The sequence below is a fragment of the Coregonus lavaretus genome (genome assembly GCF_964263955.1).
Source record: "Coregonus lavaretus genome assembly, chromosome: 14".
Lineage (NCBI taxonomy): Eukaryota > Metazoa > Chordata > Actinopteri > Salmoniformes > Salmonidae > Coregonus > Coregonus lavaretus.
The window spans coordinates 48,520,817-48,592,905 of NC_140001.1; the positions used below are offsets into that span (position 1 = coordinate 48,520,817).

A 72,089-nucleotide genomic window follows, 5' to 3' on the forward strand; every position below is an offset into this window, starting at 1 on the left:
GAATTTATTTGCAAATTATGGTGGAAAATAAGTATTTGGTCAATAACAAAAGTTTCTCAATACTTTGTTATTGCCAACAAAGGGTATATGACACAGGTCAAATGTTTTCTGTAAGTCTTCACAAGGTTTTCACACACTGTTGCTGGTATTTTGGCCCATTCCTCCATGCAGATCTCCTCTAGAGCAGTGATGTTTTGGGGCTGTCGCTGGGCAACACTGACTTTCAACTCCCTCCAAAGATTTTCTATGGGGTTGAGATCTGGAGACTGGCTAGGCCACTCCAGGACCTTGAAATGCTTCTTACGAAGCCACTCCTTCGTTGCCCGGGCGGTGTGTTTGGGATCATTGTCATGCTGAAAGACCCAGCCACGTTTCATCTTCAATGCCCTTGCTGATGGAAGGAGGTTTTCACTCAAAATCTCACGATACTTGGCCCCATTCATTCTTTCCTTTACTCGGATCAGTCGTCCTGGTCCCTTTGCAGAAAAACAGCCCCAAAGCATGATGTTTCCACCCCCATGCTTCACAGTAGGTATGGTGTTCTTTGGATGCAACTCAGCATTCTTTGTCCTCCAAACACGACGAGTTGAGTTTTTACCAAAAAGTTCTATTTTGGTTTCATCTGACCATATGACATTCTCCCAATCCTCTTCTGGATCATCCAAATGCACTCTAGCAAACTTCAGACGGGCCTGGATATGTACTGGCTTAAGCAGGGGGACACGTCTGGCACTGCAGGATTTGAGTCCCTGGCGGCGTAGTGTGTTACTGATGGTAGGCTTTGTTACTTTGGTCCCAGCTCTCTGCAGGTCATTCACTAGGTCCCCCCATGTGGTTCTGGGATTTTTGCTCACCGTTCTTGTGATCATTTTGACCCCACGCGGTGAGATCTTGCGTGGAGCCCCAGATCGAGGGAGATTATCAGTGGTCTTGTGTGTCTTCCATTTCCTAATAATTGCTCCCACAGTTGATTTCTTCAAACCAAGCTGCTTACCTATTGCAGATTCAGTCTTCCCAGCCTGGTGCAGGTCTACAATTTTGTTTCTGGTGTCCTTTGACAGCTCTTTGGTCTTGGCCATAGTGGAGTTTGGAGTGTGACTGTTTGAGGTTGTGGACAGGTGTCTTTTATACTGATAACAAGTTCAAACAGGTGCCATTAATACAGGTAACGAGTGGAGGACAGAGGAGCCACTTAAAGAAGAAGTTACAGGTCTGTGAGAGCCAGAAATCTTGCTTGTTTGTAGGTGACCAAATACTTATTTTCCACCATAATTTGCAAATAAATTCATAAAAAATCCTACAATGTGATTTTCTGGAAAAGAAATTCTCAATTTGTCTGTCATAGTTGACGTGTACCTATGATGAAAATTACAGGCCTCTCTCATCTTTTTAAGTGGGAGAACTTGCACAATTGGTGGCTGACTAAATACTTTTTTCCCCCACTGTATAGCACAATTGTTTAGGGGGCCATAAAAACGGCAGCCATCTCCTCCGGCGCCATTCCACTCTTCCAGTGGAAGCTTTCTTCCATGGCCTGCATACTCAGAAATGTGACCCATTGAGCATGTTTGGGATGCTCTGGATCGACGTGTACGACAGCATGTTCCAGTTCCCGCCAATATCCAGCAACTTCGCACAGCCATTGAAGAGGAGTGGGACAATATTCCACAGGCCACAATCAACAGCCTGATCAACTTTATGCGAAGGAGATGTGTTGTGCTGCATGAGGCCAATGGTGGTCACACCAGATACTAACTGGTTTTCTAATCCACGCCCCTACTTAAAAAAAAAAAAGGTATCTGTGACCAACAGATGCATATCTGTATTCCCAGTCATGTGAAATCCATAGATTAGGGCCTAATTAATTTATTTCAATTGACTGATTTCCTTATATGAACTAACTCAGTCAAATCTTTGAAATTGTTGCATGTTGCATTTATATTTTTGTTCAGTGTAGAATCACCTTTGGCAGCGATTACAGCTGTGTTTTTTTGGGTAAGACTAATAGCTTTGGACACATGGATTGTACAATATTTGCTCATTGTTTTTAAAATTCTTCAAGCTCTGTCAAGTTAGTTGTTGATCATTGCTAGACAGCCATTTTCAAGTCTTGCCATAGATTTTCAAGCCGATTTAAGTCTAAACTGTAACTAGGCACTGAGGAACATTCAATGTCTTCGTAGGCAACTCGTTAGCAACTTGTGTTTTAGGTTATTATCCTGCAGAACAGTGTGCGTCTATTGGAAAGCAGACTGAACCAGGTTTTCCTCTAGGATTTTGCCTGCGCTTAGCTCTATTCAGTTTATTTTTTGCCTAAAAAAACGTGCCGATGACAAGCATACCCATAACATGATGCAGCCACCTCCATGCTTGAATATACACTGCTCAAAAAAGTAAAGGGAACACTTAAACAACACAATGTAACTCCAAGTCAATCACACTTCTGTGAAATCAAACTGTCCACTTAGGAAGCAACACTGATTGACAATACATTTCACATGCTGTTGTGCAAATGGAATAGACAACAGGTGGAAATTATAGGCAATTAGCAAGACACCCCCAATAAAGGACTGGTTTTGCAGGTGGTGACTACAGACCACTTCTCAGTTCCTATGCTTCCTGGCTGATGTTTTGGTCACTTTTGAATGCTGACGGTGCTTTCACTCTAGTGGTAGCATGAGACGGAGTCTACAACCCACACAAGTGGCTCAGGTAGTGCAGCTCATCCAGGATGGCACATCAATGCGAGCTGTGGCAAGAAGGTTTGCTGTGTCTGTCAGCGTAGTGTCCAGAGCATGGAGGCGCTACCAGGAGACAGGCCAGTACATCAGCAGACGTGGAGGAGGCCGTAGGAGGGCAACAACCCAGCAGCAGGACTGCTACCTCCGCCTTTGTGCAAGGAGGAGCAGGAGGAGCACTGCAAAATTACCTCCAGCAGGCCACAAATGTGCATGTGTCTGCTCAAACGGTCAGAAACAGACTCCATGAGGGTGGTATGAGGGCCCGACGTCCACAGGTGGGGGTTGGCTTACAGCCCAACACCGTGCAGGACATTTGGCATTTGCCAGAGAACACCAAGATTGGCAAATTCGCCACTGGCGCCCTGTGCTCTTCACAGATGAAAGCAGGTTCACACTGAGCACATGTGACAGACGTGACAGAGTCTGGAGACGCCGTGGAGAACGTTCTGCTGCCTGCAACATCCTCCAGCATGACCGGTTTGGCGGTGGGTCAGTCATGGTGTGGGGTGGCATTTCTTTGGGGGGCCGCACAGCCCTCCATGTGCTCGCCAGAGGCAGCCTGACTGCCATTAGGTACCAAGATGAGATCCTCAGACCCCTTGTGAGACCATATGCTGGTGCGGTTGGCCCTGGGTTCCTCCTAATGCAAGACAATGCTAGACCTCATGTGGCTGGAGTGTGTTCCTGCAAGAGGAAGGCATTGATGCTATGGACTGGCCCGCCCGTTCCCCAGACCTGAATCCAATTGAGCACATCTGGGACATCATGTCTCGCTGCATCCACCAACGCCACGTTGCACCACAGACTGTCCAGGAGTTGGCGGATGCTTTAGTCCAGGTCTGGGAGGAGATCCCTCAGGAGACCATCCGCCACCTCATCAGGAGCATGCCCAGGCGTTGTAGGGAGGTCATACAGACACGTGGAGGCCACACACACTACTGAGCCTCATTTTGACTTGTTTTAAGGACATTACATCAATGTTGGATCAGCCTGTAGTGTGGTTTTCCACTTTAATTTTGAGGGTGACTCCAAATCCAGACCTCCATGGGTTGATACATTTGATTTCCATTGATAATTTTTGTGTGATTTTGTTGACAGCACATTCAACTATGTAAAGAAAAAAGTATTTAATGAGATTAGTTCATTCATTCAGATCTAGGATGTGTTATTTTAGTGTTCCCTTTATTTTTTTGAGCAGTGTATGAGTGATACTCAGTGACCTGTTGTTGAATTTGCCCCAAACATAACGCTTTGTATTCAGGACATAAAGTTCATTTATTAGCCACATTATTTTGCAGTTTTACTTTAGTGCCTTATTGCAAACAGGATACATGTTTTGGAATATTTGTATTCTGTACAAGCTTCCTTCTTTTCACTGTCATTTAGGTTAGTATTGTGGAGTATCCATCCTTAGTTTTCTCCTTTCGCCTGTAACAGTTTTAAAGTCACCACTGGCCTCATGGTGAAATCCCTGAGCAGTTTCCTTCCTCTCTGGCAACTGAGTTAGGAAGGACGCCTGTATCTTTGTAGTGACTGGGTGTATTGATACACCATACAGTGTAATTAATAACTTCACATGCTCAAAAGGGAAAATCAGTTTTTTTTATTTTTTTTATCTACCAATAAAGGCGAGGCATTGTGGTTGAATTTGTGTTTGAAATTCACTGCTTTACTGAGGGACCTTACAATGATGTGTATGTGTGGGCTACAGAGATGAGGTAGACATAAAAAAATCATGTTGTTAAGCACATTTATACTCCTGAACTTATTTAGGCTTGCCATAACAAAAGGGGTTGAATACTTATTGACTCAAGACATTTCAGTTTTTCATTTAATTCATTTGTAAAAATTTCAAAAAACATAATTCCACATTGACATTATGGGGTATTGTGTGTAGGCCAGTGACACAATCTCAATTTAATTAATTTTTAATTCAGGCTGTAACACAAAATGTGGAAAAAGTCAAGGTGTGTGAATAATTTCTGAAGGCACTGTATATATACTTGTCTCAACTCGTATGACATCACTCAGGCACACCAAGCTGTTTTTAAATTTTTTAATGTACGAGGTTGTCTGAATCTGAGTTAATGGTAATGTAGCCGATAAAAGTTTAAAACATCACCACTACTAGCAACTAACTGAATGATCTCAGCTTCATGAACTGCCATTGTAAATGATCTCAAATCGATCGAAAATACACTTACCACCTCACATACATAATAGTAAAAATCCAGTCACAACAGGTGTATTTGTACAGGGTAAACAAGCAGTTTGAATACATTATTCTGAATTTGGACTAGATTGTTTATTAGGACACTTAACTACACTGAACAAAAATATAAATGCAACATGTAAAGTGTTGGTCCCATGTTTCATGAGCTGAAATAAAAGATCCCAGAAATTTTCCATAGGCACAAAAAGCTTACTTCTCTCAATATTTGTGCACAAATTTGTTTACATCCCTGTCAGTAGGCATTTTTCCTTTGCCGAGATAATCCATCCACCTGACAGGTGTGGCATATCAAGAAGCTGATTAAACAGCATGATCCTTACACAGGTGTACCTTGTGCTGGGGACAATAAAAGGCCACTCTAAAATGTGAAGTTTTGTCACACAACGCCACAGATGTCCCAAGTTTTGAGGGAGCGTACAATTGGCATGCTGACTGCAGGACTGTCCACCAGAGCTGTTGCCAGAAAACGGAATGTTAATTTCTCTACCAACGTCATTTTAGAGAATTTGGCATTACGTCTAACCGCCCTCAACCTCAGACCACGAGGAACCACGCCAGCCCAGGACCTCCACATCAGGAGTCTTTACCTGTGGGATAGTCCAGCCCGCCTGATGAAAATGTGGGTTTGCACAACCGAAGAATTTCGGCACAAACTGTCAGAAACCGTATCAGGGAAGCTCATCTGCGTGCTCGTCGTCCTCACCAGGGTCTTGACCTGACTGCAGTTTGGCGTCGTAACCGACTTCAGTGGGCAAATGCTCACCTTTGATGGCCACTGTCATGCAGCCGTTCATCCGCCTCCATCACCTCATGTTTCAGCATGATAATGCACGGCCCCATGTTGCAAGGATCTGTACACAATTCCTTCGAAGCTGAAAATGTCCCAGTTTTTCCATGGCCTACAAACTCACCAGACATGTCACCCATTGAGCATGTTTGGGTTGCTCTGAATCGACGTGTACGACAGCGTGCTCCAGTTCCCGCCAATATCCAGCAACTTCGCACAGCCATTGAAGAGTAATGGGACAACAATACACAGGCAAAATCAGTAGCCTGATGAACTTTATGCGAAGGAGATGTGTCGCGCTGCACGAGGCAAATGGTGGTCATACCAGATACTGACTGGTTTTCTGATCTACACCTCTACCTTTAAGGTATCTGTGACCAACAGATGCATATCTGTATTCCCATTCATGTGAAATCAATAGATTAGGGCCTCATTTTTTTATTTAAAATCGACTGATTTCCTTAGATGAACTAATGTTGTGTTTATATTTTTGTTCAGTGTAGCTTTGTTTACAGAGGTCTTTGCAATGCTCAGATGTTAAAAATATCATCTATAAGATGACTTACTTTTAGATTCAAATGTTCTGTCTTGAGTAAACCAATTGAGTTTTTGTACATGTGGTGTTTAGTCGATTACATAGATGAGACGGAGAGCCCATTGCTCTCCACTCTTAAAAGAAACAGGCTATACTGTAAGTGTTAATTCACCTACATTTGGAATATAACCGTCATGTTCAAATGAAAGACTAGCCCATACACAGACAAAGGAAATAGTTATTTCATTCAATAATGAAAGTTGTCAGATATGGCACATGCCAAATATACAAACAGGTCAGGAAACAAACCACAAGAGTATGTGATGTGTGTTAAAACATCTTAGGAGGGGATCATTTAACATTAAACACTGGCTGCATAGAGATACATGTAAAGGACAGTGACAATAGAAGTGTCAAGAACTATCGAATAAAATTGAGAAAAACACAGAAACTCCAAACCCAGTCTCAACTGCTTGATAAAAGAAATCACCTGACAAATCATCAGGTGAACTCTTTGAGAAGCAGATGTTAAAGGTATGAGTACATCTAGTAATACATTACTTTGGGAGGTATCAAACCAAAAAAGTTCATTTGTATATGCTCCACATACGTGATGCAGAATATCAAAGCAAACACTGCTAAGAAAATATGAGACACAAAAAAGATAATTAGACAATCAGCAAAAGGTGTTCGAATAGCAACTTTACTTTGCCACAAATGTGTAGATAAAATATCCTCAGGAAATACAGATAGGGCCATGATTAAGTCAATGTACTATTCAACCACAGTCTAGTGTTAACCCACAACTATATTTTAACAGACCCTTGAGACAAAACAGATTTAAACACTGATTGGAGCATGGAAGATTGATAACAAAAATAAACAGTTTCCAATTCTTTGCGATAGATGACCAGTAACCATTTGTTTGACATTGTCAATGGAAATTAGATGTATGATCATAAAAATAACAATTATCTTAATTTCTTCAATATAGCTGTATCCATACAGTCCAAAAAAATGAATGGAATGTTGTGAGGTGGCAAAGGTCAAACTACAGGCAACAGCCATCCCAGGAAGAGAAAGACCGTATTTGTCCCTTGAGACAATGTTGTCCAAACCAAAATCAATCTTAGTGTTTCTTAAAGATTTCCTACTTGTATAACAGTCTTTCAAAGTAGATTCAGCTACGAGCACCCATGTAAAGCGGAAATCTTTTTTCTCTTCAATTAAAATAACTAACATGTTGTTCTGGTGATACCAGGCATTTCCCTTTGAGGGCCAGCAAAAACAAACCCTGACTATGTTCCGTCAGCTATATCTTCTTACACGTTTCCTACTTTGTCTCTAAAGACATTTCTAAATACAAAACATTATCAATATCCTCAGTCATCGAAAGTCTTCTTTATCTTATAAAAGTCATCCAGGGGAAGAAAAAAAAGAGAGTACTCTACTAGCTAAAAAGGGGGGTAAATTACCTAAGGTGAGAGAGGGACTCAGGGTATGGGGGGTCTTTCTCTGATCAATCGGAGTCACTGCTTTCTGAGCTGGAGCCACTGGAGCTGCTGCTGCCAGAGTCAGAGGAGCTGCTGCTTCCGCTCAGCCGAGAGGCGCCCCCTGCTGGCGCCGAGCCTGACTTCTCTGCAGAGAAGGAAGGAGGCGAGGGTTAATACTGAGGCACACAGTCAAATCATCCTTTTCACAGAGAGCATCAATGGACAATATATTATACAAAGCCCAAAGTGGCATAATTAGTAATAGGCCACATTCACTCAATACTACTTACATTTAGGATGCAGTTATGGTGACATTGTTCAATGACAAACACTTTCGAGGTGCATGGTTAGAGGAGAAAAAGAGGTAGCCATCCAAGCTGTCTGAGAAAGAGTTTCCTACAGAAATGTCTGAATCTGTTCTATTTCCCTCCATGGCTAAAGCCTAATGCAGAAACACCGAAAAATGTGTCCCATTTAAGGCTGTCCCCAACAACAACAAAATCTTGGTCGACCAAGAGTCATCTGTTCTTTCGACCAATCGAAATTTTAAAACGTGTATTTCTCCATATATTGACACATCCTACGTGTTTTAATCAAATCAACTATATTCACTGAGCTTGTCTGATGCTTTAAGCACACTTTTTGCTTAAATAACTAAGACACACAAATGACTAGAGGGAGTCCAACCAGCAATTTATTTGATTGTGCCGGGCCCAGACTTGCTGCACTGTGTTAAAAAAACAAAACAGCAAGTGACTGTGTGACTAGTACTTGTCTCTCTCCCCTCCCTGCTGCAGCGACCACCACAGATCAACGTTTTTATCGCGCTGTCCGTGTTGCTGAAGCTGCAACATAACTACAGCCATTTCTGACTGAAAAGCTATGCTACCGAAATCCCTCATTTGTTTAGGAAAAACACTCCCTATTCCCTCAACCCTTGCTCTCTTTACGTGACACATGTATGCATCGCATGCACGTGACCAAAGACCTATAGCATGGGACAAGTATTACTAGAGAATGTTGGTTATGTAATTATTACTCCAGAATGTCCGTTATTCCAAAGGACGATTCGGACGGTATTAGTTTTTTTTCCCCAAACTGCCCCCTGTAATTCTTTTTTTCAATAAATTGACAGTTATGACGGAATCCTGGAGGTTTTTATTCTAGGCATGAAGATACAGTATTTCATAATGTCCAGGTGATAGGGCCACACTGATAACTCAAGCTTGGTTCTCAAGTTTCTAAACCATACCAAACCAACTAACCTGTGCCCCAGCACATTGACTCTGTACCAATACCTCTTGTATATAGCCTCCCTACTGTTATTTTATTTTACTGCTGCTCTTTAATTATTTTTTATTTTTTACTTAACACATTTTTCTTAAAACTGCATTGTTGGTTAAGGGCTTGTAAGTAAGCATTTCACTGTAAGGTCTACACCTGTTGTAATTGGCGCATGTGGCAAATAAAATGTGATTTGGTATAGTGTCGCCATAATATTTGAATTGAGGAAGTGTGATCATAATCGTTAGGATATTTTAGCGATCCTCAGTACGTCCCAAATGCCCCTCAGCCTTCAGATGCGAGCTAAACCCCAGTCAACACGGTGGGTTCGGGCCCATTCCTTTTCAGACTCAGGGGACTCTATATCGACTCTGGGGGCTTCATACGGGTCAAGCTCGGCAAAATCAGGACGACTTGGGAAACATGATCCACGACAGACAGCACATCTCAGTGTCATAGGCCAGAGCCTATTTTTGTACAGTAGGCCTATCTGTAAACGCTGATACATCCTGACAAAATAAGTCATTTGAGTGGCCTAATGTAATTTTCAGGACCTTGTAAACTGTCTATAATAAACCCATAACTGATCCAAATGGTTGTAAAATCAGGGCTTTATTTCGGCATGAAACACAAAATGTTTGAGCGGTAATTCAAATTAGCCTACATCACTGCAGTTTACAGCCTAGACAATAAATGTGTACTAACAAAAAAAAATCTTCATTGCACTGTGTTGTTGTAGCCTAGGAGGTAAAACAATTGTATTTTATAAAAACGTAGGCCTAATGATATCAATAGCGGAGCGTGCCCGACGAAGGAGTGATGCAGCCTACAACCATGCATGTTGAATTATTGCAATAGCTTATTAAACTGTTACAAATGTAGTCTATAGCTTATTAAAATAGAAAAATAAATAACCACCATGACAGTCAACGGAAAAAACGAATGGCGCTCGAAACGTCATGATTGTGGGTTTGATTCCCAGGGCCACGAATGGAAAATGAATGCATGCATACTGTCACTTTGGAAAAAAGCATCTGCTTAATGTCATTTATTATTTTTGCACACCTCATATTTGTGAGACAGCGAACATTTTCCTGCATGGAACTTTTGACAGTAATGTTAGCTAACGTTATATGGGCTGCCTGCGCATTCTGAGAAGACAGAAGAAAATAAAACAGCGTATCTAAACCGGGTAAATTAAAAACTGTGTAATTTAGTCATAGTGTTTCTTTGTCATAACCCAAGGTTGCATGCCACATTTATCCTGAACCTGAACATAGACAAAGTTTAATTCATGATTGAAACCTCACATCACCAAGTCAACAATAGGCTGCTATTTCCTGTCTGTTTTACAAATCTGTGATTGTAATTTTCAATATAACAAATGGCAGCATACAGTTGAAGTCGGAAGTTTACATACACCTTAGCCAAATACATTTAAACTCAGTATTTCACAATTCCTGACATTTAATCCTAGTAAAAAATCCGTCTTTATTTTAAAAATGTGAAATGTCAGAATAATAGTAGAGAGAATGATTTATTTCAGCTTTTATTTCTTTCATCACATTCCCAGTGGGTCAGAAGTTTACATACACTCAATTAGTCTTTGGTAGCATTGCCTTTAAATTGTTTAACTTGGGTTAAACATTTCGGGTAGCCTTCCACAAGCTTCCCACAATAAGTTGGGTGAATTTTAGCCCATTCCTCCTGACAGAGCTGGTGTAACTGAGTCAGGTTTGTAGGCCTCCTTACTCGCACATGCTTTTTCAGTTCTGCCCACACATTTTCTATAGGATTGAGGTCAGGGCTTTGTGATGGCCACTCCAATACCTTGACTTTGTTGTCCTTAAGCCCTTTTGCTACAACTTTGGAAGTATGCTTGGGGTCATTGTCCATTTGGAAGACCCATTTGCGACCAAGCTTTAACTTCCTGACTGATGTCTTGAGATGTTGCTTCAATATATCCACATAATTTTCCTTCCTCATGATGCCATCTATTTTGTGAAGTGCACCAATCCCTCCTGCAGCAAAACACCCCCACAGCATGATGCTGCCACCCCCGTGCTTCACGGTTGGGATGGTGTTTTTCGGCTTGCAAGGACTCCCTTTTTCCTCCAAACACAACAATGGTCATTATGGCCAAACAGTTCTATTTTTGTTTCATCAGACCAGAGGACATTACTCCAAAAAGTACGATCTTTGTCCCCATGTGCAGTTGCAAACTGTAGTCTGGCTTTTTTATGGCAGTTTTGGAGTAGTGGCTTCTTCCTTGCTGAGTGGCCTTTCAGGTTATGTCGATATAGGACTTGTTTTACTGTGGATGTAGATACTTTTGTACCTGTTTCCTCCAGCATCTTCACAAGGTCATTTGCTGTTGTTCTGGGATTGATTTGCACTTTTCGCACCAAAGTACGTTAATTTCTAGGAGACAGGACAGGTCTCCTTCCTGAGCGGTATGACGGCTGCGTGGTCCAATGGAGTTTATACTTGCGTACTATTGTTTGTACAGATGAACGTGGTACCTTCAGGCGTTTGGAAATTGCTCCCAAGGATGAACCAGACTTGTGGAGGTCTACAATTTCTTTTCTGAGGTCTTGGCTGATTTCTTTTGATTTTCCTATGATATCAAGCAAAGAGGCACTGAGTTTGAAGTTAGGCCTTGAAATACATCCACAGGTACACCTCCAATTGACTCAAATTATGTCAATTAGCCTATCAGAAGCTTCTAAAGCCATTACATAATTTTCTGAAATGTTCCAAGCTGTTTAAAGGCAGTGTCAACTTAGTGTATGTAAACCTCTGACCCACTGGAATTGTGATACAGAAAATTATAAGTGAAATAATCTGTCTGTAAACAATTGTTGGAAAAATTACTTGTGTCATGCACAAAGTAGATGTCCTGACCGACTTGCCAAAACTTTAGTTTGTTAACAAGAAAGTTGTGGAGTGGTTGAAAAACGAGTTTTAATGACCCCAACCTAAGTGTATGTAAACTTCCGACTTCAACTGTACATGTATCGTCAATTGCCAACATCAACGCTTGCTGAAGTATCCTTAATAGGGAGCTAACATTACCTCAGGTTTTATGTGTGCTTGTTTTTTTAAATGGTCAAATTAATAAACTAAACTAGCAGCTTGAGCAGGCCTCGGCGCCTGACTTTCCAACGGTCATTGTGAGAGTCAATCAGTTGGTTAACAGTCGAGGCCAGACGGAGAAGGTACCAAAAGGTTCATAATAGGTAATTGTAGCTATTGTATTTGTAGTAGTGCATTTCGTAACAGTCACAAATTAGTTTGTGACATTATAGCTAGCTTAATTTATGGACTGGTCATGGTTGTTGTCAAAGTTTCTCTGTTAACTTCAACTAACGTTAATGTTAGCTAGCTATCTTAGCTAATTGTTAGAGCAGAGGTAGCTAGTTATGTCAAAACGTTTAGGGTCTAGCCTATGTGATATTAGGTAGTTAATTGAGCTAGCTCGTATTTTTGTTTGTAAAACATCGGTAGTCTAGCTTAGACTAGGCAAGAATATATAAAATATATTTTGATTTGTTTAAGACTTTTTTTGGTTACTACATGATTCCACATGAGATATTTCATAGTTTTGATGTTTTCACTATTATTCTACAATGTAAAAAATAGTAAATAAAAATCAAGGAAAACCCTTGTGTCCAAACTTTTGACTGGTACTGTACATACATGTCAGGGATAAACACTGATGCTTTGTACATTATCTGGAAATAATGGATGACTTGGTACTGCGTTTTAGTTTATTAGTTCCAGATAATGTACAGAGCGGAGGCATTTACCCCCCTTATACCACGGTTGCCAAAGAAAACAAGCACACATTTACTGTTAAAAATTACATGTTTTCATTGAGATTTTGTAGTAAATTCATACTATTTCACCCTTCCACTAAATCTGGTTGTTAGTTCTATCGGTTAGGTTGCTAGAGAAGCGGACTTGTTGTTCATTCTGTTTGTTTGATTGCTATGCAGGCTAGCAATGTTCTTATCCCTTGCTTGCTAGCTAGTCAACTATGGCTAACACAGTCGCGTCAAATCTGCAGATAGAATAACATCAAAGTAGCTGCATTTGCGTTTGTTTAAGCTGTTTTCTAATGACATTTATTTGGGTACATCCATGCTACCATGGGTAGAATCGAGTGGATTTGGGACATTGTTGGGATTCTGGCCCTAAAATAGCAGCTTTGGCTCAGTTCAGGCTGCCAGATCTGGGCCGAATGACTCGGGCCTAGTCTGTACTGTCTTTCATTTCGGACTCGGGCCGGATCCGTCTGCCAGCAGTTTTAGATCTGGAATTACGGAATCAGGCCAGATGTGAGCCAGTTGTTTGTGCTACCTGGGACAGTGCAATTGCACTTGAGATACGTTTTAAGGCTATGGATGAGAAAGTTAACTTATCATTTCCAAACGTTTAGGTCAGTTGTATGTGGCTTTGCGATCTATTAACAGCAAGGGTTCCATTAAATAGGCTCAATATTTTTTACTGATGCATTTGGCAATATTCAATTAACACGCACAAAACATATAAACAAAAGCATTCACTGTGAAAGTTGATAGGCTACACGTAGGCCATTCATTTATAGCTTATACGCAGCACTCAGTTCAATTCATCAAATCAGTTATTGTTTTCTTGCGCAAACCGCAAGCAACACCTGTCAAACTCAGACTCTCAAAACACAGGGATGTTGATTCGCATGGGACTAGTATTATCAGGGGACCTTGGAGTAGGTTATTCTGGCTGGAATTGTTACTCTCCTGCCATGTAAAAATGGCAGATTCGGACGGGACTAAAATTACAGATGTGGTGTTTTGTGCTCGTGCACATAATTACATTACCCGACCTCCCCCAGTAAAACTAATCCTGTCCGAATAGGGCACAATAGGGCCTGACCTATAGCATATCATAATCACATCAATAAATTGGTTATAAAAAACTGAACACCGTAACACATGTGACAGCAAAATGGATGCAGAGGACATGACAAATAAACTCGAAACGGGGGAATGTTTACTGGTTGCTCAGGAGGCAAAGGGAAAGTCAGATGTGTGGAATAAATTTGACTAGTTGTGGAAAATACTGGAGATCAAGAAAAATAAGGTAAGGAGAAAGTGCTGCGTGCATATTATGTGTGCCAAACATGTGCTGTATAGATTACAATATACTTTTTCTGACCGTTTGGAACAATGTAAACACTAAATAAATGATAAGCGTACCAGAGTCTGTTGTTACCTTTATTACAGCTAAAAACAGTCGCATTCATTCGTGAATGCAATTTGCGAAATGGAACGGTTTATTTATTGTTTAAGCTAATTATTCAAGGCTCGCTTTATTTTATCTTAAAACTAAAATGCTTGATTGCATTTCAAATCATGAATGACTTGTATGCTGTGTGATGACATGAACAAATTAATTATTGATTGATACAGTAGCCTATATAAGTATTGAAATATAGGCCTAAGTAAGTTACAGTATTAAGACTAAACAGGATGCGCTCTTAGGCTTACAGCTCAATGTTGGTTATACAAGGCTGCTATACTAAGCCTACTAATGATAATGACATTACTTATGATCATAATAACAACAACAACAAGGAGATCAAGAAAAAAGGAGCGTTATTATTATTATAAATATAATTTTTCGGACAATTTGGAACACAAAATAAACACAAAATAAATTATACCAGAGAGGCTGTTCTAACAAAAACAAATGTAAGGCCTTTATTACAGCAAAGCAAAGATTAAAAACAGCCAAATTGTTTACTTGACATGTCATTGCGTGAGGCTTGGTGCTCACGGAATCAGTAGGCTATTAAACAAACAGGCAACAGAAGCAGGATCTGTCTTATTCCTGTAGATCTATTGATGATTTATAAAGCCAGACACATTTAACAGTTAGGCTATTGATTATAGACCTAACTAAGTTGGCGTTTCCTTTCCTCACTTTTCTTAGACAATAATGCAAGGGCTGTTTTCCGCTGCCGCATTGTTCTCAACACCAATATGCTGGTTAAATTTGCTATTATGCACATAGCAACATGGTCTAGGAAAAGGCGCCAATTCAACATCACACTGATGTGTTTCTGAACCGTGGACAGCAGCCACTATCCAACGTGGGAGAAAGCACATTTTATATAAAATAATATTATTTTTATTAGCATTGCACCATTGTTCTTTTGTAATATAACCATATACAATTTCAGTAGCACGTCTTAGACTGATGGACTGTGTCATCCCCACGGCCTCCTGAATGGATCAGTCCACTCAGACAGGTGTTTTGTACACCATGATATGTACCGTAAAACATTTTTTTTGCTACTGCTCAACTAAAGATATATTGTTCGATCAACAGCCTATCGACCAAAAAATCGACCAGTCGGCTAAATGGGGTAAGCCCTAGTCCCATTCCATGTTTGTATTATTTCTATTGATTGTCTATCACTATGTGCCATCAGTGTGATTGATCACAAAACTAGAACAAAAGAGGACCATGATTTTGGGGATTTTCACTAAATTCAATCCATAGAAGGGTCCTTTGGAGGAAGTTTGATTACTTTATTTGACATTTGTATCTTAAGGCATAATTGAGAAATAATTAATTGAAGTTCAAACATTTGACATTTTGGCCTTACTCAGGCCTCCTTTTGACACCATAATGTTTCATCTGTCATATTAAGCTTTACCGCTTGCTCTGTAATATGAGTAGTATTTTGATTTTTTAAAACTATTTCTTGCATTCATTTATGAATAAAGATCAATCTAAACATGAATATTGAAGGGAAAAAAAACTTTTCATTTGGCAAATGTTTCAATATGTTGTTGATCATAATATACTATACCAGTCAAAAGTTGACACACCTACTCATTCCAGGGTTTTTCTTTATTTTTACTATTTTCTACATTGTAGAATAATAGAAGACATAAAAACTATGAAATAACACATATGGAATCATGTAAAAACCAAAGACATTGTTAAACAAATTCTTCAAAGTAGCCACCCTTTGCCTTGATGACAACTTTGCACACTCTTGGCATTCTCTCAACCAGCTTCATGAGGTAGTCACCTGGAATGCATTTGAATTAACAGGTGTTGCCTTCTTAAAAGTTAAATTGTGGAATTTATTTCCTTCTTAATGCGTTTGAGCCAATCAGTTGTGTTGTGACAAGGTAGGGGTGGTATACAGAAGATAGTCCTATTTGGTAATAGACCAAGTCCATATTATGGCAAGAACAGCTCAAATAGGCAAAGAGAAACGACAGTCCATCATTACTTTAAGACATGAAGGTCAGTCAATACGGAGCATTTCAAGAACTTTGAAAGTTTCTTCAAGTGCAGTCGCAAAAACCATCAAGCGCTATGATAAAACTGGCTCTCATGTGGACTGCCACAGGAAAGGAAGACCCAGAGTTACCTCTGCTGCAGAGGATAAGTTCATTAGAGTTACCAGCCTCAGAAATTGCAGCCCAAATAAATGCTTCATAGAGTTCAAGTAACAGACACATCTCAACATCAACTGTTCAGAGGAGACTGCGTGATTCAGGCCTTCATGGTCGGATTGTTGCAAAGAAACCACTACTAAAGGACACCAATAAGAAGAAGAGACTTGCTTGTGCCAAGAAACACGAGCAATGGACATTAGACCGGTGGAAATCTGTGCTTTGGTCTGATGAGTCCAAATTTGAGATTTTTGGTTCCAACCGCCGTGTCTTTGTGAGACGCAGAGTAGGTGAACGGATGATCTCTGCATGTGTGGTTCCCACCGTGAAGCATGGAGGAGGTGGTGTGATGGTGCTTTGCTGGTGACACTATCAGTGATTTATTTAGAAATCAAGGCACACTTAACCAGCATGGCTACCACAGCATTCTGCAGCGATACGCCATCCCATCTGGTTTGTGCTTAGTGGGACTATCATTTGTTTTTCAACAGGACAAAGACCCAAAACACACATCCAGGCTGTGTAAGGGCTATTTGACCAAGAAGGAGAGTGATGGAGTGCTGCATCAGATGACCTGGCCTCCACAATCAACCCAATTGAGATGGTTTGGGATGAGTTGGACTGCAGAGTGAAGGAAAAGCAGCCAACAAGTGCTCAGCATATGTGGGAACTCCTTCAAGACAGTTGGAAAAGCATTCCAGGTGAAGCTGGTTGTGCAAAGCTGTCATCAAGGCAAAGGGTGGCAACTTTGAAGAATCTAAAATATATTTTTATTTGTTTAACACTTTTTTTGGTTACTACATGATTCCATATGTGTTATTTCATTCTGTAAATCTACGGCAGGGGTTCTTAAACTTTTTTAGCTCGAGACCCAAATGAGAAATTAATCGTCCTCCCAGCGACCCAAATTAATTATAGATGTGATTATAGATGTATTCTCATAACTCGCGATCCACCTCTCACATACCCTGACCAATAGTTTAAGAAAGAAACTCTGATACACAGGCATACAGTGAGGGAAAAAAGTATTTGATCCCCTGCTGATTTTGTACGTTTGCCCACTGACAAAGAAATGATCAGTCTATAATTTTAATGGTAGGTTTATTTGAACAGTGAGAGACAGAATAACAACAAAAAAATTCAGAAAAACGCATGTCAAAAATGTTATGAATTGATTTGCATTTTAATGAGGGAAATAAGTATTTGACTCCCTCTCAATCAGAAAGATTTCTGGCTCCCAGGTGTCTTTTATACAGGTAACGAGCTGAGATTAGGAGCACACTCTTAAAGGGAGTGCTCCTAATCTCAGTTTGTTACCTGTATAAAAGACACCTGTCCACAGAAGCAATCAATCAATCAGATCCCAAACTCTCCACCATGGCCAAGACCAAAGAGCTCTCCAAGGATGTCAGGGACAAGATTGTAGACCTACACAAGGCTGGAATGGGCTACAAGACCATCACCAAGCAGCTTGGTGAGAAGGTGACAACAGTTGGTGCGATTATTCGCAAATGGAAGAAACACAAAAGAACTGTCAATCTCCCTCGGCCTGGGGCTCCATGCAAGATCTCACCTCGTGGAGTTGCAATGATCATGAGAACGGTGAGGAATCAGCCCAGAACTACACGGGAGGATCTTGTCAATGATCTCAAGGCAGCTGGGACCATAGTCACCAAGAAAACAATTGGTAACATACTACGCCGTGAAGGACTGAAATCCTGCAGCGCCCGCAAGGTCCCCCTGCTCAAGAAAGCACATATACTGGCCCGTCTGAAGTTTGCCAATGAACATCTGAATGATTCAGATGAGAACTGGGTGAAAGTGTTGTGGTCAGATGAGACCAAAATCGAGCTCTTTGGCATCAACTCAACTCGCCGTGTTTGGAGGAGGAGGAATGCTGCCTATGACCCCAAGAACACCATCCCCACCGTCAAACATGGAGGTGGAAACATTATGCTTTGGGGGTGTTTTTCTGTTAAGGGGACAGGACAACTTTACCGCATCAAAGGGACGATGGACGGGGCGATGTACAGTCAAATCTTGGGTGAGAACCTCCTTCCCTCAGCCAGGGCATTGAAAATGGGTCGTGGAAGGGTATTCCAGCATGACAATGACCCAAAACACACGGCCAAGGCAACAAAGGAGTGGCTCAAGAAGAAGCACATTAAGGTCCTGGAGTGGCCTAGGCAGTCTCCAGACCTTAATCCCATAGAAAATCTGTGTAGGGAGCTGAAGGTTTGAGTTGCCAAACGTCAGCCTCAAAACCTTAATGACTTGGAGAAGATCTGCAAAGAGGAGTGGAACAAAATCCCTCCTGGGATGTGTGCAAACCTGGTGGCCAACTACAAGAAACGTCTGACCTCTGTGATTGCCAACAAGAGTTTTGCCACCAAGTACTAAGTCATGTTTTGCAGAGGGGTCAAATACTTATTTCCCTCATTAAAATGCAAATCAATTTATAACATTTTTGACATGTGTTTTTCTGGATTTTTTTGTTGTTATTCTGTCTCTCACTGTTCAAATAAACCTACCATTAAAATTATAGACTGATCATGTCTTTGTCAGTGGGCAAACGTACAAAATCAGCAGGGGATCAAATACTTTTTTCCCTCACTGTATATATCAAAGTTCCAGATTGGGATCTCACCTAGTTTTATAGTTCTGATAAAAATTGTAGAAGTATGATCCAATTCACTTGCAGCACATACGGATTAAACATTATGGAGTCTATGGTGGTCCTCTGTAGCTCAATTGGTAGAGCATGGCGCTTGTAACGCCAGGGTAGTGGGTTCGATCCCCGGGACCACCCATACGTAAAAATGCACACATGACTAAGTCGCTTTGGATAAAAGCGTCTGCTAAATGGCATATTATATTATTATATATTATATCTTAAAGGAGGCCTAGGTAAGGCCAAAATGTCACAAATATTCCAACTTCAATTAAAAGAAAACTCCACCCAAAACCACAAATTCGTAAGATTTACAGTGTTATTTAGCACTGTGGGAACAAGGTTATGACAAGGTTCGTAGCAGCATGTGAAAATCTGTTGCAGCACAAGTCGACTACAAAACCCATAATTCAAATACTCTCTCCCTGAGCTGGCTAGCTAGTTGGTAGCTAGCTAGCAAACGTAGCTACACACAATAATACCAGTCAATATCAGCATGTGAAGTAGCTAGCTAGCTGTAAAATCGCCTAAACAAACTGCACTATCAATTTAGGAGTCTACAATCTCACCATGTTCAACTTGCAGTTCGTCTCAGTCTGCCTCAGTGTGCAGAGTGCAGACGTTGCTAGCTATGACAACAACGGCCCTTTCCCACAGACACACAGGGAGCATTGTGTGATGGTACTTGAAGAAAAAACGGAGTTGAATAATCTGGTACACTGTTAAGATTGAGCACATCTAAGTGAAATATATACTTTTTCATGACGATATAAACGGATGGATATGTTTAGACAAGTATGCCCATACCATCTATTGGCTGATTTGGTGATCTGGAGTGCAAGTAATTGTTTTAAAAGCATTATGAGATGTTATAGTGTGTTATCCGACAGCTCCAGTGATGAGTACCTTATACGTATGACGCGTTCCTACACGATTTCCTGATTTCACAGACGGACCACTTAAAAAGTTAAAACATGGTGAAAATAGTTATTTTACCCACTCATTGAACACAGACTACTCTAAAGATTGACAGGAGTTTAAAGAGTTTACTTTCTGGGGGTGGATTATTCCTTTAATTATGTCTCAATTACACTTTAAGACACAAATGTCAAATATATGTCAACAATCGTTCCTCCAAAGGACCCTTCTATGGATGCGATTTCACGAAAATCCCCCAAATCATGGTCCTGTTCTAGTTTTGTGAGGAATCACTCATCATAAAGCTACAGGACAGTGACGACTCAAGTAGATCTATGCCACTTCCTGATATGAGGAGCTCCATGCCTAGACCGTCGCTAGGGGGGGGGGGGGGGGGGGGTAACTGATCCTTGAAACTAGAGAAACAACTCCTAATTCTACAAAGCAACAACAAAACAGCCATCAAGGCCTCAAGTTCTCACTGGCCTAGATTTCACTTGCCCATCTCTTGCCTAAACTATTCTAAGCTCATTTGGCAGCCTGTTGCACAGTGTGAGCTCTGAAACACAGGTACCTTTTTCAGGCGGTTTCTTGTTGTGGTTCAGTTGTCCACTCACGTCCCGTAGTCTCTTTTCTAACTCTTTCTTCTTTTCCTGAACCAGTTCTTCCTTAGACTTGGCACTCTTTTCCTTAATGTCCGCTGCGAGAGACACACAGCGCCATGGAATAAGTTCCCACATTCGGTGCCTTGCTGATGTGTCAAGAGCTGCACGTCTTTGTCCCCTCTAACATCTAGTATTTCTTCTGTGTTTTGGTGGTGCTAACGAGTCCACTTAAAATGAAATTGGACCAAAACAATAGTTCCAGTTCAAGTCAGTTTTGCTCTCTTGAATTAGGCTATATTTCTGTCATCGCATTCAACAGAAGCACTGTACGTGAATTGTCACAAACTGCACTGCATACGAGCGACAATTTTATCTGAACTGAAGGCCAATTTTCAATGAACCACCAACGCCAGATGTGCAAAGGGTGGGAGGGTGAGTAACCTCTGTTCAAAAGGGGGGGGGGGGGGGGTTGGAGGAACAAATGCAAGGGAGCTTTAAAGCATTTAGGCAACAGACAAAGAAAGGAGAGGTTTATCCCTGAAGAAGCCGTAACCATTAGTGACTGGAGAAGGGCATCTGTGAAAACACCAAGAAAAAGTAATAGCTCACAACTTACGTAAAAGTTTCCGCTGCTTTTTCTGCAAACAGGACTTGACGTATCGTTCGAGCTCACGGAGGGTAGACGGCTTGAGTGTCTCAAAGTCTATCTCTATCTCGTCCGGATTGGAGTCACGCAGCGACGGCTCCCGGGACTGGATGATGTGGACCACCCTGCCCAACTTCTCACCCGGAAGACGGTTGATGTCAAGGCTGAGCTGGCGCTTCTCGTCGTACGACATGGGAAGGGACGGCTCCTCTTCAGACTCGTTGTTCGCCACCATCACCTTGGACCCTTTCTTCGGTTGCCTGAAATTGTTTTGGTCAGATCTTTGTTAGGCCTACAGCTTTTGCCTCTCTCAGGATGTTCAGCTTAGCACTGAGAGAAGATCAAAGAACAGATGATTTGTGACAGACTGACATGTCTGTATCAGGCTACATGGGGATACGAGTCAAAGTGTAACACAGCACTGCGTAACACTGTTGCAACATGAGACATAGTAACATTTTTATCCAAAAGCAAAAGTTACCGGCAGTATTGAGCAAATTACTTGTGATACCCAGGAGAGTGTGATGAATTACGAAACACATAAGAAAACACTGGGCAGTAGTACCTGGTAGCCACCACCGTGCTGTTTGGTTTCCGGGCTGGAGCCTTCTTCTGATTTGCTGGCTTGGCTTGCGGTGCAGACTTGGGTTTCTTCTCGTCATCAGCCTTCCCCTTATCAGCCTTCCCCTTGTCCTTCTCTTTGTCTTTCTTCTTCTCTTTTTCCCTTTTCTCCTTTTTCTTTGGTTTACTTACTGGGGCCTGTGACAGAACAGCCAGCTGTTCGTGAACGGCCTTCAGCTGAGGAGAAAAGCAGAGTCAAGAGTCACCTATGAGCCCAGATGTTGGTGTATGTAGGGTGAAGCTGATGCAGGGACTGAGGCAAGATACTGGGAGTGATGGCAAAATACAGGTATTGATGGTTAGCTTAATGTGTAACCTGTTGCAGAGAATCTGCATCATTTTGTCTTGGACCATTTCATGTCACAATTATGACAGTGATATTAGTTATATATTAGCCCTGGGAGGGATGTTTTCTTTTCCATTGACTTTGAAGGGGTCTCATTTTCAAGCAAATTCATGCGTTTGTTTGATTTACTTGGCTTTTGCTGCATCTTAAATCATCCTCAAGTTATCTTATTCATGTTTATTATGTGCATTAATAAATGGACTATACAGCACTCATGTTTCTGCATATCTTCTCAAATGAAAGCTCAAAATATTCATAAAGGAAACAATCAAGTGTGTGTGTGATGTGTATAATGTACATTGATTTATCTCAGAAAAACAGTACTATACTGGCATGCAAATGAGGTCTTGTTAAATAATTTCACATTGGCCTGGGAAAAAAGCTTTCAGAAAAGCACACCGGGCCACCAGCCTGTACTGTAGCTATCTACCTAACACTTGAAAACAAGAAGCACATGCTGACTCCCCAAGTGACGCATTGACTGATTGCTTTTTGAAGAAACAGGTACGTAATATAGAACAAAGAAAATAATATATATATAACTTTGACTTGTGAATACCCTCACACTGACACTTCCTTGTCTTCAGCACTAAAACATTGGTCTTTGAGTTATTCCACTTGAAAAAAGGAGGAAATATTTTAAGTGAAGCTACAATACAGCAAAAGCATTTGAAATCATTGCCAGAATCATAAAAACTCCCACTGCTAACACTATCACCATTCGCCACCAGCCAACACTGTCACCAAGTTTTATTAGTGGTGTACACCATCCAACGAAATGCTTACCATGAAAACTAAAATGTCCTATTTTTAAAACACTAAAATAATGCAACAATGGAGGGAAAAAGTAACTATCAACATCTTACAAAAAAACGTAGAAAGGACTATCTAGGCCTACATGACAAAGAGCAAGCTGACTACTAAGGGAAAGACCATCTACTAGGGATGTGCACAGTTATTCGAATATCCGAACGGACATTAGTTTTCGAATACTTTAACACGGAAAAGGCTTTTTCTAAATTGTATTGAAATATCAATGTGACATTGTTACATACTACAAAGATCTACCATTACATTTCAAATGATTAATTTAATACAACAAACTTTTTTATGTAGTTTTTATGACATGAGCCCCATAAAAAGACCGGTAGCATTCAAGTGTGTAGCTTATTGTTTATGCTGGCCAATCAAAGTGGCAAAAAGGCTAAACGTAATTAAAAGTTAGCGAAATGAGAAGTAGGCTTCAACAAGAAACCAACAGTTGTTTTATCTTAATGGGGTTAGGGAGAAAGCGCAGCATGTACAATGTATTCAGAATGGATTCAGACCCCTTCCTCTTTTCCACATTTTGTTAAGTTACATCCTTATTCTAAAATTGATTACATAAAACAAATTCCTCATCAATCTACACACAATACCCCATAGTGACAACGCAAAAACAGGTTTTTAAATAAGGTATCTGTTTTTTATTTGTTAGAAATTTCTGCACATTTCTAAAAAATAAAAAACTGAAATACCTTATTTACGTAAGTATTCAGACCCTTTGCTATGATACTCGAAATTGAGCTCATGTGCATCCTGTTTCCATTGATCATCCTTGAAATGTTTCTACAACTTGATTGGAGTCCACCTGTGGTAAATTCAATTGATTGGACATGATTTGGAAAGGCACACACCTGTCTATATTAGGTCCCACAGTTGACAATGCATGTCAGAGCAAAAACCAAGCCATGAGGTCGAAGGAATTGTCTGTAGAGCTCCGAGACAGGATTGTGTCGAGGCGCAGATCTGGGGAAGGATACCAAAAAAAGTCTGCAGCATTGAAGGTCCCCAGGAAGTGGCCTCCCTCATTCTTAAATAGAAGAGGTTTGGAACCACCAAGACTCTTCCTAGAGCTGGCAAACTGAGCAATCGTGGGAGAAGGGCCTTGGTCAGGGAAGTGACCAAGAACCCGATGGTCACTCTGACAGAGCTCCAGAGTTCCTCTGTGGAGATGGGAGAACCTTCCAGAAGGACAACCATCTCTGCAGTACTACACCAATCAGGCCCTTATGGTAGAGTGGCCAGACAGAAGCCACTCCTCAGTAGAAGGCACATGACAGCCCGCTTGGAGTTTGCCAAAAGGCACCTAAAGGACTCTCAGACCATGAGAAACAAGATTCTCTGGTCTGATGAAACCAAGATTTATATTTTTGGCCTGAATGCCAAGCGTCACGTCTAGAGGAAATCTGGCACCATCCCTACGGTGAAGCATGGTGGTGGCAGCATCATGTTGTGGGGATGTTTTTCAGCGGCAGGGACTTGGAGACTAGTCAGGATCGAGGGAAAGTTGAACGGTGCAAAGTACAGCGAGATCCTTGATGAAAACCTGCTCCAGAACGCTCAGGACATCAGACTGGGGCGAAGGTTCACCTTCCAACAGGGCAACAACCCTAAGCACACAGCCAAGACAACGCATGAGTGGCTTCGGGACAAGTCTCTGAATGTCCTTGAGTGGCCCAGCCAGAGCCCGGACTTGAACCCGATCGAACATCTCTGGAGAGACCTGAAAATAGCTGTGCAGCGACGCTCCCCATCCAACCTGACAGAGCTTGAGAGGATCTGCGGAGAAGAACGGGAGAAACTCCCCAAATACAGGTGTGCCAAGCTTTTACATTTACATTTACGACATTTAGCTGACGCTCTTATCCAGAGCGACTTACAGTTAGTGCACACATTATTATTTTCATACTGGCCTCCCGTGGGAAACGAACCCACAACCCTGGCGTTGCAAACGCCATGCTCTATCAACTGAGCTACCTCCCTGCCTGCCATTCCCTCCCCTACCCTGGACGACGCTGGGCCAATTGTGCGCCGCCCCATTGGTCTCCCGGTTGCGGCCGGCTACAGCAGAGCCTGGATTCGAACCAGGATCTCTAGTGGCACAGCTAGCACTGCGATGCAGTGCCTTAGACCACTGCGCCACTCGGGAGGCCCGAGTTTGTAGCGTCATACCCAAGAAGACTCGAGGCAGTAATCGCTGCCAAAGGTGCTTCAACATACTGAGTAAAGGGTCTGAATACTTATGTAAATTTAATTTCAGTTTTTTTTTTCTAAACATTTCTAAAAACCAGTTTTTGCTTTGCCATTATGGGGTATTGTGTGGAGATTGATGAAAAAAAACAATTTAATCAATTTTAGAATAAGGCTGTAACGTAACAAAATGTGGAAAAAGTCAAGGGGTCTGAATACTTTCCGAATGCACTGTAGAATCAATTAGCCTAGCTAGCTAGCTTCTCTGGGCTACTCCAGTCAAGAAAGGCACTGTTATATCATAGGAGGCACTATAGAAGGACAGGCTCATTGTAATGGCTGGAATGGAGTCAAATACATTTCCGTGTGTTTGATGTGTTTGGTACCATTCCATTTATTCCATTCCAGCCATTACAATGAGCCCATCCTCCTATATCTCCTCCCACCAGCCTCCTCTGTGTTATATGGGATGATAAATAACATTGGGGCTGCTACAAGTTAGCTAGTCTTGGCTATGGCCGAGTTGCCTTGGCTAACGTTACTTCGTCTCTCTCTCCCCCTCCGTCTGCTTGGCTTGCTCCCATCTCACACACAACGGCCCCTCCGCAGCTGCAGCAATAGAGCGCCAGCGCCTCTCCCTCGCGCAGCAGTGCTCAGGTTAAAAACATTTCAAAAACCACATGTATTTTGAATATCCGGATATCCAACATTTCATTTTAAACCCCCATCCCTACCATCTACCAAGCACACTTACAATCCGTTTCAGAGTTCTGATCCCCACCTGTAACCCTCTACCGCTCTTTGAACAAGGTGCAATACAAAAATATAAATAGTTTTGTGGGGACGGGGAAGTAAGAGATAAATCACCTGAAAACGTTTGGCACACCCGTTTTTTTTCCCCGCCCTGTTACCATTGGGGTGCTCCACAGTGATTTGCTGGTAAGAAAGCCAAAGGGGAAATCAGTGGACAAAGATAGAACACTCCAAAGATCATGTTAACATCCTAGCAGCACAACAAACTATTCATTAGAGCTAAATACTGTCACCATTGGTATGAATGAAATGTAAAACATTGCTCTAAATGTGAGCTCTACAGTTACAGCATGCAAGCCATGATACCAAGATATTCTAACAGTTTGTGGCGGTAGAGGGTTAACTATGTCACTTTTACTGTGGATCTCTGAACATCGTGGAGTGGCTTTGATTTCTAAGTGTTAGCGGTCTAAATCTGAAGTGGGGGATGAAGGAGGCAGCTCCCTGTTCATCCATCCATGGGTTTTGGATCTTGGTCCTTGGTTGTGAGAACCCACCTGTTCCGAACCCACCTGTTCCTGCAGTTCGGCGAGCCGCGTGGCCCGCTCCTCCTCTGAGTCCGAGCTCTCCGAGCTGGAGGTGTTGCCGCTGCTCTCACTGCTCTCTGTACTCTTGCTTACCACCGGCGTGGTGGAGGGCTGGGTGGCTTCGATGGGCTCGTCCGGCATCTTGGCAAATCGCATCTCAAACACGTCCTGAGAAACAAGAAGACAAGGGGTAGTTCAACCGACAGCGCTTCAATGAGGCGATTTGGATATCTGATTAACTTTATCCTACCTGGAGCTTCCTGGCCATGGCTACAACCTCGTGGTCGGGGGGGTTGTACTTGTAGCAATTTGAAAACATTAACCGGACGTCTGTCGCAAAGCTTTGGGCATCTTGGTAATCTTGACTGTCAATTTTTTTCTGTGGATACAGCACAAACAGTCCGAGCCTTATTACTGAGAAAGCCATCTCTTCAAAACTCAAAAACAAATCTACTAGTAAAACCGATGTAATCGTCCTCCCCTTAGCTGTTACGGTGTCGACTGTTGTTGAGGGACAGTTTTAACCACCAAATAAAAACAGTGGCCACATTATTTTCCTCCACCAAGTAAACAGCCAGGCTTTGGAGGGTAATTTAGAAGAGTTAGGAGTGAGTCGAGGGAGTGAATAGGGGACCTACTTTGACAGTGCTGAGGTCCATGGGGTGCTTGATGATCTCATGGTAGTCATGCAGTTCTAGCGCCTCTGCATCTACAGGCTTGTAGAAAGGCCAAGCGTAGGCTGCGTGCTTCTTGGAGAGCATCTCCTTCAGGATATCATCGCAGTGCTTGAGCTGCTCGCCGAGCTTGCCTTTCTTGCCACTGAGCAGGGGCACCTCTCCGTCCTCTGTGCCCTTTTTTGGGGGCTTGACGGGCCGCACCGTGCTCTCCCGCCTGGATGAGACTTTCCCCTGTTTGGATTCCAGGAGCTGGGTAGGGGAGTCACTTCTGCTGGCAGAGATTGCTGAGGTGGTGGGAGTTGTTGTGTCTGCTTTCCTTTTCACCCCCTTTTTCTGTGGAAATGACGGTGGTCAAACACAATTACATCAGTGGCCTGCTTCTCTTAATCAAGACATGGAATACTCCATATTTTCTCTGATTTCTAATAGATTACATCCTAAGAAAACATTTTGAGGAGTAAAATTGTAAAATACGCCCCCCCCACACGAAATCCCGTTAGACTGTAGAACTTTAAAAAAAGACCCCCTAGAGCGGCCCGTCTTTCTGGACTTACTTCTTAACATTTCTACATTACATTTTTTAAAATCTATTTTATAAAAAATAAAAATACATAGACAAAAACAACAAACAAATTAACATACACACATTTTCACAAACACTAATGACATCACACTTGCTCAGACCCAAATGCTCCCACCATATCCACACCCAACGTTGTTTCCAATACCTGCAAGACTTTCTGGACTTACTTTGATGACTGGCTGTGCCGTGGGAACCACAGCCATCATGGAGGCAGCGGGAGACACAGCTTGGACAGGGGTAACAGAGATGATGGTTGGCACTGGCGTAGCTGCTATGACAGGAGTCTGACAAACAGGTGGAGGGGAGCTGGGATAAGTGGATGGGGGTGAATCTGTTGACTCAGCCTGTGCTTGGCCCCCTGTAAGAAAGATGCGGGAAGCAAACATTTGTAAAAGACAGACACAACTTTTCCTCAGCACATGAGTCCCTCCCAACTGTGAAAGGCTGGAGTTACCTGCACTAACATGCCCTCCTGGTTTGTGGGCAGCTTTGACTTTGGGGGCCGGTGGTAGCAGCTCCACCTCCTCCTGAGGCATTTGGGCCACTTTCTGTAAGAATATTTTCTCCAGAGCTTGGGCCATCAGCACAATGTCATCTGTAGGCTGTGGGAACACAAGAGGGAATGAGTTATGGGTGAAGATGAAGGTGAAGGTCAGATAAATCGCCTGATCAAAATCATCACAGCTATCAACAATACCTAGAAAGGTGATGGGGCGCGTCTAGACAGAGTAGAGCAAGTATAAATACATTCAAATCACAATCCTCATCTTGATGAGTCAAAATAAAGTTCAAAAGTTTAAATGAATGTCACTGGAAAACCATCTGTGTGTGTAAATGTCTGTGTATGTGATCCTGTGAAAAAAACGGCTAAAAAGGAAGTATACTCTTTGAACAACTTTTTTTCTATCTAGATTTGGAATTAATGGTAAAGGAGAATTTACCTTGTTGTAGATATAACAGTTGGTAAACATCGTGTTGAAGTCCTGCATGCATTCGCTGGCGCTCCAGTAGTAGTTATTCTCTAGCCTCTTCTTTATTGTTCCCATGTCCATTGGGCTCTTGATAACTTTATGATAGTCCTATATGACAGCATCAATTGGAAAGAACCATTCACTATGAAGGAGCAATAAAATCATGGCCGGGAAATAAACAACATGTTTTAAGATGAATGTTGAACAATGAGGGGTTCATCCTTTTACACATCGTAATAGAACTACTACTTAGGAACCACACCAAAATGTACACACATCCACACAGAGTATTTACATTCAAATATAACAGCCTGCTTCTACCCAGAGCCTAAATTTGCTCTGACAATCTACTTCGATTTCAGAGCACTCTCGTCCGAGTGTGTCAGAGCGCAGAATAACTGATGAATTTACGAACGCTCAACACCCGTTGAATATGGCCGGTGTCAGCAAACCTCTGCAAAAAAACATAATTAAATTGTTGCCAGCAGCACAGTTACAATCATCAGCACTCTGGATAACATGAAAACAGCCTAACCAGCTCTGCTAGGGCGAGAAAAAAAGTCAGAGTGAGGTGTTCTCTCATTTATGTCTGGAAGTAGCTAGCAAGCTAGCTAACTTTAGCCAGTTAGCTTGGGTGCTTGGCTGCTATTGTGAGGTTAGAACGCTCCGATCAACCCTACGCCTCGGCCAGAAGCATCCAGCGTGCGCTCTGAACACTCCGAGAGCGAAACGCTCTGAATTTACAAACGGACAATCTGACAACGCTCCGAATTTACGAACGCACCCGTAGAGTTAAAGCTAGAATCCTTAGTTGTTACATCCATTTCTGGACTTATAAATTAATGACATATACCCATTGATTCTTGGAGAATATAAATTATAAATGCCTCATGAGCTTAGTTAAACTGTCACACCCTATCAGAACCGAAAATATAATCTTGTTTTACTCCAATGTTTGTAAACGTAAATCTAAACAAACATTGTATAGCCTCAAAACATGGTTAAAAAGGTCCAATGCAGCTGTTTTTATCAAAAAAATCAAATCATTTCTGGGTAACAACAAAGTACCTTACTGTGATCGTTTTCAATTAAAATTGTAAAAAATAAACAAAAATTGCTTCTTAGCAAAGAGGAATTTCTCAAGAAATTTGCTGGGACTGTAAGAGTGGTCTGAGTGGGGAGGAGAAAACTGAAAATGAGCCGTTATTGGCGGAGAGGTTTGGAACTTATTGGTATGGCACCAGGCAGGCCAAAACTCCATCCCACCAAAACAGGCTGAAATTTCAGAGGTCTTTTCAAACAGCTCTTAAGAGTAAAAGGGAATTATCATAATTTTCACAGTATTATTTCCAACCTCAGTGTGGAAATATATATAAAAACACACATTTTTGACAGGACTGGGCCTTTAAAACTATAATTTTGATATCATCGATGATCAGTCCTTGCATCCATAGCGCTGGTTATGAAATTGAGAGTGGTTACATTTCTCCAGGGCCATCCCTCAGCTGACTGCTGTGACTGCTTTGTTATTGTTTCAATTAAGGATTCTAGCTTTTAGTCTGTTGGTCGACCAAGATTGTTTTAGTCGAGCAGTAACAAATAAATAAATACATATGTCTTTGCGCCCATCTCAGTGAACTAATCCATTGGAAGACTAAAAGCCAATCTATGCTTGATTCGAAAATGTGCTCCATATGGAGGGTGTGACGCAATTGCGGAGCCTCCAGAGGCATGCAGAGGCCAAATCGAGCTCCGTACCGTATCGCCATGCGCCTCCAAAATGTTGTAAAAACGCGGAGGGCTCTGTATAAACATGATTGGTTGACGGTAGATGGGGGCGGTACATCCTGTATAAACACAAACTCACTTCCTTGACAACAGCTCTGCACTGCTCCGGGAAGCGCAAGAAGTATGAATGCCCTGACTTCTGCTGAGGCCATGTCACCGTAAATGCTGTATGGCCAATGCAGAAGTCAGATTGACCAAGCGCCCAGATGCACAATGCACTTCTCTTTCCAGAATGCGCTTTCTCCTGCCAATTTGTGCACATTCATTGTTTCATAACTTCATTGTGTGCGTTTGATTGTTAGTGTATATCAATTCCCCATTACATATATCACCAGGAGTACATTTACCGTTAATTCCTGTAATTTCTAATCTACAATGTTTGTTACTTTGGTTACTGTAATTAATTATATTGCATTCAATATTATTATTCCAGTCTTCCAATTCTCATTGTCAAAGTGGACATATTGTTTGCAGAGAGCACAGCCTATGCTACACTTGTGAGAAACAAGTTTTGGTTTATTTCATTCCATTTACAAATGTTGTCAATTTAGTCATTGTCTTTTGTTTGGAGCGATCCTGTCAATGTTGAGTAAGGACACGCACGCATAGAAGTAGGCCTATAGGCTACCTGGCCTGCTCACAAATGTAGGCATATAAATGTGCCCATTTGGGGATGATAGTATTTCTGATTGGCTTAACGCACCACCACTAATGACCTGTGGAGCTTCTCAAAGTAATGTTTTCTTCACCTCAAACTGCAAGCAAACTAAGTATGTTTTTACATCCATTGAGAATCACAATAGTTCCTCAATGTATTTGAAAAATCTTTCCAGCGCTCTCCCTTTCGATAACCACTAAGCGTGAAAGGGAAAAATGTCATGCTCTGATTCAGTGGAACATCAAAAATAGGTCTACCTGATTACTTCTCATCAGTGCTGGACCTGGAATGAAATAGGTTCCGGTACTCATTTTGGGAGCTGGAACTGTTTATATTTAGGTGCAGGAGCTCCACAATACTTTTGAGCTAATATTCTATAAGAGGAGCAGGAACTCAAGCAGTAGAACATTTGAGGTGCCGGTACTCAGCTCCGGTGAGCTACTGCCCAAGTCGAGCACTGCTTCTTATCCCTTATGCAAATAGCCTACAGCTGTGTCTGTCCCGAGCTTACTGGCGCAGGAAACTGTGGGCCCAGAATATTTTATACAATGTTGCAAGTTCACTAGCGCAAGCTTCGGCCGGACCAAAGTTAATAGTTGACACAATGTTTCAAGTTCGTTGCAGACAGGCCATGTGTAGCCAATGTGATTCATAGGATATTTGTTTTTAATCAGGATATGTTCTACCTGCTGGCTGCAATGTTTTTATTTGAGGCTTTATGTAGGCTATTTTTACATAGTTGGCAATGGCAACAGAAGTTACTTTTTAGGTTTGTATAATTTTCATTTGGATAGAATTTTGATTAACCACATGACAATGATTTTGAGATATGAAGACCTTATCAATGAAATGAAACTGTTTAAAGAAAATGTGCACATGAAAACCATAACTGGCACGCACGCAGATCGGTAGAAATGGTAAGATAAATTGGCATTCCACATGAGAAAGGTTGCCGACTCCTCGTGTAGCCTATTACCAGGAGAGTAATGGCAGAATCTGCGAAAGCCAGCAGGAGCGGGAGGAGAATAGTAGGGTCAGGTTAAGTTTTTTCTTCTGGTTATCTAGATCTCTGGCGCCCTCTTGCGGCATTTGTATTATTTCATCAAACCGTAAGCTTAAAGCATCAGACAAGCGCAATGCATATAGTTTATTTTATTGAAACACATAGGGTGTGTCTATATATGGAAAAATACACTTTAAACATTTCGACCAATCGATTGGTCGAAAGAACAGACAACTTTTGGTCGACCACGATTATTTCTTGGCGGGGCCATCCCTACTACCTTTAAGGATCTGCTTCTACCCATTACTAACTACCAATAACAGAGAAAAAAACGACTGAGTGTGAACTCGACTTACAGCAAGACATAATTTGATGGCATCCACAGGCGTGTAAAAGGGCCACGCAAACTGATGTTTCCATAGAGTCTTCACCACAACATTCTGCATGTACTGTAGTTGGTTAGTTTTCCTGCCAGGCTTGTTGGGGTTGGTGAACTCTGGTGGCGGGGGATTAACAAGCGCCGGGACTGCCGCAGGAACAGCCGACATACTGGCAACAGGAGAGCACTTCTTCCCTGTTCTGTAAAACGTCTGAGAGTCTAGTGTTTTCAATGGATACTTTGCTCCTCTTTCAGCTCCTTATTCCTCCAGCAGTACACACATCCCATCTCACGACCTGAGTGTCCGTGCCCTGCCAAACAAAATAAACAAATATTGGAATTAGAAAATGAAGGGAGGGGTGCAGTTCAGAAAATATGAGACACTCCGATGGAGTTTCAGATGGCATCCTCCCAGACAGTAAGGTTTACTCGAGTCAATTAGGCTAGTATTTTATGACAAAGACTTTGAGCTATCAGTGGTAGCTAAATTATAAACTAAAAGTCAAATTAATCAAAAATGTGACTACACATTACATCTAGCCTAAGTAATATAGCCTACACAGACACCTGATCACTTAGAATTTGTAAAATGGGCAAAGAATTGAGCATTTTGCTGGGTAACAGCTAGCTACAGATTAGGTACTGTTTGGTGTATCACAGAGAATTTTCGACCAACCTTAACAATACTATCTTCGTTCTCAATTCGGCCAAAAATGTATCTTCTAAAATGTCCGTGTCCAGTTGCAGGTGGAGCGTTTGAACTAAGAAAATGCTCCATAAAATAAATAAATGTTTTGCTCCATTAAGTAATCCAACAATGTGTACGCTGCCATCTTGTCTATTTCAAATATTCTCCCATTGATCGAGGCAGGTGGGTGTCCACCCCAAAGTGCCGCATGTCATGACAGCCCTGTCTCGATCAATGAGAGAAGACTTGAAAGAGACAAGATGGCAGCGTACACATTGTTGGATTACTTCATGGAGCAAAACAAATATTTTAATAACGGAGCATTTTCTAAATTCAAAAAGAGCCCCTGCAACTCATGTTATAGGACTCCCGTTTCCACAAATCGAGAACGAAGATTGTATCACCAATACCAGCTGAAAACCTGTAATTACATTATCTGGTGTTGCAATCTGTAGGTACACCAAACAGTACCTAACCTGTAACTCCCAGTAGTGGACACCAAAAATATTTGGTTAATTCACATTATCTGGTGAAACAATCTGTAGCTAGGCAACAGCAATGATGCAGAGATAAACATTCACAAAAGCACACTTTTTTCCCCATGTCACGTCCAATTTTAGGAAAATAGTTAAGCCAAAATCTGACACACTTAGCAATTAAAATACATATGGCTTAATGTACAGCTAAGTAGCTATCCACTCGACTGAGCATACACCTTTCATCTCACAAAATAGTAGCTGGTTTACATGTAGCGATGGTGTGCATGATGATTGCGCATCATCACATCTATTCCTTTAAAAAGATGGCGGTCAGGGGGGTTGCAATGCTAGCTTAGCTAGCTCGCTAACTAGCCTCTCAATCGGCAAAATCCTAAATGTGCACGCCATGTAAAGACCTAGCAAGCGAACGTACACACTACACTAGTTCGCTTGAAGTAACTACACCTAAAATGTTGAGTAGTGTGTTGTAGAAGCGCTGAAAATGATATCATTAGATAGCTAGCTTACCATTTAAACTTCGCATATGATAAATGTAGCGTTAGCTACTAGCCTAACAAATCCGAACTGCTTTGTAGGTATGCATTGTTTCAAGGCGCCGAGCGGGCAGGCTGACTCAGAAAGCAAGCTAGATTGAGTGTATTTGAGAAATACTTCGATATGCATCCTTCCTTCAAATTACACAAACCAGAACAAAATAACATATTTTACTTTATTACTTTCTCCTCAAATGGCTCCAGTGGTGCTTCGCTCGCAGTTTTCTGGTACCTTTTATTTCAACGAAGTAGCTAGCATATTAGATGAGTTATCAGCATAGAGATATATAGAGGACTCATCTTTGTAGCTGTGCAATTCTAGCGTCTGTGACAGCATAGGCAGCTCCATTAGACTATTTCCAATTTGAAGAAGTCAATTTTCTTCTTCACGATTGGCTGATCACTCACGAGGACCCGGTTGGACATGACTCCAACAGGGTCACCAGGAGGGATCAGCCAATGAAGTTGAAGTCCCACCCAGTTGGCCACATTAAAATGGTGGAAGCGCTCAATGGCGCCGCCCATGCTAATAATATTTTTGGCACTAGAAGCCTCTATCATTCTTTATGGTCATCAGCGGTCTGCAATATCCCATGCCCATGCGCAATTTCGAGCAGCATCATGGTCCTTGTTGTGTTTTGATGGTTAAAGTATTTAGAATTGGCGGTATGTACCTAAATTACTTACTACATATCCCAAGATGCACCTCCTTGTTGCACAAGCCATGTTTTGGCCAAACACGTCGTCATGAAGGGAAACGTATTGCTCGAAGCTATCAATTGGTTTTGATACGACATTATTTAATATATAAATCAGATATTACCTACAATAATACATAACCTATAGGAACAATGGATTTAAAGTAAATATGTCTGATATAATGTTGAAATTGTACAACTCCCTGCATTCCCAGCTAACAAGTCTAGGGAGATAGAACGTGTTTGTAATGTTACTTGTAATGTTCCCCTAATGATTGAGTGTCCAGTTTTTCATTAGGAAGGGGAACATTCTATTTACACTGAACAAAAAATAAACTCAACACGTAAAGTGTTGGTCCCATGTTCCATGTTTTCCATATGCACTAAAAGCTTATTTCTCTAAAATATTGTGCTCACATTTGTTTAAATCCCTGTTAGTGAGTATTTCTCCTTTGCCAAGATAATCCACCCACCTGACAGGTATAGCATATCAAGAAGCTGATTAAACAGCATGATCATTACACAGGTGAACATTGTGCTAGGGACAATAAAAGGATACTCTAAAATGTGCAGTTTTGTAAGATAGTGTGTATGAAGTCATGTGGACGAGCAGTTTGCTGATGTCAATGTTGAGTGCCCCATGGTGGTGTGGTTATGGTATGGGCAGGCATAAACTACGGACAATGAACACAATTGCATTTTATCGATTGCAATTTGAATGGACAGAGATACCGAGACGAGATCCTGAGACCCATTGTCGTGCCATTCATCCGCTGCCATCAGCTGATGTTTCAGCATGATAATACATGGCCTCATGTCGCAAGGATCTGTACACAAATACTGGAAGCTGAAAATGTCCCAGTTCTTCCATGGCCTGCATACTCACCAGACATGACACCCATTGAGCATATTTGGGATGCTTTCGATTGGCGTGTACAACAGCGTGTTCCAGTTCCCGCCAATATCCAGCAACTTCGCACAGCCATAGAAGAGGAGTGGGACACCAGAAAACCAGATACTGACTGGTTTTCTGATCCATGCCCTTACCTTTAAATAAAAAAAGGTATCTGTGACCAACAGATGCATATCTTTATTCCCAGTCATATGAAATCCATAGATTAGGGGCTAATGAATTTATTTCAATTGTCTGATTTCCTTATATGAACTGTAACTCAGTAAAATCTTTGAAATTGTTTCATGTTGCGTTTATATTTTTGTTCAGTGTATATATAGCTGAGCATCTCTCAATCATCTTCTTGAAATCCACACCACATATACAGTACCATTTAGAGCAAACATGTCTGAGATGTTTTTTTTTTTTTACACATAAATGGTCTTGCCACGTTCCCATGAAACGTGTGTAGAACATTAATATCTTATGTTCTGAGAACATGGCAACCATGTTCTGTGTATGTATGGTGGGACGTTGATAGAATATTCTCCTAACCCACAGAAAACTGGACACATGGATGTTCTTGCAACGTTCTCATGAAACATGTCTAGAACAACATCTTAAGTTCTGAGAACATGGTAACCACTTTCTGGGTATGTTCTATTTGACATTAAGGGAATGGTCTCTTGGAAACATTACTTGCACATCACAGGAACATTCCTATGAAAACATTAGTTAATGACCTAATGAGACTCTTAAGGGAATATTCTCTAAAATTGTGGGAACATTTGATGTTAGCTTGGTTGGTCCAGATGTAAATGAATCAGTTGACATGTGAATACAGTATTCATCAGCATCAGTTATTTATTATTATTATTATTTATTTCACCTTTATTTAACCAGGTAAGCCAGTTGAGAACAAGTTCTCATTTACAACTGCGACCTGGCTAAGATAAAGCAAAGCAGTGCGATAAAAACAACAACACAGAGTTACATATGGGGTAAAACAAAACAAAGTCAAAAATACCACAGAAAATATATATACAGTGTGTGCAAATGTAGCAAGTTATGGAGGTAAGGCAATAAATAGGCCATAGTGCAAAATAATTACAATTAGTATTAACACTGGAATGATAGATGTGCAAGAGATTATGTGCAAATAGAGATACTGGGGTGCAAATTAGCAAAATAAATAACAATATGGGGATGGGGTAGTTGAGTGGGCTAATTTCAGTTATTGCATGGAAACAATCCATGTAAGCTCTGGAAGTCTCTGAAGCAGCTAGGGATATAGTAACAAGACTTTAGACCAAGACTAGTAGTCTCAGCCTGGATATTAAATGTCAAGTCACTTCTGACAAGACTGAAGTGGCAGACACAGTCTTAATGCTTATTCACTACTGTTGTCAATGAACTAAGCAGACAAGACCCAGCTGCTAATGCATTGGTGCCTATGGGAGAGCCACCCCCTTAAGCAGATGGGAACTTACCATTTTTTCCAATGGTAAATGGCCTGAGTGGGACATCTTCATTTATCCAACATCTTTGGTATTATACATTTACATTTACATTTACGTCATTTAGCAGACGCTCTTATCCAGAGCGACTTACAAATAGGACCATGTGTAACACATAGTTAATCTGTCAATAGAACAGGAGATGTTCCCTAGTGGCATGAAACATGCAAGCGTAATTCCTCTCTTCAAAAAAGGGAGTAAGTTGGACCAGGGAAACTACAGGCCTGTGTGTACTATCTAAGGTCATGGAAAATATTTTGTATGAACAGATTGATAAATACATCTCAGTCATTGTCGGTTATATGATCTTCAGTCCCATTCCACAGACACTTGCTTACTGTACCTTACTGAACACCTAAGGAAAATTCAAAATTCCTCAAGGGAGTATTCTTGTGCCTCTTCTCTTCCTGCTGTACATCAATGACATGAAAGCAGCCTGTTCATGTGACCTCTTTCTTTACGCAGATAATTCTGCGCTTCTTGTGTCCCAAGAGAAACACAAGATTCACTTTATTTGGTTGAAAAATCCCTAAGTGCAGAACTTCTAAATGTTAATAAATTGTTATCTGACAATAAACTGTGTAAAACAGAATCAATCCTGTTTGGATTCAAGATCAAATTGGGGAGATCCCCTGGTGTTGGGATAATGGGCATAATGCCAACCCAGAGATGGCGCTAGTGGGTCACCTATCTAGGATAGATAAACAGGGGCATTATGAGTGTCTAATTGGGATGTCGTTACCTGTAACATGGTATACATGAGTAAGGATTATGCTTGCATTTTATCTAACTCTCCGACGTGGGTTAGTCACATACACATATTAACATGGTGTCAGAGAAATGAACCCAAAGTCAAGCGCTATTGAAAAGATGATAAAGTATGTGGACAATGTATTCACTGTCGGATTAACGCAAACAAGTGGAAGAAATGAGCGAGGACGAAGAGCCAGCAATGTCTTTCAGTCAAATTCCCGTGCCTAGCGCCATGGAAATGAAAGGCGATTTGTATCAAAACTGGTTGTTTTTCCGTGATCAGTGGGAGAATTATGAAATCGCTATGGGCTTCGATAAAGAAAGACCCGCATGTACAAGTAGCAACTTTGCTCAGTATTATTGGAAGAGAGTGCCATATGGTTCAGCGTCACCTAGATCTGGGGGAAGAGGATAGAAAAAATTCAAAGAAAATCCTTGATAATTTACAAGTACATTTTGAACCCACCCGTAATGTGATTTATGAAAGATTCATTTTTAACATGTGAACCAACTCAAGCAGAGACATCTGGTCAATGCATTTGGAAAGTATTCAGACCCAATTACTTTTTCCACATTGTTACATTACAGAATTATTCTAAAATTGATTAAATACATTTTTTCCAATTTATCAATCTACATACAATACTCCATAATGACAAAGTGAAAACAGATGTTTAGACATTTTTGCAAATGTATTAACTATAAAAACAGAAAAACATTTTTTACAAAAGTATTCAGACCCTTTGCTATAAAACTAGAAATTGAGCTCAGGTGCATCATGTTTCCATTGATCATCCTTGAGATGTTTCTACAACTTGATTGGAGTCCACCTGTGGTAAATGCAACTGATTGGACATTATTTGGAAAGGCACACACCTGTCTATATAAGGTCCCACAGTTGACAGTGCATGTCAGAGCAAAAACCAAGCCATGATGTCGAAGGAATTGTCCATAGAGCTCCGAGAAAGGATTCTGTCGAGGCACAGATCTGGGGAAGGGTACAAAAACATTTCTGCAGCATTGAAGGTCCCCAAGAACACAGTGGCCTCCATCATTCTTAAATGGAAGACATTTGGAACCACCAAGACTCTTCCTAGAGCTGGCCGCCTGGCCAAACTGAGCAATCGGGGGAGAAGGGCCTTGGTCAGGGTGGTGACCAAGAACCCGATGGTCACTCTGACAGAGCTCCAGAGTTCCTCTGTGGAGATGGGAGAACCTTCCAGAATGACAACCATCTCTGCAGCACTCCACCAGTCAGGCCTTAATTGTAGATTGGCCAGACGAAAGCCACTCCTCAGTAAAAGGCACATGACAGACCGCTTGAAGTTTCCCAAAAAGCACCTAAAGGACTCTCAGACCATGAGAAACAAGATTCTCTGGTCTGATGAAACCAAGATTGAACTCTTTAGCCTGAATGCCAAGCATCACGTCTGGAGGAAACCTGGCAACATCCCTATGGTGAGGCATGGTGGTGGCAGCATCATGCTGTGGGGAAGTTTTTCAGCGGCAGGGACTGGGAGACTAGTCAGGATCGAGGGAAATATGAACGGAGCAAAGCACAGAGAATTTCTTGATGAACACCTGCTCTAGAGTGCTCAGGACCTCAGACTGGGGCGAAGGTTAATCTTCCAACAGGACAATGACCCTAAGCACACAGCCAAGACAACGCAGGAGTGGCTTCGGGACAAGTCTCTGAATGTCCTTGAGTGGCCCAGCCGAACATCTCTGGAGAGACCTGAAAATAGCTGTCCAATCAATTGAATGTATCACAGGTGGACTCCAATCAAGTTGTAGAAACATCTCAAGGATGATCAATGGAAACAGGATGCACCTGAGCTCAATTTCTAGTCTCATAGCAAAGGGTCTGAATACTTATGTAAATAACACTGGCAGGGCCCCTTGTGCAGTGTCATTTTGATTATGCTTGTGCCTCCTGGTACAGCAGTCCCCCCCCCCCCCCCCCCCAGGGTGTCAATAATAAACTTCAGACCTCTCAGAATAAGATAGTTAGGATTATTCTGAAGCTTCCACCTTATACTCATCTTGAACCCTCTCACTTAGATGAATTGAAATGGCTCAAGGTGGGACCAAGAGTCACCTAGATTCAGTTGGGGCTTACCCACAAAATTGTCCATAGCTCTGTCCCCAAATATCTGTGTAATTACCACAGCCATATACATTTTAGTCATTTAGCAGACGCTCTTATCCAGAGTGACTTACAGTTAGTGAGTGCATACATTTTCCTACTGGCCCCCCTTGGGAAACGAACCCACAACCCTGGCGTTGCAAGCGCCATGCTCTACCAACTGAGCTACACGGGGCCCTGTGTATAAATGACACCCATCAGTACTCCACCAGAGAGTGCTCTACTAACAAGTAGAAATGGCAGGTTCGTCACTACCTGGTCAGCACGCAGCAGGTACCGGTTTGTGCTAAAGTCCCCTGTAGCTCAGTTGGTAGAGCATGGCGCTTGCAACGCCAGGGTTGTGGGTTCGTTTCCCACGGGGGGCCAGTATGAAACATGTATGCACTCACTAACTGTAAGTCGCTCTGGATAAGAGTGTCTGCTAAATGACTAAAATGTAAATGTTCTAACAAGAGAAGGAACAGCCTCCCACTGTGAAAAGTACCAATAGGCATTCTATCAGCACTGATATTCTTGGTGTTTCAACTTAAAAAAGTGGAAAACCTTCTAGACCCCTTTTGAATGTCTCCAAATCCCTCCAAGGTGGCAAGAACGGTGCTTTGGACTGGACCCACTTCAATATTTTGTACCAACACAAGAGTAGCACTATCATCTGGTGGCGAAATGCTATTGTTTTGAGTATGTTCTTGTTGTCTTTCATCTCCCGAAGGAGACGCAGCAGAGTAGGAGGGATGGAGGGGGTCAGGGTCAATTTCGGAATTTAATTTAAATTCAACCCATAAATTCTAGATTGAATTGGCCACACCCCACAGTAAGCAGAATTTCAATTGAATTTAAACTAGAGGAAATAGAATTGATTTAACTATTTTGCCAAAAGCATCTGCTACCTCTTACTAAAGAATACAGATACCATTTAAAATATTAGTTTGATTATAACTCAAAGATGTCAAACAGTATTTTGTCTCTATTTTTGCCATGAGATGTTAGATGGCTCCCTTCCTTTTCTGAGTGTTTGATCTAATGGGAAATGTATTTGTTCTTAATAATTAATAACATGTACAGTGGGGAAAAAAAGTATTTAGTCAGCCACCAATTGTGCAAGTTCTCCCACTTAAAAAGATGAGAGAGGCCTGTAATTTTCATCATAGGTACACGTCAACTATGACAGACAAATTGAGGAAAAAAAATCCAGAAAGTCACATTGTAGGATTTTTAATGATTTTATTAGCAAATTATGGTGGAAAATAAGTATTTGGTCACCTACAAACAAGCAATATTTCTGGCTCTCACAGACCTGTAACTTCTTCTTTCTCCACTCGTTACCTGTATTAATGGCACCTGTTTGAACTTGTTATCAGTATAAAAGACACCTGTCCACAACCTCAAACAGTCACACTCCAAACTCCACTATGGCCAAGACCAAAGAGCTGTCAAAGGACACCAGAAACAAAATTGTAGACCTGCACCAGGCTGGGAAGACTGAATCTGCAATAGGTAAGCAGCTTGGTTTGAAGAAATCAACTGTGGGAGCAATTATTAGGAAATGGAAGACATACAAGACCACTGATAATCTCCCTCGATCTGGGGCTCCACGCAAGATCTCACCCCGTGGGGTCAAAATGATCACAAGAACGGTGAGCAAAAATCCCAGAACCACACGGGGGGACCTAGTGAATGACCTGCAGAGAGCTGGGACCAAAGTAACAAAGCCTACCATCAGTAACACACTACGCCGCCAAGGACTCAAATCCTGCAGTGCCAGATGTGTCCCCCTGCTTAAGCCAGTATTTGTTGCATTATTTGTTCTGTCGTTTCTGGAGGATTAAATTGAAATTGCAACCAACTTTCTATGGCTTGTTTTAGAAATTGTGATATTTGGGAGATTATTTCCTTTTCAAATAACTGAAAGTGAGAGGTTGTAATCTGAATAAAGGGAAAAAGGCCATTCTTGAACATTGGGTGAGACAATCTTACTAATTTGCTACAGAACCAGTTCGGATTTAAGTATAACTTTTGTATGACTGAAGCTTTTAGTGATAGGTCTAATGCTTTAATATTTAATAATTTCTGTCCTCCGAATTCATATTCATTATATAAATAGGCCCGTTTTAATTTTGTCTGGCTTGCCGTTCCAAATAAAATGGAATATTTTTTTCTCATATAATTAAAAAAACTGTTCGCTAGGCGTAGGCAAGACCATAAGCTAATAGGTAAACTGGGATAATACTAAAGAGTTAATCAGGGTGATTTTCCCACAAATTGACAGGTATTTACCTTTCCATGGTAGCAAGCTCTTATCTATTTTTGCTAACTTTCTATTAAAATGTATTGGAGTGAGATCATTTATTTCATTTGGGATATGTATTCCGAGTATATCCACATCACCATCAGACATCATGTATAGTTACCAATACTATGTTTAACATGTTCTTGAAACATTTATTTTTAAAGCTACAATATGTAACTTCTTGGGCGAACTGACCAAATTCACATAGAAATGTGGGTTATAGATCTGTCATTCTCATTGAAAGCAAGTCTAAGAAGTGGTAGATCTGTTCTATGTGCGCTATTTCTATGCTTACGTTCCCAAGTTTTGTTTTTGCTTCTTTTTCTTTTGGTTTTGTACACCAGCTTCAAACAGCTGAAATCCAATATTTTTTGTTATTGAAAAGATATTTCACTATGATGTAGATGGTACAATAATTGTCTATACTTGTTTTGTCACATAAACTATAATTTAAATGAATTTTAGAACCAGGAAATGATGGAGCGACTTCTGCATATTGCACCTTTAAAACGTGTTCTCTAAAAGCAAGTTTTAAATAACTACAATGGTCAGGTAATATTCTAAGATAATGTCGTAGGTTGTCTGTCACACACTGTTGCTGGTATTTTGGCCCATTCCTCCATGCAGATCTCCTCTAGAGCAGTGATGTTTTGGGGCTGTCGCTGGGCAACACGGACTTTCAACTCCCTCCAAAGACTTTCTATGGGGTTGAGATCTGGAGACTGGCTAGGCCACTCCAGGACCTTGAAATGCTTCTTACGAAGCCACTCCTTCGTTGCCCGGGCGGTGTGTTTGGGATCATTGTCATGCTGAAATACCCAGCCACGTTTCATCTTCAATGCCCTTGCTGATGTAAGGAGGTTTTCACTCAAAATCTCACGATACATGGCCCCATTCATTCTTTCCTTTACACGGATCAGTCGTCCTGGTCCCTTTGCAGAAAAACAGCCCCAAAGCATGATGTTTCCACCCCCATGCTTCACAGTAGGTATGGTGTTCTTTGGATGCAACTCAGCATTCTTTGTCCTCCAAACACGACGAGTTGAGTTTTTACCAAAAAGTTATATTTTGGTTTCATCTGACCATATGACATTCTCCCAATCCTCTTCTGGATCATCCAAATGCACTCTAGCAAACTTCAGACTGGCCTGGACATGTACTGGCTTAAGCAGGGGGACACGTCTGGCACTGCAGGATTTGAGTCCTTGGCGGCGTAGTGTGTTACTGATGGTAGGCTTTGTTACTTTGGTCCCAGCTCTCTGCAGGTCATTCACTAGGTCCCCCCGTGTGGTTCTGGGATTTTTGCTCACCGTTCTTGTGATCATTTTGACCCCACGGGGTGAGATCTTGCGTGGAGCCCCAGATCGAGGGAGATTATCAGTGGTCTTGTATGTCTTCCATTTCCTAATAATTGCTCCCACAGTTGATTTCTTCAAACCAAGCTGCTTACCTATTGCAGATTCAGTCTTCCCAGCCTGGTGCAGGTCTACAATTTTGTTTCTGGTGTCCTTTGACAGCTCTTTGGTCTTGGCCATAGTGGAGTTTGGAGTGTGACTGTTTGAGGTTGTGGACAGGTGTCTTTTATACTGATAACAAGTTCAAACAGGTTCCATTAATACAGGTAACGAGTGGAGGATAGAGGAGCCTCTTAAAGAAGAAGTTAAAGGTCTGTGAGAGCCAGAAATCTTGCTTGTTTGTAGGTGACCAAATACTTATTTTCCACCATAATTTGCAAATAAAATCATTAAAAATCCTACAATGTGACATGATCAGTCTATAATTTTAATGGTAGGTTTATTTGAACAGTGAGAGACAGAATAACAAAAAAAAAATCCTGAAAAACGCATGTGAACAATTTTATGAATTGATTTGCATTTTAATGACGGAAATAAGTATTTGACCCCTCTGCAAAACATGACTTAGTACTTGGTGGCAAAACCCTTGTTGGCAATCACAGAGGTCAGACGTTTCTTGTAGTTGGCCACCAGGTTTGCACACATCTCAGGAGGGATTTTGTCCCACTCCTCTTTGCAGATCTTCTCCAAGTCTTTAAGGTTTCGAGGCTAACGTTTGGCAACTCGAACATTCAGCTCCCTCCACAGATTTTCTATGTTATTAAGGTCTAGAGACTGGCTAGGCCACTCCAGGACCTTAATGTGCCTCTTCTTGAGCCACTCCTTTGTTGCCTTGGCCGTGTGTTTTGGGTCATTGTCATGCTGGAATATCCATCCACGACCCATTTTCAATGCCCTGGCTGAGGGAAGGAGGTTCTCACCCAAGATTTGACGGTACATGGCCCCGTCCATCGTCCCTTTAATGCGGTGAAGTTGTCCTGTCCCCTTAGTAGAAAAACACCCCCAAAGCATCATGTTTCCACCTCCATGTTTGATGGTGGGGATGGTGTTCTTGGGGTCATAGGCAGCATTCCTCCTCCTCCAAATACGGCGAGTTGAGTTGATGCCAAAGAGCTCGATTTTAGTCTCATCTGACCACAACACTTTCACCCATTTCTCCTCTGAATCATTCAGATGTTCATTGGCAAACTTCAGACGGCCCTGTATATGTGCTTTCTTGAGCAGGGGGACCTTGCGGGCGCTGCAAGATTTCAGTCCTTCACGGCGTAGTGTGTTACCAATTGTTTTCTTGGTGACTATGGTCCCAGCTGCCTTGAGATCATTGACAAGATCCTCCCGTGTAGTTCTGGGCTGATTCCTCACCGTTCTCATGATCATTGCAACTCCACGAGGTGAGATCTTGCATGAGACCCAGGCCGAGGGAGATTGACAGTTCTTTTGTGTTTCTTCCATTTGCAAATAATCACACCAACTGTTGTCACCTTCTCACCAAGCTGCTTGGCGATGGTCTTGTAGCCCATTCCAGCCTTGTGCAGGTCTACAATCTTGTCCCTGACATCCTTGGAGAGCTCTTTGGTCTTGGTCATGGTGGAGAGTTTGGAATCTGATTGATTGATTGCTTTATACAGGTAACAAACTGAGTTTAGGAGCACTCCCTTTAAGAGTGTGCTCCTAATCTCAGCTCGTTACCTGTATAAAAGACACCTGGGAGCCAGAAATCTTTCTGATTGAGAGGGGGTCAAATACTTATTTCCCTCATTAAAATGCAAATCAATTTATAACATTTTTTACATGCGTTTTTCAGGATTTTGTTGTTATTTTGTCTCTCGCTGTTCAAATAACCCTACCATTAAAATTATAGACTGATCATTTCTTTGTCAGTGGGCAAACGTACAAAATCAGCAGGGGATCAAATACTTTTTTCCCTCACTGTATATTTGCGAGAAAAAAAACATGGGGGATTGGAAGTGATGCAGACAATTACATTGATGGAAGTTACAATCTATCTGAAATATTAAATCTGATCTACCCCCTAAAAAAATAAGTATTTTTTTTATACATGATGTCAAAATATACGTGTATAATGATGTATTTAATTTAATTTAGTTAAATTCTACTTCCTTTAATTCAAATTCTGCTTCCTGTCAGGTGTGGCCAATTCAAATTCAGGAATTTAATTGGAATTAAATACCAATTTCCAACTCAATTCTGGGGGGGGTGTACCCAACAGTCCAGAGCCAACAGTCCTCCATCTCCAAACAAGCACAAAATTGACAATTTCATGCAGTGCTAATAGGAAGTTTTAAACGGGAACTGCCTCCTAGAACCAACTTCTCCGATTATAAACGGCCTATGTGGCATCGATATGATTCAGAAACATTCATTCTAGTGTTAAAATTGACTATAAAGTGTAAATAGGTTAATTTTGGTCATAAAGTCAGTCTTGTCCAAAACGAGATTTGGAAGTGAGTGCATCACAACGGATATGGATTGGTTGGGTATGGATTACTTACATGCCCACTTTTTCCAATGATGTCCAAATGCCCAGAGACAACAAGGTGTGGTCCACCCCCAGCTGCCATGTGTTGTGGACATGTTGTCAGATCTACAACACACGCACAATTGCTCGGCCTCTGAGTTAAAATGGGCTTCCAAACTTTTAATGCATTCAACAATATTGTGCAAGATGGCAAGGAATGGATAACGTACAACAAACATACTACATGATGGCTGTGACTGGTGTGTGGTGAGTAACTAGCTAAATACATATACTTTCCCTAATGTGTAATGAGATGAAGCTAATGTCATAGAGAGGAAGATTTGCATAGCTAACGTTGACGATAAGGTTTGATAGGATGTAACATTAGCCAGCCTTCTATCGATAATGTTTCAACTCTACTGGCTAGCTAAGAAGATCCCTGCTAGCTAACGCTAGAGGTTGTTATCCTGACACCACACGGGCAGGTCTCTGACCTCCTCCCTATAGGCTGTCTCATCATTGTCGGTTATCAGGCCTACCACTGTTGTGTCGTCGGCGAACTTAATGATGGTGTTGGAGTTGTGCCTGGCCATGCAGTCATGGGTGAACAGGGAGTACAGGAGGGGACTGAGCACGCACCCCTGAGGGGCCACCGTGTTGAGGATCATTGTGGCAGATGTGTTGTTACCTACCCTTATCACCTGGGGGCGGCCCATCTGGAAGTCCAGGATCCAGTTGCAGAGGGAGGTGTTTAGTCCCATGGTCCTTAGCTTAGTGATGAGCTTTGAGGGCACTATGGTGTTGAACGCTGAGCTGTAGTCAATTAATAGCATTCTCACGTAGGTGTTCCTCTTGTCCAGGTGGGAAAGGGCAGTGTGGAGTGCAATAGAGATTGCATCATCTGTGGATCTGTTGGGGCGGTATGCACATTGGAGTGGGTGTAGGGTTTCTGAGATAATGGTGTTGATGTGAGCCATGGCCAGCCTTTCAAAGCACTTCATGGCTACAGACGTGAGTGCTACTGGTCAGTAGTCATTTAGGCAGTTTACCTTAGTGTTCTTGGGCACAGGGACTATGGTGGTCTGCTTGAAACATGTTGGTGTTACAGACTTCGTCAGGGACATGTTGAAAATGTCAGTGAAGACACTTGCCAGTTGGTCAGCGCATGCTCGGAGTACACGTCCTGGTAATCCGCCTGGCCCTGCGGCCTTGTAAATGTTGACCTGCTTAAAAGTCTTACTCACATCGGCTACAGAGAGCGTGATCACATAGTCATCCGGAACAGCTGATGCTCTCATGCATGCTTCAGTGTTGCTTGCCTCGAAGCGAGCACAGAAGTGATTTAGCTCGTCTGGTAGGCTTGTGTCACTGGGCAGCTCGCGGCTGTGCTTCCCTTTGTAGTCTGTAATAGTTTTCAAGCCCTGCCACACCCGACAAGCGTCAGAGCCGGTGTAGTACGATTCAATCTTAGTCCTGTATTGACTCTTTGCCTGTTTGATGGTTTGTCGGAGGGCATAGCGGGATTTCTTATAAGCGTCCGGGTTAGAGTCCCGCTCCTTGAAAGCGGCAGCCCTACCCTTTAGCTCAGTGCGGATGTTGCCTGTAATCCATGGCTTCTGGTTGGGGTATGTACGTACTGTCACTGTGGGGACAACGTCATCGATGCACTTATTGATGAAGCCAGTGACTGATGTGGTGTACTTCTCAATGCTATCGGAATAATCCCGGAACATATTCCAGTCTGTGCTAGCAAAACAGTCCTGTAGCTTAGCATCTGCGTCATCTGACCACTTCCTTATTAACCGAGTCACTGGTGCTTCCTGCTTTAGTTTTTGCTTATAAGCAGGAATCAGGAGGATAGAGTTATAATAATAATAATAATAATAATAATAAGCCATTTAGCAGACGCTTTTATCCAAAGCGACTTACAGTCATGCGTTCATAAATTTTTGTGTATGGGTGGTCCCGGGGATCGAACCCACTACCTTGGCGTTACAAGCGCCGAGCTCTACCAGCTGAGCTACAGAGGACCACGGTCCAATTTGCCAAATGGAGGGCGAGGGAGAGCTTTGTACGCGTCTCTGTGTGTGGCGTAAAGGTGGTCTAGAGTTTTTTTCCCCTCTGGTTGCACATTTAACATGCTGGTAGAAATTAGGTGGAATGGATTTAAGTTTCCCTGCATTAAAGTCCACGGCCACTAGGAGCGCTGCGTCTGGATGAGCGTTTTCCTGTTTACTTATGGCCTTATGCAGCTCGTTGAGTGCAATCTTAGTGCCTGCATCGGTTTGTGGTGGTAAATAGACAGCTACGAAAAATATAAATGAAAACTCTTGGTAAATAGTGTGGTCTACAGCTTATCATAAGATACTCTACCTCAGGCGAGCAAAACCTCAAGACTTCCTTAGTATTAGATTTTATGCACCAGCTGTTGTTTACAAATATACACAGACCGCCACCCCTTGTTTTACCGGAGTCAGCCGTTCTATCCTGACGATGTAGCGTATATCCCGCCAGCTGTATGTTATCCATGTCGTTGTTCAGCCACGACTTGGTGAAACATAAGATATTACAGTTTTTAATGTCCCATTGGTAGGATAACCGTAATCTAAGGTCATCTAATTTATTTTTCAAATGATTGAACATTGGCTGATAGGAATGATGGAAGAGGCAGTTTGCTCGCTCGCCGTCGGATCCTTACAAGGCACCCCGACCTACGTCCACGATATCTCAGTCTCTTTCTCATGTGAATGACTGGGATTTGGGCCTTGTCGGGTGTCTGTAGGATATCCTTCGCGTCCGACTCGTTGAAGAAAAAATCTTCGTCCAATACGAGGTGGGTAATCGCTGTCCTGATATCCAGAAGCTATTTTTGGTCATAAGAGACGGTGGCAGAAACATTATGTACAGAATAAATTACAAATAATGTGAAAAAACACACATAATAGTACAATTGGTTAGAGGGCCATCTTCTTCGGCGCCATCTCTCATGTATTAGAAGCTGGACAGATTTAGCTATGTACAACCATTTTCCAATAAGCTATTTGGTCATCTACATGTTGCTAGCTATCCATATAGTTCAGTGGAGGATGGCTCATAATGTCTGGAATGGAGTAAATGAGAGAGAGAGAGCGAGAGAGAGCGAGAGAGAGCGAGAGAGAGCGAGATTGTGAAAAAAAGTGAATGATTTCAACAACTCTTGTTAGCAATCATATTTACCAACGGGTAATTTTTACTAAGAAGAAGGCCGTGCTGACCAACATGCATTCTGCCCATTTCGGAGTGAAGCGCATGATTGCCAAAATCAACCTACGCTTCTTCTGATGGGGAATTGACAAGGTGGACAGCTGGGAAAGTTAAATAACCTTTTGTTTATCAATCACATTCTATTATATTTGAAATTATTATGATTTCAATTAATGTCATATCAGAGAGCACACAATGTGCATTTTTCCTTAAAGGTCAGTACCCTGTCTAGCCTGTCAGAGGTTTGAGAGGGCGAAGACTGGCGCCTGAGTTGAAGCCCATCAAAGTTGTTTCACCATGGCACATGATTGGTAAGTGTCCAATTCAAATTTTGCCCTGATAAGTTGTTTTGTAATGGTTGCTTTATTTGAACACAGCAGAGTTCAATATTATAGAATGTGTGTGTGTGTCAGTATCCTTACAAATATGAAAATCTGCATGCTGTATGACACAGATACGGGTAAGAATAAAGTAATCTTCTCTCTAACACTTTAAATGTTAGGGGTGGACCTCATCGGACCTTTCACAAAATCCAGGAATAGCAACAGCTGGTGTCTGACAGTGACCGATCACTTTATCAAGTGGGTGGAGGCAATACCCATTAAGGTCAGTAAATGAAGAGTACGTGCTGAACTCTAAATTCCCTTCTGTAACCCATTAAAAAGGGTGCTTGGAACCAAAAATAGATTTTCGTTTTGTATGATACCCATCAAGGATGAGACTGGCGAGGCCACCTCCAAGGCCGGTGATGGACATCTTCAATCCACGGTTCACCCATGATTGACTTAGTGTTTGTCTATTGCTATTTTTGTAGTTTCAGATCACTGAAACCCCACCTGATGTGGTGGAAGTTGTCGAACCAGATCAGAAGGCCTTCAAGTACCACCTTCAGGCACGGACTGAGAAGGATGTGGAGGTTTTTGACCAGGTAAAAATGATTGTCCGCTGTTAATTTATTTTCTGGCCCTCCAAGAGATATGTAAGAAATGTATTTGTAATATGAAATCTAATTGCATTTATTCCTGTTAGCATTATTTGGCATGACAGGCCCATTGGTTGAGGAAAACTCTGTCATATCCAGGATGGATTGTCATGCACTCCACCCCTCACGCAACCTGACTGCACCTGTCCATAACCTGTAATGCATTACATAGACGGAAGGGACTTCATCACCCAGTGGAGACTTGAAGACAGAACCGTACCCAGAGAGCTGTGCATGTCAGTGTGTGGTTAGACAGCCAAATCCTTAGAATAGACCATAGAAATAGAATGCCATGCTAATTCTGAGACAGCTGAAGTTCTACCAAAGATTTGTATGCGCCTTATCTGTGGTTGTACTCAACTCATAACTTATTTTAATTTGCTAGGTAAAGTGTAGGCATACTCTCTTTATAAGCTATGATAGCCTATTTACATCAGTCTTTGTAACACAAACACCCATCGATTGTTTTTTGATAAATGTATCTGATCTCAAGCCGGCCATGTTTGTGCAATGTCCACATGTAGCCTACACCTGTAGGGATATTAGTTCTGAGATTTGTCCCACGGGAAAGATCTAACAGCGGACATAAAAAGAGACAACTAGCCAGTTACATAACATTGTGTTGACAGCTGAGCTGACTGAAGACCGGGATTCAACTCGCAGTTGTTGATTGTTGTTTCCATGGTAACATGTCTTTACATGATGTGATAAAACTTGCAAGCTACTTTCGTAGCAAGAGGTTGTAGAACAAGTGTCTCATGAAACACATTCCAGACACTGGTACTTGTTGCTATCTTGGCATAACTGATTTAACAGAGAAATATCAGCTAGCTAGATAGGCTAGCCAGCTGTAGCTATGCCCAAGCTATGCTAGCTAGCTGCTGTCAGGTTGGCTAAACACAAGGTCAGCACAGGCTTTAGCCTACACATAGAAAAGCTAGCTTAGCTTACTTCGCTGTCACTAAGTTACTCACTACTGCCCTTGTTTGTTTGTTGCGATTGAATTGTAAAGACACACCCAAGAAACACCCACATTAAACCACACCCCAAAGACAACTCTCGTTTGGCCTTCAATAATGATTGCTGCATTTCTTAATTAGCACCGGAAGAAACACATGCGAAATAGGTGTGTGCAGTTCACCTTTAAGACCAACAAAAAGCATGCCTTAATGGTAACGCAGTTGATAATGGCATGGATTTTGTGAGGGGAAGCGCAACCTATCCATCCATAATGCACAGTGCCCTTTGAAAGAGAGATGTGCCTTTTGTGCCAGTGAATCTCATATTTATAAACAGCGCCCCTCATCCGATTACCAAAAACAACCTCAAGCCGGCCATGTTTGTGTAATGTCCACATGTAGCCAACACCTGTAGGGATATTAGTTCTGGGATTTGTCCCACGGAAAATATTAGCTGGTGACACTGTCTGTGATTTATTTAGAATTCAAGGCACACTTAACTAGCATGGTTACCACAGCATTCTGCAGCGATACGCCATCCCATCTGGTTTGGGCTTAGTGGGACTATCATTTGTTTTTCAACAGGACAATGACCCAACACACCTCCAGGCTGTGTAAGGGCTATTTTACCAAGAAGGAGAGTGATCGAGCACTGCATCAGATGACCTAGCCTCCACAATCCCCTGACCTCAACCCAATTGAGATGGTTTGGAATGAGTCGGACGGCAGAGTGAAGGAAAAGCATATGTGGGAACTCCTTCAAGACTGTTGGAAAAGCATTCCAGGTGAAGCTGGTTGAGAGAATGCCTAGAGTGTGCAAAGCTGTCATGAAGGCAAAGGGTGACTATTTGAAGAATTTGTTTAACACTTTTTTGGTTACTACATGATTCCAGATGTGTTATTTCATTGTTTTGATGTCTTCACTATTATTCTAGAATATAGAAAAAATTAAGAAAAACCCTGGAATGTGTAGGTGTGTCCAAACTTTTGACTGATACTATACATCATAGAAGACTGAAATATAACACAACGCCTAGTTTGTTTATTGAGCTGTACACTGAGGTGACTATTCAAAGATGCTCAGCTGGTCAAAATTCCCCTCCAGTGATTCCCCAATATCTTGTCAATATGTGCCCTGAAATTGAGCAGATTTCTTACACTAATCTGTCTGTAAGTGCTTTTTATCCATTAAAAGTATTTTATTTGTCAAAAACCTCTCCAAAATGTCAAATTGTATAAAATCTTTCTATTCATTCCTATAACTTATATGACAGCATTTCTATGGGAAAAATTACATTATTTGATGAAGATGATCATTTTTCCATGTGGCCAAAACCTCTCCAAATACATTTATGGTTTTAGACTATTCACAAAATATCTTACAGGCCCTCTCTCATTCTCTCTCATCCTGTTACAAGCTGACTGGCAGTCTGACAGACATACACCATAAAAGGATTACTCAACCTCCCCATCTTCACCATGGAGCAGATAAGATCTGGCTCCACTGAACTGACCAATTAGCAGTGAGGAGACTTGACAGGCAGTGCACCGTGACCCCTTCAAAACCAACTTTTTATATCCCCAACAACAAGTACATCACTCCATCTAGTGGAGAGGTCTCAATTGCACAGAGGTCTCATGACAGTTTAGCTTTACCAAACGTAGCTGTACTGAACACAGGCCCACAGCCCATTTGAACTGTTCCAGCTTTACTCAATGTGGATGTTAGACAGACACTCTACAAATACAGAGCAAAATACAGGCAAGGGAAATACAGGTATCCTGGGTTCATGTCACAGTAAAGGGGATGTACAGATACCTCTAGATGTTTTAAATGGCAAACAAACGGGAGCTCTGGTCAGGGACACAGCTGCGGTGAGTAGAATAACTTATCTTCTTTGTCATCCAGGGGAGAAGTTGCATCGCAGAGGTCATCATTCCTGATGGGTGGAATAAATACAATTGTGTAAATGTCTAGTAGTTTTGTCTAGGATTTTTTTAAAGCTCTGGATAGCCTAAAGACACAATAAACAGGGCCCTTGTGGGACCACAATTGCTTGGCACCATATTCAGGATTTCTTTCAAATGCGAGTCAGTGGGCTATAACGTTTGAATAAACTAGAACCAGACAATTTTCCATTGACTTCTGCCTGAATCTAACTTGCGCATGTGCAAATTACAGGAAGTAATGGAATCACTAGTTGAATCTCTTGATAGACTAGCATCTCTGAGTTTTTCTGGCGATGGAGCTATCAATTTTCCGTGACAGAAATAAATGTCATAAACAGAGCTGACACGATTCCATATTCTACATGTCAGACGCATGTGTTCTATAAAATATTTCAATCTGACGGTTTTGTTTGCATTATAATGTGTTTGATGTAGCTACCGCTCGATATTCCCTTTGTTTAGGCTACTAGCTACACATAGGCTACAATGCCGATCTATGAAACCTGAATGCACTAGCTATGTAACTAACTTCATTAGCAATAACTACACATTATAGCTATAACAATAACACCAATACAAATATCCAATGTTACTACTTACAACTCATGTCCAGCAGCAATAAGTTATGAAGTTAAAATAGTGCCTTAAGTATACAAGCATGTAAAGAATGATTTGGACATGTAAAATATGAGTTGCACCTAGGGCTGTTACGGTGACCGAATTACCGCCACACACACGGTCGCGAGTCATGACGGCAGTCAAATTCCACGTGACCAAGCTCTGATGGTCATTACTAGCCTACCAAACTTGCTAACTGCCTGGTACTCACCACTCTATTGTCCCTCTAATCACTTTGACATCAATGCAACTGTAATCGAAAATCTAATCAAACACTTATTGAGTGCCCAAGAGCTGATGTTGAACAACATTTCTATAGGCTATGCAATTTCACGAGAAAACAGAGTGATGGCCTCTATTAAAAAGAGGATCCTTCAGCTTTCTATAGGCTAGACCTACTATATTTATTTATCAACTTTCCTAATATTAAGCACATTGCTTAGCTTTACAACAGGAGTATAGCCTACTTGGCTGGCGTGAAAATGATCCATGGGAAAAGCGTCCTCCATTCGCTATTTAAGTGCATAGATGACATGTCTTTTTTTTCCCATGCCCCTTTTCCAAGACAGGTGCATGATAATAGTCCATTCTAAATCAAAACTAATATCACACATATATTATTTAGTTTATGTAAAGACAACATTAAATTAAGAATAGTCTGATGGGTGACAATATTAGCCTTTCACTTGTGAATGATGTATTATCAATTATGAATGATGCCCAGCTTGTGCATTAAGGCAAGAAACAGTGCATACCTTTTTTTTGCGACTTTTTCCAAATCACAGTCGCACACCTCATGTAGCCTAGCCCATAGGCCTATATGTTTTGATAAGGTTTGTATCACAACTAAAGTGGCCCAATAACTATCACGTTTCAGGAGAAGATGCAGAAAGTGTCAAAGTAACAAAAGTTTATGACAAAAACAGGGGGCAGGCAAACGACAGGTCAAGGGCAGGCAGAGGTCAGTAATCCAGATCAGAGTCCAAAAGGTACAGAACGGCAGGCAGGCAGAATGGTCAAAACCGGGAAACCAGGAACTTGCGAAAGACAGGCGCAAGGGGAAACCCGCTGGTCGGCTTGACAAAACAAAACGAACTGGCAACAGACAAACAAAGAACACAGGTATAAATACACTGGGGATAATGGGGAAGATGGGCGACACCTGGAGGGGGGTGGAGACAATCACAAAGACAGGTGAAACAGATCAGGGTGTGACACATGTATGCTGCTGTTACTCTTTATTATATATCCTGATTGCCTAGTCACTTTTACCCCTACCCACCTGCACATACTGTATTACCTCAATTACCTCAACTACCTCGTACCCCTGCACATTGACTATATATACAGTACCAGTCAAAAGTTTGGACACACCTACTCATTCAAGGGTTTTTCTTAATGTTTTACAATTTTCTACATTGTAGAATAATAGTGAAGACATCAAAACCATGAAATAACACATATGGAATCATATTTTATATTTGAGATTCTTCAAATAGCCACCCTTTGCCTTGATGACAGCTTTGCACACTCTTGGCATTCTCTCAACCAGCTTCATGGGGTAGTCACCTGGAATGCATTTCAATTAACAGGTGTGCCTTCTTAAAAGTTAATTTGTGGAATTTCTTTCCTTCTTAATGCGTTTGAGCCAATCAGTTGTGTTGTGACAAGGTAGGGGGGTGGGGGGGTGTATACAGAAGATAGCCCTATTTGGTAAAAGACCAAGTCCATATTATGGCAAGAACAGCTCAAATAAGCAAAGAGAAACGACAGTCCATCATTACTCTAAGACATGAAGGTCAGTCAATACGGACATTTCAAGATCTTTGAAAGTTTATTCAAGTGCAGTCGCAAAAAACATCAAGCGCTATGATAAAACTGGCTCTCATGAGAACCGCCACAAGAATGGAAGACCCAGAGTTACCTCTGCTGCAGAGGATAAGTTCATTAGAGTTACCAGCCTCAGAAATTGCAGTCCAAATAAATGCTTCACAGAGTTCAAGTAACAGACACATCTCAACATCAACTGTTCAGAGGGGACTGTGTGAATCAGGCCTTCATGGTCAAATTGCTGCAAAGAAACCACTACTAAAGGACACCAATAATAAGAAGAGACCTGCTTGGGCCAAGAAACACCAGCAATGGACATTAGACCGGTGGAAATTTGGAGATTTTTGGTTCCAACCGCCGTGGCTTTGTGAGATGCAGTGTGGGTGAATGGATGATCTCTGCATGTGTATTTCCCACCATAAAGCATGGAGGAGGAGGTGTTATGGTGTGGGGGTGCTTTGCTCGTGACACTGTCTGTTATTTATTTAGAATTCAAGGCACACTTAACTAGCATGGCTGCCACAGCATTCTACAGTGATATGCCATCCCATCTGGTTTGGGCTTAATGGGACTATCATTTGTTTTTCAACAGGACAATGACCCAACACACCTCCAGGCTGTGTAAGGGCTATTTTACCAAGAATGAGAGTGATGGAGTGCTGCATCAGATGACTTGGCCTCCACTATCCCCCGACCTCAACCCAATTGAGATGGTTTGGGATGAGTGGGACCGCAGAGTGGAGGAAAAGCAGCCAACAAGTGCTCAGCGTATGTGGAACTCCTTCAAGACTGTTGGAAAAGCATTCCAGGTGAAGCTGGTTGAGAGAATGCCAAGAGTGTGCAAAGCTGTCATCAAGGCAAAGGGTGGCTATTTGAAGAATCTGAAATATACAATTACATTTACATTTTAGTCATTTAGCAGACGCTCTTATCCAGAGCGACTTACAGTTAGTGAGTGCATACATTTTTACACCTTTTGTGTTATTTCATAGTTTTCATAGTTTTGATGTCTTCACTATTATTCTACAATGTAAAAAATAGTAAAAATAAAGGAAACCCTTGAATGAGTAGGTGTGTCCAAACTTTTGACTGGTAGTGTATATACAGTGCATTCGGAAAGTATACAGACCCCTTGACTTTTTCCACATTTTGTTACGTTACACCCTTATTCTAAAAATGATTATATAAAATAAAAAAAGATCACATCTACACAGTCCTCCATAATGACAAAGTGAAAACAGGTTTTTAGAATTTCTTGTAAATGTATTAAAAATAGAAAAAACAGAAATACCTTATTTAAAGAAGTATTCAGACCCTTTGCTATGAGTCTTGAAATTGAACTTAGGTGCATCCTGTTTCCATTGATCAGCCTTGAAATGTCTCTACAACTTGATTGGAGTCCACCTGTGGTATATTCAATTAATTGGACATGATTTGGAAAGGCACACACCTGTCTATATAAGGTCCCACAGTTGACAGGTGCATGTCAGAGCAAAAACCAAGCCATGATGTCGAAGGAATTGTCTGTATAGCTCCGAGACAGGATTGTATCGAGGCACAGATCTGGGGAAGGGTACTAAAACATTTCTGAATCATTGAAGGTCCCCAACAACACAGTGGCCATCATCATTCTTAAACGGAAGACGTTTGGAACCACCAATACTTTTCCTAGAGCTGGCGGCCCGGCCAAACTGAGCAATTGAGGGAGTAGGGCCTTGGTCAGGGAGGCGACCAAGAACCCGATGGTCACTCTGACAGAGCTCCAGAGTTCCTCTGTGGAGATGGGAGAACCTTCCAAAAGGACAACCATCTCTGCAGCACTCCATCAATCAGGCCTTTATGGTAGAGTCGCCAGATGGAAGCCACTCCTCAGTAAAAGGCACATGACAGCCTGCTTGGAGTTTGCCAAAAGGCACCTAAAGGACTCTCAGACCATGAGAAACAAGTTTCTCTGTTCTGATGAAACCAACATTGAACTCTTTAGCCTGAATGCCAAGCGTCACGTCTGGAGGAAACCTGGCAACATCCCTATGGTGAAGCATGGTGGTGGCAGCATCATGCTGTGGGGATGTTTTTCAGCGGCAGGGACTCAGAGACTAGTCAGGATTAAGGGACAGATGAACGGAGCAAAGTACAGAGAGATTTTTGATAAAAACCTGCTCCAGAGTGCTCAGGACCTCAGACTGGGGTGAAGGTTCATCTTCCAACAGGACAACGACCCTAAGCACACAGCCAAGACAACACAGGAGTGGCTTTGGTACAAGTCTCTGAATGTCCTTGAGTGGCCGAGCCAGAGCCCGGACTTGAACACGATCGAACATCTCTGGAAAGACCTGAAAATAGCTGTGCAGCGACGCTCCCCATCCAACCTGACAGAGCTTGAGAGGATCTGCAAAGAAACTCCCCAAATACAGGTGTCCCAAGCTTGTAGCGTCGTACCCAAGAAGACTCGAGGCTGTAATCGCTGCCAAAGGTGCTTCGAACAAGGTACTGAGTAAAGGGTCTGAATACTTATGTAAATTTGATATTTCCGGTTTTTGTGTTGAATACATTTGCTGAAGATTCTAAAAACCTGTTTTTGCTTTGGTATTGTGTGTAGATCGATGAGAAAAAAATCAATTTAATCAATTTTAGAATAAGGCTGTAACGTAACAAAGTGGAAAAAGTCAAAGGGTCTGAATACTTTCCGAATTCACTGTGTGTGTATATATACAGCTGTGGAAAAAATGTAAGAGACCACTGCAAATGTTTCTTAAATCAGCATCTCTACATGTATGACAGCCATTCCATTCCAGTGTCTGTTGAATTCCAACACAGGCACACCTCATTCTACTGAATTAGGTACTGATTAGGTGATCACCTGAACCAAATCTTATTTAATGAGTTAAAGTATAAAAACCACTGCTGTGGTCATCACTATCCTCTTGCAATATGACCAGCTGGCTTGCAAAAACAGTGCTAATAGTACCTTAAAAGTAATTTTAATTTAAAAAATAACTATTGACCATGCCAAAAGAGTTGAAAAGGAAAGTTTTGAGTGAGGAAAAGAAGGGTTCAATTCTGGCTTTACTGGCAGAGGGATACAGTGAGCATCAGGTTGCTTCCATCCTTAACATTTCAAAGACGGCAGTTCATAAGAACAAGGTCAAGCAGTAGACATTGGGGACAACAAAGCTACAGACCGGCAGAGGGCGGAAACGACTCTCTACAGACCGGGATGACCGCCAGCTCATTCGAATGTCACTCAACAACCGTAGGATGACATCAAGTGACCTACAAAAAGAATGGCAAACGGCGAGCTGGGGTGAAGTGCACGGCGAGGACGGTTTGAAACAGGCTCCTAGGGGCAGGGCTGAAGTCATGCAAAGCTAGAAAAAAGCCCTTCATCAATGAGAAGCAAAAAAGAGCCAGGCTGAGGTTTGCAAAAGACCATAAGGATTGGACTGTAGAGGACTGGAGTAAGGTCATCTTCTCTGATGAGTCCAATTTTCAGTTTTGCCCAACACCTGGTCATCAAATGGTTAGACCAGGGGTATCAAACTCATTTTAGCTCAGGGGCCACATGGAGGAAAATCTATTCCCAAGTGGGCCGGACCGGAAAAATCATGGTATATATAACTTAAAAACAACAACTTCAGATTGTTTTCTTTGTTTTAATACGATCAACATACAACATAAAGCTGGAGCCTGAGGACAGTGTGTCCAAAATAGTACCAGCACAACATCACTATTAATCATAAAACACGTCAAGTTTATTTGAAAATTCTAAAGAAAAAGAACACACAAACACACAATGCCTCAGTGATTAACAGAACTGTTTCACAGATCACAGAACTATATCAGGGTGTCATTTCTCAGGCAGAAATGTAGATAAAAATAATGAAATCCTGTTCCCCAAACAAGTGCAAGAACCACAGAGTCAAGAATAGGTTAAATATACAAATAAAATAAAATCAATTAAAAACAATAGCACATCAACATAAAAACATATAAACATAAAGCTGGAGCCTGAGGACAGTGTCCAAAAGCACAACATCACTATTAATCATAAAACACCTCAAGTTATTTGAAAGTTCTGAGGACAAAGAACACACAAACACACAATGCCTCAGTGATTAACAGAACTGTTTCACAGATCACAGAACTATATCAGGGTGTCATTTCTCAGGCAGAAATGTAGATAAAAATAATGAAATCCTGTTCCCCAAACAAGTGCAAGAACCACAGAGTCAAGAATAGGTTAAATATACAAATAAAATAAAATCAATTAAAAACAATAGCACATCAACATAAAAACATATAAACATAAAGCTGGAGCCTGAGGACAGTGTCCAAAAGCACAACATCACTATTAATCATAAAACACCTCAAGTTATTTGAAAGTTCTGAGGACAAAGAACACACAAACACACAATGCCTCAGTGATTCACAGAAGTATATCACAGATCACAGAACTATATCAGGGTGTCATTTCTCAGGCAGAAATGTAGATAAAAATAATGAAATCCTGTTCCCCAAACAAGTGCAAGAACCACAGAGTCAAGAATAGGTTAAATATACAAATAAAATAAAATCAATTAAAAACAATAGCACATCAACATAAAAACATATAAACATAAATCTGAAAGCGTTGCTCAAACTCCCGTAACAGTCCCGTTATTTTATCTTTGAACCGCTTCATGTCTGCCACATGTTGGGTCGCGCACACATTTTTCAGACAGGGGAAGTGAGCTGCATCACCACCGGCAAGTTGCGTCTCCCACAATGACAGCTTCAACTTGAAAGAACGTATGCTGTCATAATACTGCGTGACAACTTTGTTGCGCCCTTGCAGCTGTTTGTTCAAGTTATTCAGGTGCTCTGTAACATCCACCATAAATGCAAGGTCCGGCATCCATTCTGCGGAATGAAATTCTAACACTGGTTTGCCCTTTTCTTCCATGAACTGTTCAATTTCTTCTCGTAAATCAAAGAAACGCCTCAGCACAGCACCTCGGCTTAATCATCTTACCTCAGTGTGATATGGCAGGCCATAGATGTGGTCTTTCTCTCTGAGAAGGCTGTCAAACTGACGGTGATTCAGGCTTCTGGATCGGATGAAATTAACAGTTTGGATGACCACCTTCATGACGTTATCCATCTTTAATGACTTGCAACACAAAGCCTCCTGGTGCAAAATACAGTGAAAAGTTAAAAAATCACGTCCTCCATTTGCAGATTGCACTTTCTCTCTGAAATTTGTCACAACGCCTGCTTTTTCCCGATCATTGAGGGCGCACCATCTGTAGCCAGGCTGACAGCGCGGGACCAGTCCACTCCGACCCTGTCCAGCGCGCCGACGAGTGCGGTAAAAATATAAGCTGCTGTCGTTGTATCTGTCATCGGCACCAACTCCACGAACTCCTCGGTGACGGTCAATGTGTCATCAACTCCGCGGATGAAAAAATGGCCAGTTGTGCAACATCTGTAATGTCCGTGCTTTCATCAATTGCAACCGAAAACGCAATAAATGACTTTACTTTTTGCTTCAACTGGCTGTCCAAATCCACTGAAAGATCGGAAATCCTGTCTGCAACTGTGTTTCTTGTCAGGCTGATATTTGCAAAAGCCTGCCGCTTTTCAGGGCACACAATCTCCGCTGCCTTCATCATGCATGTTTTTACAAATTCACCCTCACTAAATGGTTTTGAAGCCACTGCAATTTCATTAGCAATGAGGTAGCTAGCTTTCACTGCAGCTTCACTGATGTCTCGGCTGTGAGTAAACACAGACTGCTGTTTCTTCAGACCCGCCAACAGTTCATTCACCTTCTCTCATCTCCGCTGTCCTTGAAAGTTGTCATATTTGTCGGCATGAAGACTCACATAGTGGCGACGAAGGTTATATTCTTTCAGCACTGCAACATGCTCTGAACACACCAAACATACAGCTTTCCCATTCAATTCCGTGATTAAATAGGATGACCATTTTTCTTGGAACACTCTGCGTCCACTTTTCTCTTTTTTGACAGAGACATATTGGGGCAATGAGGGTGCCAAAGCACATAATGTTAAAAGTAGAAGCCGTAATAAATATCGCGGGCAAAACAAAGTAGCTCATTGGCTGCACGTGCTTGACCTACTTGCTCTGCCCCGGTATAAACAGTTTGCTTGCTTAACACAATTGCTATTGCGCCATCCAGTGGACGCAATTGGAACAGCAGTTTATATTATAGAAAAATTGCAGCGCATATTTATACTTTACAAATTTTATTTTATTTTATTATTTTTTTTTTTTTTTATCATCTCGCGGGCCGGATTAAACCTGTTTGCGGGCCTGATCCGGCCCGCGGGCCGTACGTTTGACACCCCTGGGTTAGACAGAGACCTGGCGAGGCCTACAAGCCACAATGTCTCGCACCCACTGTAAAATTTGGTGGAGGATCAGTGATGATCTGCGGGTGCTTCAGCAAGGCTGGAATCAGGCAGATTTGTCTTTGTGAAGGACGCATGAATCAAGCCATGTACAAGGTTGTCCTGGAAGAAAACTTGCTTCCTTTTGCTCTGACATTGTTCCCCAACTCTGAGGATTGGTTTTTCAGGCAGGACAATGCCCCATGCCACACAGCCAGGTAAATCAAGGTGTGGATGGAGGACCACCAGATCAAGACCCTGTCATGGCCAGCCCAATCTCCAGACCTGAACCTCATTGAAAACTTCTAGAATGTGGTCAAGAGGAAGATGGATGGTCACAAGCCATCAAACAAAGCCTAGCTGTTTGATATTTTGCGCCAGGAGTGGCATAAAGTCACCCAACATCAATGTGAAAGACAGGTGGAGAGCATGCCAAGACGCATGAAAGCTGTGATTGAAAATCAGAGTTATTCCACCAAATATTGATTTCTGAACTCTTCCTAAGTTAAAACATTAGTATTGTGTTGTTTAAAAATGAACATGAACTTACAAATATTGATTTCTGAACTCCAGTAGCGCTCACTTCACGAGCTCAGGGCATTCCCAGCATGCATTTGTAGGCATCTTGTGTGCTGCTATAGCCTGTTGCTTTAGCTACTGTCACGGAGTTCGCTAAATATTTTCATAATGATAAAACACACAGGTGCAAAATCAAGGTTACTTACAAAGATGAGGAGGATCAAGAGCAAGAGAGGGAGTGAGGTGATGTAGTGTCCACAACTAAAGATTCATTATGGAATCTGAAAAGACACATATGCCGAAAGCAAAACTAGCAGAGCATTTGGAAAGGATGTGGAGCACCGGAGCGGTGTGGAAGTGTTGGAGCTGTGCGCAAACGCTGCTCTGTGAGCAATGAGCGGGATTTCCGACCACTCAATTCCAATTATCCGCTCAATTCCGCTCACATACTCTGCCTTGTTGGTTGTACCTCATAATGGTTTAGGCTTCCAGAAGGAGCTGTTCAAAGGATCTGAACCTCTCACTGCCTGTCTGATAGAAAGAGATACATCTTATCTTCTCTTTTCTATCTCTCCCGCTCTTATCCTCCTTCTCTCGCTCACTCTCTCTCTCTCGCTCTCCCTCTCACACACACAAAGTGGTGAGACAAACCCCCCCCCCCCCCCTTTCCCTGCTGTACAATAGGGCTTTTACGCTGGTCTGTCATTCACTATAATAATAATAATAATAATAATAATAATAATAATAATAATAATAATAATAATAATAATAATATATGCCATTTAGCAGACGCTTTTATCCAAGTCGACTTAGTCATGCGTGCATACATTTGTTCCTGTCTTCCTCTCATCCCTTCCTTCTCCTCACTCCCAAATTCCCATCAGGGTAACCCCAACTCTCACTCTCTCTCTCTCTCTCTCTCTTACGCCACATCAACACAAACTTGGCATGAGAGCAAGAGCATGAAAGGATTTCATGGTTCACTGATGCTCCTGTAGATTATGATTGTAAATGGTCATACCAGGATTATTCTAATGTAATTATTTTTGGGGGAGTATTATATCAAAATGCCGACCCACACCGCTCAAACTCAGTCCATGCAGCCTAATAGGATAAAACTGTTGTATATGTTTACTCCATATTCATTCTAGACATTTATTTTTCTGAAAGTCAACATTTGTAAACAATAAGCAGCTGGACTGGGGTCAATCACGCACGCTCATGTCAGGGTTTTTCCGTTAGGAAAATGTGGCGCCAGACATTTGACCCGCAGCATTTTAATTTACCTTAACATTTAAGAAACTTACCGGACAGATATGCATTGGTTGTGTAACCTGACTAGGGTGTCCACCTACGGTTTTCAGAATGACAGAAATCATATTAGGTTTATGGTAATTAATCTTAACAGAACATACAACTCTGATGCAACGGTGTGTGCCATTCTTACAGAATTCCGATGAGCAATTTGAATACATAGGCAGCGCATCCATAAGGCTAGGGGAAGCTTTCCCTAAAGTAAATTGAATTAAATTGCCAAAATTATATAGCCTAATTAACAGTTTTGAAAACAAATGGCTATTGCTGTTAAGAGAAGACAATGAAAATACTCCAATCTGTCTTTTAGTTATCAAAATGCTCAACTTAATTTATTGGCACCAGTGGAGAACATCAGCTATATCAAGGTGAGTGCGCATATTCACTGTCTTTATCATTGGGTCATTTTGTTTGTTCGTTTTCGGACAATAATTACCTCCTCCAGGTTAGATGGAAGTCATATTGTATTTGTGTCTCCCCTTTTAGTAAGCCTAATGATCCGTTTACTGTTCATTCAATCAATATCTGAACTTAAACAACGAAGACGGATAATCATTTCGACTGAGTTCATTTTTCTAATGTCGTCCACGAGATGTAATTAATGAACACAGTCGTTGTGGGCGTGGAGAGGAAGGGCTGTAACAGGATATGTGTGCTAGAGGTTTTCAAAGTAATAGCTGTGTGACTGTCACGATCGTCGTAGGAGTGAGTAGACCAAGGCGCAGCGTGTGAAACAAACATGACTTTATTTAATTAAAGTACTAACAAAACACGACTCGTGAAGTCCACGGTTAACAATACCGACACGGAACAAAAACCCACAACACCCAAGGGAAAACATACAGTTTAAATATGGCTCCCAATCAGAGACAACCCACAACAGCTGACACTCGTTGCCTCTGATTGGGAGCCACTCTGGCCAACATAGAATACACAACCTAGAACACCCAACATAGAAAATGAACACATAGAATGAACACACCCTGGCTCAACATATAGAGTCCCAGAGCCAGGGTGTGACAGTACCCCACCCTAAAGGCGCGGACTGCGACCGCGCCTCAATAAGAGCTAAACAGGGGAGGGCTGGGTGGGCATACCTCCTCGGCGGCGGTTCTGGCTCCGGCCTTGCCCACCACCCTCCAATAATCCCCCCATAGCGCCCCTGGTCCGGTCTGGCCCCGCTGGCTGGAGCTGGACTGGACGTAGCAGGGGCGGTAGGCTTCAGCTCCTTAGTGGAGCAGTTGAGCGGTACCTGAATGGGCACCGATGACCCAGGCACGGGTTGTGCCGGACTGACGACTCGCAACCTAGGCTTGGTGCGTGGAGCAGCGACGGGCCTTACCAGGCTGACGACTCGTACCCCGGGCTTGGTGCGAGTAGCAGGAACGGGCTGAACCAGGCTGACGACTCGCACCCCTGGCTTGGTGCGAGTGGCAGGAACGGGCTGGACCAGGCTGACGACGCACACCGTAGGCTTGGTGCGTGGAGCAGGGACAGGCCGGACAGGGCTGGCGACGCACACCGTAGGCTTGGTGCGTGGAGCAGGAACAGGCCGGGCTGGGCTGTCGACGCACACCGTAGGCTTGGTGCGTGGAGCAGGGACAGGCCGGACAGGGCTGGCGACGCACACCTCCTCCTCAGTAATCTCTCCCAACCGAGGAGGACATCCACAAGAGTCACCTCCTGCGTGTGTTCCTGGACACGCTGCTTGGTCCTGGTATGGTGGGTTTTTCTGTCACGATCGTCGTAGGAGTGAGTAGACCAAGGCGCAGCGTGTGAAACAAACATGACTTTATTTAATTAAAGTACTAACAAAACACGACTCGTGAAGTCCACGGTTAACAATACCGACACGGAACAAAAACCCACAACACCCAAGGGAAAACATACAGTTTAAATATGGCTCCCAATCATCTCCCAGTTTAAATATGGCACCCACAACAGCTGACACTCGTTGCCTCTGATTGGGAGCCACTCTGGCCAACATAGAATACACAACCTAGAACACCCAACATAGAAAATGAACACATAGAATGAACACACCCTGGCTCAACATATAGAGTCCCAGAGCCAGGGTGTGACAGTGACTCTATTTAACATATCTGACCATCGCTCCAGCTAGGTGTCCGCATGCTTCCCAGCCGAAACAGTTCGGAAGAGTTTGTGCAGATCTTATGACCACGTTTTTGTGACGTTTATGTTCATTGTGGACTTCAGTAAGGTTTTTTTTGGTTGTTCGGGCACATTACATTTTTTCTTGAGGCAAGCCGAAGTCGGTAGCCAAAGTCTACGCCCCTTTGTCGGTGATTGGTCAACCAGTAGCGATTCTTCAGTAGTCTTTGTTTTCATTCAATGAGAGACGACTCGTTTTCATGCCAGATTTTTCATTTAGAAAAACTGCACCAAACATCTTAGTTAGATGTAAAATTGTGCGACTAAGATATCGGCAAAAATGTCAAAATTAATGACAGAATTCTTGAGTTGTCTTAGATTAATTCCACAATGAAGGCAATGCGAGCGCCAGCCAGAAATGTGCCACAGGGAAAAGGTTTGTGCAAGACTGTGCAAATGTCTGCATACTTGATCTGCTGAAACACTGGGGAAGTGCTTGGGCTCTCCTCGAAGAGAGAAGTTTGTCCGGCTCAGTAAAGCCTCAAACATAAATTGTCCACAACAGTGAAATCGGCTACTTCTATGTGAATTAATGAGGATAAAATAATTTGAAATTGACAATTTGAAACATAGCCTATAGATAATTAGCAGGCAACGCGGGTTAACTGTTCTGTTGCGTAACAATCGTATTTTGGAACAGTGAGTGCATTCTGACATCACGTGCATAAAACAACTGACGCTGGGGCGACCTTTAGAGATATTTGGAACTCACATGTGAAAAGGTTAAGGGAGTATGCGAGCACACTCGCCTAGCTGACTTCAGCTAGCTGCCAGCCGAACCTCCTTAACCCTCCCCCATATGCTAGCACACCACAAGCACAGAGGCACGCCTCGCAGCCATGTGATTTGCTAAAATTAAATGATGACAAATACTTTACTCAGTAGATCCCATAGAATGAAATGGTCACTCCCAGTAAGGCCAACTTTGAGTGGTTGATATCCCAGGCATATGCTCTGTGAGCAATAGACTAGGGACGAGGTTATGTTTGATTTGATCGTGCAGTGACCATGTTGTGTGGTTAATGTGTGGTCAATCTGTGGACTGCTACTTCCTACCTGATGGGTAAGTGGACATCACTTCTACTTATACAATCAATCAATCAATGAAGCAAAATTATATGTGGCCTTTTTTTTTCATCAGCAGTTGTCACAAAGTGCTTTTACAGTAACCCGGCCTACACCAGAGAAGCCTGAGACATACAGGGCCCCACTGCTCCTGCAATCTCTTTCTCCATGTGCAATGTTATATCCTGTTCCTGTTTAGGCACCTGGCCAGCCGAATGCAGGTGGGTTCTCCCATCAACATGGAACTCCTGCTGCTCCCCCCACAAATACACACAGGTACAGCAGGTACACACACACAGACACACACTATTAGGAATGTTCCCCTATTTACATGTTTGTGTGTATGTGTGTTGTGTGTCAGAGTTGTGGGATGATAAGCCAGTGTTAGAGAAGAGGCATCTGGTGTGGGAGGAGGACATGCGGATGCACTCCAAGTTCCTGGACAGAATGGTGACATATTAGTATTTCCCTACACCCTACTCTCACCTTAGCCCCTTACTCTTAAACCACTAACCCCTAAATTTACAACATGAATTACTTATGTGTGTTACAGGAGGAGTTGAAGGCAGAGCTCCACGACTGCGGCAGCTCCATGCCATGATGGTCGACTTCCTTTTACCACAAAACCGAGCGAGGACATCTTCGTCTCCCGCCGACCGCCAGGGGGCACCTTCAACACCTCACCTTGACGACACACACTGTGGCTGCGTCTCAATAGTCTAGTAGCTTCCTCTCACAGGGACTTTAGTAAAGACAATACTCTTCTGGTTAGCACTTCTGACTAGTATGTACAGAGGCCCTCAAGATCATCAAATATGAATGCTTTTATGGATGTTTTGTATTTTATTATGTGATACAGTTTTTACTGTTCTACTGTTTTTGTTTGTATGAGCTACACTGAAACAAATTCCAATCAACTCTGTTGATATGGCAATTGCAAGATTTACAGTTTTGTCAGTTGGTGTGAATTAAATAATTTAATGTCTTGTATATTTTCCATGCTTCATTTCTGTTAAGAACTTTATTCTTGAGTGTGATAATTTCAGTAACTGCTACTTTGCTTTGGCTCTGGTGTGATCACCCAATACATTTGTAAGACTACAGTTATAAATGAAAGTAATGCTATTGTTTGGATAACTTTGCTGCCCTGATTTCCTAGGGATATTGTCATGTATACTCCCAACACATATCAATTAATTAAATTGGACAGCTGTCAAAGATGTTCAATGATTCATCAATTTACAGAGCGCAATGCATTTACTAACAATTAAACGTTTTTATTGTAACATATAAACAAATGTATCATATAAACAAACATTTAACATATTAACAAAAAACGTAGTTCAAGTCAAACAACTTCACGTCAACAAAGAATACAGTCAGAGCCAACATTTTTGACACCCTTGCTAAAGATGACCAAAAAAGACTGTATAAAATAAATAACACAAAAATAAATAACTAATGCAATTGCTCAGAGAAAGTAATAATTTCAAAAATGCTCGACCCCCCCCCCCCCCCCCCCCTCCCACACCCAGGGCGCAGTGCAGCCAACCAAACAACACTTCCACTTCCTGTGTCATTGTCGAGTAACAGCAAATTATTTGACAACTATTCTTTCAAAAGAATATTTATTTATTTATTTTAAGTTACATACTGATGCCATAAGTCAATGATGCCACCTGTTAAGGATTTTAGGGATAAAGATGATTTAAATGGTTTCACTGTCCAGCTCCGTCTACACGTGTAAGATATCCAGACACAATGCGTGCCTGACGACCTCCGAAGGTGGTCAGAAAAATCTGATCACAATCAGACCACAATGCGTCTTTTGCACCTGTCCAAAATGTGGGCACAATCAGAATGTGGACAAGATCAGGATAAAGGATTAATGTTAGAACCAGGTATAAATGGGGCTTTTGTCTCCTTCACAACCATGTCCTTCTACCCCACCACAACAAAAGTCTCTGGATTTATTTTGCTCTGGGAAAGAAATACATTAAAGCTGGAAAAACTAAAATAACATACAGCATTGGCACCAATGGATCGTTAACTATGTAGCTTACACATGGAACAAATCACAATGTCAACCCATCAAACAGCTGCATTCATTAAGGTCTGGAATATATTACTAGACAATCTGAATGTCATCTCCAACTGATCAATTCAACGCCTTAATAATAATAATAATAATAATAATAATAATAATAATCCATTTAGCAGACGCTTTTATCCAAAGCGACTTACAGTCATGCGTGCATACATTTTTGTGTATGGGTGGTCCCGGGGATCGAACCCACTACCTTGGCGTTACAAGCGCCGTGCTCTACCAGCTGAGCTACAGAGGACCACGTACTTCATGTACTCTCTCTCACTCTCTTTTCTCTGTCTCAAAAGTTGACCTATTTACTTGTCTGTCCTAGGTAACTTGTTTTGATGCCCCCTCTAACTTTCCCCACTGTTGATTGTTGTTCATTGTTGTTCATTGTTCATGTCTTATGTGAAATATACACTGGGTAAACCAAACATTAGGAACACCTTCCTAATACTGAGTTGCACTCCCCCCATCCCCCCTTTTTGCCCTCAGAACAGCCTCAATTTGCCGGGGCATGGACCCTACAAGGTGTCGAAAGCGTTTCACAGGGATGCTGGCCCATGTTGACTCCAATGCTTCCCATAGTTGTGTCAAGTTGGCTGGATGTCCTTTGGGTGGAGGACCATTCTTGATACACACGGGAAACTGTTGAGCGTGAAAAATCCAGCAGCGTTGCAGTTCTTGACAAAAAACGGTGCGCCTGGCTACCATACCCCGTTCAAAGGCATTTTCATATTTTGTCTTGCCCATTTACCCTCTGAATGGCACACATACAAAATCCATGTCTCAATTGTCTCAAGGCTTAAAAGTCCCTTAAAAGTCCATCTACACTGATTGAAGTGGATTTAACAAGTGACAGCAATAAGGGATCATAGCTTTCACCTGGATTCACCTGGTCAGTCTATGTCATGGAAAGAGCAGGTGTCCTTAATGTTTTGTACACTCACTGTAGGTCTTGGTTCTGTAAACTGTCTAAAATGTTATGTTTTCAATGTTGTATGTTTTTCACTTTGGTGTTAGTGTATGGAGGTATATTACTTGTATATCACAAAAATTCATGTAAAAAAAATAAAAAAATAAAACACTGTTCCCGCTAAAACGCACAGCAGCACTTACTAGCTGCAAATCTCTCTGTGTTTACAAGGTATCCCAGGGGCTTTTGAAAAGGACCATAGTTGTAGTTTACTACATTATCAAATAGTACTGACATGTCAGGATACTGCTGATCAAAGTGCTGCTCTGCACTTGCTCTGTCCTGTTCAGATGAGAAGGGATCAGTCCCAAAGATTGATACCCTGGTCAATGTGGATCCCATACATGTCTGCCACTACTGTGGTGCAAGGCACGAACTCATCCCCAATCTTTTTGGGCATCTATCCTCAAGTGTTTGGGTATTCCTTTGCCTGCAAAACAATAAGAGTGTGCACCAAAACATTTGAAGTTAGTTTAAGAGATACAGTTTATGTAGGACATGCTCAGCACTCCTACATCCAACTTCATACTACCACTTATCCTTCTCCAAAAACGTCCTAAATAAATGTCACTCCACTGTACAAAAGTTTTGTATCCCTACTTTGTGAGTTGTGTGTTGGTGGTTCTACCACAGGTTAAGTGGTGTGTCAGGTGTAGTAGCCAACGGCCACAGCTTGAAACTAGATGTAGTAAGCCTCCCCCTGCCAGTAGCCTCTCCACTACCAAGACCCTTGCAGTGCCTCCTCATGGCAACACATATGGTAACTAGCTAACTTACAACTCAGGATAAACAGCTTGCGATCTTGCAACAGCAGTGGGCCACAGAAGTTGAATGTGCAGACCCACTGGAATGTGGACACGCCCAACCACTGCCCCAGATACAGGTTAATAGCCAGTTAAAGAGCTAAAGAGCTCCAAGCATCAAAAGGTGGAGTAGGACCCTGAGCTAAAATGGCCAACTGCAAATGTCAGGAGGATTTTTGCCCCCTGATCTACTCTGATGCTCCAGGACCTGAGGAGATTGAGGCAAAATAAAATGGTAACTGTTGCCCACTAGTTTTCTGAATGTAGAAAATATCAATTGTATTCTTTATTCCTATCCTTACTTTATATCTATTGATATGCCTGGTTTCTATCAGTTATTATTCATAAAAATGCACCTGCGTCATGAGCTACAGCTTTCAATACCAGTGTTGTCCTGAATATATGTAGCTGCTGGTATCGACACAGCTCTGTCTACTGTAGCTAAAGCAGTCTGGACTGATTGAAGCTGAGTGGTAAGGGTTGTTTTGAAAGTGTTTCAGTCTATCGTGAATCATCATAATCCATACACAGGTAAGAGTCTACAGTTAAAATGCCAAGATAGCTACAGTGCGTGAAAA

The 72,089-nt window shown here is 41.9% G+C and overlaps 1 protein-coding gene across 11 annotated transcripts; it reads right to left on the reverse strand.

Moving 5' to 3' along the window:
- Nucleotides 1-6,981: 6,981 nt before the first annotated feature.
- brd3b (bromodomain containing 3b) lies at nt 6,982-34,997 on the reverse strand. 11 transcript variants are annotated; one of them, XM_084177220.1, is made up of 13 exons: nt 34,656-34,997; nt 32,729-33,062; nt 28,894-29,031; nt 28,407-28,554; nt 28,120-28,310; nt 27,331-27,702; nt 26,943-27,071; nt 26,678-26,860; nt 26,220-26,288; nt 21,939-22,171; nt 21,344-21,633; nt 20,697-20,822; nt 6,982-7,934 (listed from the first exon to the last, which is right to left on the reverse strand). In XM_084177220.1, the coding sequence occupies exons 2-13, from the start codon at nt 32,918-32,920 to the stop codon at nt 7,816-7,818; spliced, it is 2,190 nt and encodes a 729-aa protein (XP_084033346.1). In that variant the 5' UTR covers nt 32,921-33,062; nt 34,656-34,997; the 3' UTR covers nt 6,982-7,815. The 11 variants fall into 11 exon arrangements, with proteins under 11 accessions (XP_084033346.1, XP_084033341.1, XP_084033345.1 ...); XM_084177215.1 differs by having other exon boundaries at nt 26,663-26,860; nt 34,648-34,969; XM_084177219.1 differs by having other exon boundaries at nt 34,648-34,884.
- Nucleotides 34,998-72,089: the final 37,092 nt, after the last annotated feature.

Bases quoted from the DNA above. Each gene is read 5' to 3' on its own strand.
- brd3b (XM_084177215.1), bottom strand. From the start codon at position 32,920: ATGTCGGCTGTTCCTGCGGCAGTCCCGGCGCTTGTTAATCCCCCGCCA. The intron at 28,311-28,406 runs GTAACTCCAGCC...TCTTTCTTACAG, and splicing joins AGGAGGGCATGTTAGTGCAG to GGGGCCAAGCACAGGCTGAG. The intron at 21,634-21,938 runs GTACTACTGCCC...AAACAATTTCAG, and splicing joins AGCACGGTGGTGGCTACCAG to GCAACCGAAGAAAGGGTCCA.